General features: G+C 41.3%; 1 protein-coding gene across 4 annotated transcripts; it reads left to right on the top strand.

The window, feature by feature from the left end:
• The first annotated feature begins 32,303 nt into the window (after nt 1–32,303).
• Nucleotides 32,304–68,404, top strand: LOC126418718 (uncharacterized HIT-like protein Synpcc7942_1390). 4 transcript variants are annotated; one of them, XM_050085623.1, is made up of 4 exons: nt 32,304–32,590; nt 50,896–51,126; nt 51,211–51,280; nt 68,195–68,404. In XM_050085623.1, exons 1-4 carry the CDS (start codon nt 32,573–32,575, stop codon nt 68,284–68,286), a joined length of 411 nt encoding a protein of 136 aa, XP_049941580.1. In that variant the 5' UTR covers nt 32,304–32,572; the 3' UTR covers nt 68,287–68,404. The 4 variants fall into 4 exon arrangements, with proteins under 4 accessions (XP_049941580.1, XP_049941578.1, XP_049941579.1 ...); XM_050085621.1 differs by having other exon boundaries at nt 32,306–32,514; XM_050085622.1 differs by lacking the exon at nt 68,195–68,404 and adding an exon at nt 65,059–65,200 and having other exon boundaries at nt 32,306–32,514.
• Nucleotides 68,405–72,089: the final 3,685 nt, after the last annotated feature.

Genomic DNA, 72,089 nt, shown 5'->3' with positions numbered 1-72,089 from the left:
GTTTTGCACAGAGCATAACTTAATCATAGCTAACACTTGGTTCAAGAACCATGAAAGGAGGTTATATACATGGAAGAATCCTGGAGATGGTAGAAGGTATCAGATAATATAACGGTAAGACAGAGATTTAGGAACCAGGTTTTAAATTGTATGACATTTCCGGGGGTAGATGAAGTAGTGAAGGCAGCAGAGGATCAAGTAGGTAAAAAGACGAGGGCTAGTAGAACTCCTTGGGTAACAGAAGAAATATTGAATTTAATTGATGAAAGAGAAAATATACAAATGCAGTAAATGAAGCAGGCAAAAAGGAATACAAACGTCTCAAAAATGAGATAGACAGGAAGTGCAAAATGGCTAAGCAGGGATGGCTAGAGGACAAATGTAAGGATGTAGAGGCTTATCTCACTAGGATAAGATAGATACTGCCTACAGGAAAATTAAAGAGACCTTTGGAGAAAAGAGAACCACTTGTATGAATATCAAGAGCTCAGATGGAAACCCAGTTCTAAGGAATGAAAGGAAAGCAGAAAGGTCGAAGGAGTATATAGGTCTGTACAAGGGCGATGTACTTGACAATATTACGGAAATGGAAGAGGATGTAGATGAAGTTGAAATGGGAGATACGATACTGCGTGAAGAGTTTGACAGAGCACTGAAAGACCTGAGTCGAAACAAGGCCCCGTCAGTAGAATACATTCCATGAGAACTACTGAACCTTTTGGGAGAGACAGTCCTGACAAAACTCTACCATCTCGTGAGCAAGATGTATGAGACAGGCGAAATACCCTCAGACTTCAAGAAGAATATAATAATTCCAATCCCAAAGATAGCAGGTGTTGACAAATGTGAAAATTACCGAACTATCATTTTAATAAGCCATGGCTGCAAAATACCTACGCAAATTCTTTACAGAGGAATGGAAAAACTAGTAGAAGCCGACCTCGGGGAAGAGCAGTTTGGATTCCGTATAAATGTTGGAACACGTGATGCTATACTGACCTTACGACTTATCTTAGAAGAAAGATTAAGGAAAGGCAAACCTACGTTTCTAGCATTTGTAGACTTAGAGAAAGCTTTTGACAATATTGACTAGAATACTCTTTCAAATTCTAAAGGTGTCAGGGGTAAAACACAGGGAGCGAAAGGCTATTTACAATTTGTACAGAAACAAGATAGTTATAAGAGTCGAGGGGCACGAAAGGGAAGCAGTGGTTGGGAAGGGAGTGAGGCAGGGTTGTCGCCTCTCCCCGATGTTATTCAATCTGTATATTGAGCAAGCAGTAAAGGAAACAAAATAAAAAATCGGAGTAGGTATTAAAATCCATGGAGAAGAAATAAAAACTTTGAGGTTCGCCGATGACATTGTAATTCTATCAGAGACAGCAAAGGACTTGGAAGAGCAGTTGAACGGAATGAACAGTGTCTTGAAAAGAGGATATAAGATGAACATCAACAAAAGCAAAACGAGGGTAATGGAATGTGGTCGAATTAAGCCGGGTGATGCTGAGGGAATTAGAATAGGGAATGAGACATTTAAAGTAGTAAAGGAGTTCTGTTATTTGGGGAGCAAAATAACTGATGATGGTCGAAGTAGAGAAGATATAAAATGTAGACTGGCAATGGCAAGGAAAGCGTTTCTGAAGAAGAGAAATTTGTTAACATCGAGCATAGATTTAAGTGTCAGGAAGTCATTTCTGAAAGTATTTGTATGGAGTGTAGCCATGTATGGAAGTGAAACATGGACGGTAAATAGTTTGGACAAGAAGAGAATAGAAGCTTTCGAAATGTGGTGCTACAGAAGAATGCTGAAGATTGGATGGGTAGATCACATAACTAATGAGGAAGTATTGAATAGGATTGGGGAGAAGAGAAGCTTGTGGCACAACTTGACCAGTAGAAGGTATCGGTTGGTAGGACATGTTCTGAGGCATCAAGGGATCACAAATTTAGTATTGGAGGGCAGTGTGGAGGGTAAAAATCGTAGGGGGAGACCAAGAGATGAATACACTATGCAGATTCAGAAGGATGTAGGTTGCAGTAGGTACTGGGAGTTGAAGAAGCTTGCACAGGATAGAGTAGCATGGAGAGCTGCATCAATCCAGTCTCAGGACTGAAGACCACAACAACAACAACACAAAAAGTGCTTTTCTTTTTATCTGTAGGACTAATAGTTTGCGTGTAAAGAGCGAGAGGATATGAAAATCTTACCCATTGTTTTTGAAGTGTTGCGGGTTGCCCCATAGGTAGAGGCAGCTGAATGACCTTGTGTACCCAGTTCGTAACTGTAGTGTTTGCCTTGTATATTTATCATAATATTCTACCTCTTAATGATTGGATTATGGCACCTTTTCAAAATTTTAATTTCTGTCAATAATTGTATGAAATATGGAAAATGAAATCTTTCTTGTCTCTGGAAGCCATTAGATAGGCAACCTTCAACTGGGACAATGAAGGATGAACCATGGACCATGAAACGATGATAAATGCTTGTCTCTATGCCTCGGCGGGCCTATTACTCTTCTTACCTCAGTCTCTTGGTCTTCACATGCAATATGCGATAGAAAAAATATGACAGTTCTCTAAATTTTGCAATGAGGATATCGCTGGAGTAATGCCTGTGCGTGTGTATTGTGTATTAAACTGGGGACCTAGAAACGACGGAGAGACTTTGCCCCGTCATAGCCCTCAGTGGTACGCAACCCCACAACAGGCGACAGCAGTCCACCCACCCCACCGCCGCCCCACACCAAACCCAGGGTTATTGTGCGGTTCGGCACCCAGTGGGCCCCCCGGGAACGTCTCACACCAGACGAGTGTAACCCCAATTTTTGCGTGGTTGAGTACTTATGGTGTACGCTTATGTGAGGACATTGTTTGCTCAGCAATCGCCGACATAGTGTAACTGAGGCGGAATAAGGGAAACCAGCCGCATTCGCCGAGGTAGTTGGAAATCCGCCTGAAAAAACCGTCCCCAGGCAGGCCGGCACACCGGACCTTGACACTATTCCGCCGGGCGCATTCGTGCCGGGGACCGGCGCGCCTTCCTGCTCGGGAAGCAGCGCCTCAGACCGGGCGGCTAGGCGGGCAGGAGGCTGCCTTGCCTTACTTGCAAACGCGCCCAATTAAGTTGGATGAGCATTTCTGTTCATTTGAGGGCTAGACTGACCCTTCACGCGTCTAACACCGCGACTCTCACTCCAATAGATATTTGCGTTTATCTCTGTTTGACAAGGACTCCAGACGCTACGAAAAAGTCTAGGATAAGTCGCTCTACATTCTTGTATCCGTTTTCCTCGACTGATAAACAGCAGCTTCCCAAAAACTGCCTACAATCTAAATCTGCATTCGGCTTGTATATTACTGATTTCAAATATTCATGCCATTTGACAATGATCCATTTTCTTAACACTGGATATGTGGGATGTTTCAAGAATACTTTTACAAATTTTGGGAACAGGTTCCTTACATCAAAACAAGAAAAAACAGTTCAGATAAACATATGCCCGAAAATCCTTCGTTTTCGAGTTTTTAATGGAAGATTACAATTTAGGTCACTGACACACAAACTCATAACATAATGCTCGAAATGTCCTCCTCATGCTCCTAAACATACAAGCGCTCGTCGAATCACGGACTGTCACAGCCTTTCCATATATTTGAAACGGTATCGCACAAATGCTGAATAGGTTGTGAAACGTCACCAGCTGGTGAATGAATGACTTTTAATACGAGGCCTGTTCAGAAAGTAAGCTCCGATTGATTGCCAAATTGAAACCACAGTGAACATCAGAAATGTTTTACTTGTAACAATTAGCTACACCTTTCAGCTACTTCTCTACGTAGTCGCCGTTCTGACTTAGACTTTTGTCATAGCGTTGTACCAACTTTTCAATAGCCTCATCATAGAAGGCAGCCGCCAGTGCTTTCCGCCAATTCTCCACGCTGGCCTACACCTCGTTGTCTGTGTCAAAATGTTGTCTTCAAAGACAGCGGTTCATGTGACCAGAGATGAAACTCAGGGGGAGACAATTGCGGACTGTATTGTGGGTAATCTAACATTTCCATTTGAAAACGATGCAGGAGCATCTTCATTGCCCCTGCAGAATGCGGCTGAGAATTGTCGTGAAGACGAAACAGCACGACAGTTATGTAATGTTAGCTGCATAGCTTCAGGCGAAATTTCTCACCAGGCCCTCGTACATGGCGGCAGACACTATTTTCTAGACATCTTTACGTACTCACTGCGAGCTCAGAAATGAGAAGAGCGACGTGATGCTAACTGTGGTTATACTAGAGACACTACCCAACACATCTGTGCAAAGCTTTATTGGATTTTCATAGTCGTTTCCATTTCGCGACCGATCGGAGCTTACTTTCTGAACGCCCCTCGTATTACGCGATTTAGGATAACCCGTCCTCAGATATCAGATACATCGAGTAGTACGGATGAACTGGAGTTCGTGCTACATACATAACTCTCAGAGGCAGGCTACTTGTCGCATCTCCACCTTCAGATACTCTCCGACTGTTTCAAATGGTTTCGCGGGCTTCCATGACACGTCGATGAAGAGTTTCTTCATCCGGGTGGTTTATTGCGTAGGCCAATTCTTTAAGATGTGCCTAAAGACAATGATATAAAGGCTGAGGTCAGGGAAACGAGCAGCAGGCCATGACTCTCTCCCCCCCCCCCCCCCGCCCCCTCTAATTCGCTATCTGTCATGGTAGATACCAGCCAGTGCGTTTCGAGCACTGAGGCTGAAACGTGCTGAAGCTCCACCATGCGTAAACCGAATGTTTCTTCGTAGTTGCAGCCCCAAATCTGCTAGTGGGTCTTGCAGGGTGTTCTGAATAACTTCCTGCAGACGGCACCTGTAAGACGTGGTGGGAGAGCGTATAGCCCTACCAGTCGGTCTGCTACAGTTGCAGCTCACAAATTAATCTTAAACCGATGCGGGCGTCTTTCCTGCACTGTAGCGTGAGTTACGCGATCGGCCCTTATGTGTTGGTAGTGGGAATTTGTTATCGCATCTCTTCCAAACGTTGCGTCGTCTACAAACGAAACTGCTGAGACAAACAACGGATTATCAGTTTGTGCAACAAGCCATCGGCAAAAGTTCTCCCGTGGTGGGTGGTGGACAGTTGTGAGGTCTTGCACATATTGACATTTTGATTTTTTATGTAGCAAACGTACGACGAACTTTGGTGAGGTAATAGATTCTTTCGCAGAAAGGAAAGCAGTGTAAAGCTATTACAAGATTAGAGGGAAAAATGCTGGGACCTAAGGATTGAAGAAATGTGTACTGTCTTGCTTGTCTCTTGTCTTTACTGGTTTTATGTTTCGTATATTTAATTTTATGTCACACAAAAGAGAAAGTTGTTAGCTAACAGGCGATAAAGAGTGCAAATTTTTTGAAGATTTTTTATCCTCCTGGTACAAATAATCCCACACAATATTCATTGTGAGTTTTTTTTAAAGGGGGGTAGGATGTCAAACCGGCCGAATTGGAGCAGGAGAGGCAGCACTGGACATTTTAATTTCCACTGTCCTGAATATAGTTTTGATGGCTTCCGTTACAAAATGCACACGTTTGAAATCCACTGAGCGAAATAGAGTGGCGTGCGACAGAAGAATACTGCGTGAAGAGGCGTGGCATTGTACTTTGGCACACTTAGTACCAAAAATACGCCTTACATTTCCTCGAACATATATGTTTCATATATCAACTATTCAGAAAGATGTGTGTCACAAAAGAAACATTTTTTGAAAAACCATTTTTTTTCTTAATTTTTGACGTCCTATCCCAAACGCTCGAGGGGGGGGGGGGGGGGGGGGATGCGACACTATCAGGTTTTTGCCCCAGTTCGGAAATACCGTATATCTGGTGCTCTTTGGATATTATTACTTTGTGAATATTAGTGTAATTGTCTTTTCTCTTTCTAATGTTTAGCGTCTGGTGCACTACTCTCTGATGTAAGGCAGTAAAATTCACGTATCTGCTCTCACGACTTTTCCAAGTGCTTCCTAATGAGGACAGTATTAACCCTTAATAACAGGGACAATGTTAAAAGTAAACAATTTTTTTTACCTATATGGCCGATTGCATACCAAGAAGAATGACAATTATTAGAAATAGTTAAAAATACGTCCATTGTATTTTACGATCTACAGATGTAACCAGAAATATAACAGGCGATAGCTTAAAACTATTCTCACGCGGCTTAGCCTTTTCTCCCGCCGACTCCTTCGTATGAGACATTAGTAATGCCGTCAGACTTCATGAAAAGATGTAATACTTCCAATTCCAAAGAAGGCAAGTCTTACCTTACCAGATTTAACGAAGGCAAAATCTAGTTTTATTGTATTTGTAGATTTAGAGTAAGCTTTTGACATTGTTCACTGACTTACATTCTTTGAAACTTTGATGACAGCTGGGATAAAATACTGTGAGCGAAAGGTCATTTATAATTTTTACGGAAACCATACTGCAGTTATAAGAGTCAAAGGACACGAAAGGAAAGCGGTGGTTGAGAAGGTAATGAGACAGGGTTGTAGGCTATCCCCAATATTATTCAACCTGTACATCGAGTGAGCACTAAAGGACACCAAGGAGAATATTTTTGAAGGAAATTAAAAAGTCATGGAAAAGATATAAAAGCTTTGAGGTTTTACGACGACACCGTAATTCTGCCAGAGACCGCAATGGTCTTGGAAGAACGGTTGAACAGAATGGACGATGGCCTGAAAAGAGATTGTCAGATGATAAAGTAATATAAGGATGTGGAATGTAGGTGGACTGAAGCGCCTGGAACCGCTCGGCCACACTGGCCGGCTGGTCCCGTTCTTGCAGGATCTCTTTCCGGTCGCAGCAATGTCGGAGATTTGGTGTTTTACCAGATTCCTGATATTCACGGTGCACTCGTGAAATGGTCGTACGGGGAAATACCCACTTTATCGCTACCTCGGAGATGCTGTGCCCCATCGCTCTTGCGCCGACTATAACACCACGTTTAAACTCACTTAGTTTTGGCAATCTGCCATTTTAGCAGCAGTAACCGATCTGACAACTGCGCCAGACACTTGTTGTCTTATATAGGTGTTGCGACCGCGGCGCCATATTTTGCCTGTTTACATATCTCTGTATTCGAATACGTATGCCTATACCAGTTTCTTTGGCGCTTCAGTGTAATAATAATTAATTACCGAATAATTTACGTGAAAATTTTATAAACCTAATGAAAATGTTTCTAAAACCCCTACCGCCCACCATGAAAGCTGGGATGCCTCTAATGGGCGGTACGCACCAGGTTGACTACCCACTGAAGCCTATGTTAATACTTCCACTATGCTGTTGATAGTGGCTTACTCGCATTCCTATTTTCCTATTCATTACTACACCTACTCTTGCGTCACCTACATTGGATTTTGTATGTATAATCCTGTACTCACCTAATTAACAATCCTGTTCTTCCTGCCATCACACTGAACTGGTTGTTATCATATCTAAATTCAACCCAGCCATTTCTCTTTTTAAATTCACCAACTTCCACTGTAGTGTTCCCTTGTTTTCAGCCGTCCACGGCACCACCACAGCAAGGCTAATGTCACAAGGGCAGATCAGTCAGTCAGCCAGACTGTTGCCTCAGCAACTATCGAAAAGCTGGTGCCCCTCTCCAGGAACCGCGGGTTAGCCTGGACTCTCCACAGATACCTCTCCTTTGTGGTAGCATCTATGGTACGACTATCTGTATCGTTGAGGCATGCAAGCCACTCCACTTCTTCAATCTCCGTGGCTCATGGTGTAGTGTAACGCATCTTTCCATATTGACAGATAAAAGTAAGAGAAATGTCTAAATTAATAAAAAAATATCCTGTGTTTCAGGTGCTGTCTCTGGCTAAGCCAGATGCAGCAGCCTGCCCTGTTTCAGAGGATGATTCTCAGCCTTCAAGGTCCGGGCAATCGCAGAGGGTGGGCTTATTGGTAGTTGGGAGCTCCAATGTCAGGCGCGTAATGGGGCCCCTTAGGGATATGGCGGCTAAGGAGGGGAAGGAATCTAGTGTGCACTCTGTGTGCATTCCGGGTGGAGTCATTCCTGATGTGGAAAGGGTCCTTCCGGATGCCATGAAGAGCACAGGGTGCAGCCAGCTGCAGGGGGTGGCACATGTCGGCAATAATGACGTGTGTCGCTTTGGATCTGAGGAAATTCTCTCTGGATTCCAGCGGCTATCTGATTTGGTGAAGGCTGCCGGTCTTGCTTACGTGATGAAGGCAGAGCTCACCATCTGCAACATCGTTGACAGAACCGACTGCGGACCTTTGGTGCAGAGCCGGGTGGAGGGTCTGAATCAGAGGCTCAGACGGTTTTGCGACCGTGTTGGCTGCAGATTCCTTGACTTGCGCCATAGGGTGGTGGGGTTTCGGGTTCCGCTGAATAGGTCAGGAGTTCACTACACTCAGCTGGCGGCTACACGGGTAGCGGAGGCTGTGTGGCGTGGACTGGGCGGTTTTTTTAGGTTAGAAGGCCTCGGGAAAGTATGGGGTGGGCTGCAATCTCAAAGGGTGCATGGAAAATACAGAACGTGCTTGGATCAAGGAACAGTCGGAATTGTAGTTGTAAATTGTTGTAGTTGTGCTGGGAAAGTCCCTGCGCTTCTAGCGCTAATAGAAAGCACAGAAGCTGAAATCGTTATAGGTACAGAAAGCTGGCTAAAGCCTGAAATAAGTTCTGCAGAAATTTTTACGAAGTCTCAGACGGTGTTCAGGAAAGATAGATTAGGCAGAATTGGTGGTGGAGTGTTTGTGTCTGTCAGTAGTGGTTTATCTTGTAGTGAAGTCGAAGTAGATACTCTGTGCGAATTGGTATGGGTGGAGGTTATACTTAACAGCCGAACTAAGTTAATAATTGGCTCCTTCTACCGACCCCCAGAGTCCGATGATATTGTTGCTGAACAGTTCAGAGAAAATTTGAGTCTCGTAACAAATAAATACCCCACTCATACGATTATAGTTGGTGGGGACTTCAACCTTCCCTCGATATGTTGGCAAAAATACTTGTTCAAAAACGGTGGTAGGCAGAAAACATCTCGCGAGATTGTCCTAAATGCTTTCTCTGAAAATTATTTCGAGCATTTTTATTTATTTATTTATTTATTGTTTCGTGGGACCAAATTAAGGAGAAGTCTCCATGGTCATGGAACGTGTCAATACATGAAATTATAATACGATATTAGAAACAGATAAAATGAAATATAAAAAAACATATTCAGGTGACAAGTCGTAAGTTTAAATGAAGAAAATCAACACTGTAACACTGGAATTTGCTTAATTTTTTAGCTCTTCCAGGAGCTCCTCGACAGAATAGAAGGAGTGAGCCATGAGGAAACTCTTCAGTTTAGACTTAAAAGAGTTTGGGCTACTGCTAAGATTTTTGAGTTCTTGTGGTAGCTTATTGAAAATGGATGCAGCAGAATACTGCACTCCTTTCTGCACAATAGTCAAGGAAGTGCATTCTACATGCAGATTTGATTTCTGCCTAGTATTAACTGAGTGAAAGCTGCTAACTCTTGGGAATAGGCTAATATTGCTAACAACAAACGACATTATTTGTTACTGTTTCAATATTACACACAAGATTGTTTACTATCAAGCTGGTGTCATCAGCAAACAGAAATATTTTTGAATCACCTGTAATACTAGAAGGCATATCATTTATATAAATAAGAAATAGCAGTGGCCCCAGCACTGACCCTTGGGGAACGCCCCACTTAACAGTGCCCCATTGGGACTGAATACCACTACCACTCTCAATATTGCGGAGAATTACCCTCTGCTTCCTGTTCTTAAAGTAAGAGGCGAACCAATTGTAAGCTACTCCCCTTACTCCATAATGGTCCAACTTCTGCAGTAATATTTTGTGGTCAACACAGTCAAAAGCCTTCGTTAAATCAAAGAAAACACCTAGCGTTCGCAACCTTTTATTTAATCCGTCCAAAACCTCACAGAGAAAAGAGACTATAGCATTTTCAGTTGTTAAGCCATTTCTAAAACCAAACTGAACATTTGACAGCAAATTATGTGAATTTAAATGCTCCAGTAACCTTGTATATACAACCTTCTCGATAACTTTAGCAAACACCGATGGCATAGAAATAGGTCTAAAATTGTCAACATTATCAATGTCTCCCTTTTTATAAAGTGGCTTCACTACCGAGTACCTTAATCGGTCAGGAAACCGACCGCTCCTAAAGGAAAAGTTACAGATATGGCTGAGAACTGGGCTAACATACATAGAACAATACTTCAGTATTCTGCTAGATACCCCGCCATATCCATGAGAGTTCTTGGTCTTCAGTGATTTAATTATTAACTCAATCTCCCTCTTGTCAGTATCATGGAGGAGCATTTCAGGTAACAGTCTCGGAACACTTTTTTCTAAGAGCGCTATATGATTCCCTGTTGGGACTAGTTTTCCATTTAGTTCACCTACTATATTCAGAAAGTGATTATTAAATACTGTACATATATACGACTTATCAGTAACACGGACATTCCCACTACACACTGATTCTATATCCTCGACCTGTCTCTGCAGCCCAGCAACATCCTTTACGACTGACCATATGGTTTTAATTTTATCCTGAGACTTAGTTATTCTATCTGCATACCACATACTTCTTGCCTTCCTAATAAAATTTTTAAGCACTTTACAATACTGTTTGTAATGGGCTGCTGCATTTAGATTTTGACTGTTTCTAACGTTTTGATATGGAAATGGAAATGTCGTATGGCTAGGGCCTCCCGTCGGGTAGACCGTTCGCCTGGTGCAGGTCTTTCGATTTGACGCCACTTCGGCGACCTGCGCGTCGATGGGGATGAAATGATGATGATTAGGACAACACAACACCCAGTCCCTGAGCGGAGAAAATTTCCGACCCAGCCGGGAATCGAACACGGGCCCTTAGGATTGACAGTCTGTCACGCTGACCACTCAGCTACCGGGGCGGACACGTTTTGATATAATTGCCACTTTGTTCTACAAGATATTCTTATCCCTCTAGTCAGCCACCCAGGCTGCCTGTTTGTGCTAGTACCCTGTTTTAAACGTTCTGACGGAAAGCAACTTTCAAAGAGCATGAGAAAAGTCTTGAGAAAAGCATTATATTTATCGTCTACTGTATCAGCGCTATAAACATCTTGCCACTCTTGTTCCTTTATAAGGTTTACAAAGGTCTCTACAGCAACTGGATTAGCTTTCCTGAACAGCTGATGACTATATTTAACACGTGTTGCAGCACAAAAATCTTTTAAAGTTAAAATTTGTGCATCATGATCTGAAAGGCCATTCACCTTTTTGCTAACAGAATGCCCTTCTGGTAATGAGGAATGAACAAAAATGTTGTCTATGGTTGTTCTACTGTTCCCTTGCACTCTCGTTGGAAAGAATACGGTTTGCATAAGATTATATGAATTAAAGAGGTCTACCAGTATCCTCTTCCTTGCACAATCACTTATACAATTAATATTGAAGTCACCACATATAGCGCGACTGCTACGGTCGCAGGTTCGAATCCTGCCACGGGCATGGATGTGTGTGATGTCATTAGGCTAGTTAGGTTTAAGTAGTTCAAAGTTCTAGGGGACTGATGACCACAGATGTTAAGTCCCATAGTGCTCAGAGCCATTTGAACCATTCACCACATATAACTAACTTTTTGTATTTCCTATAAAGTGAACCAAGAACCTCCTCTAGCTTTAACAAAAATGTTGTGAAATCGGAGTCTGGGGATCTATAAATAACAACAGTTAGAAATTTAGCTCCGTTAAATTTAACCACACCTGCACAACAATCAAACACCTTTTCAGTGCAGTACTTTGAAACATCAATGGACTCAAATGGGATGCCGTTTTTCACATACATGGCTACTCCCCCACACCGCAAAGAGCTCCTCGAAAAGCTGCCAGCCAACCTGTATCCTGGTAAAGGAAGCCTCTGAATTATCTCCTTATTTAAGAAGTGTTCAGATATACCAATAATTTCAGAGTCAACATCTATAAGCAGTTCACTAACTTTATCTCTAATACCTTGTATATTTTGATGAAATATACTAATTCCCTCATTACTCGGATACCTAAGTTTTGTCAAAAGTGATTCCCTTGTTAGAGAGACTTCCCTTAAGCAGGAATACATATCAGCTGACTTCAATCTAAATAAGGTGCAGCTCTAACACCCACTACTGCAGGAATTTTCCCATGAGTGATCCCACCAACCCCACCTATGCTGTCACCTATAAGCTTTGCCAACCTCCTCTTCCCATACCTGTTGAGGTGCAGGCCATGTCTAGTGAAACCCGTCCTGCTGATAGACACCACCGACACCACTTAAATGTGACCCATGCCTTCTGTCATCAGCACACCCCCAAGTCTCATGTTATCACGCCTGACGGCTGTATTAAGATGAGGCCGATCGTGACGCTGAAACAGTTCCACGAAATGCACATTCGTGTTGCCAGTCTGAGTGGCTATCTTTTCCAGGTCACCATCTATGTTATACTCCCCATCCCTACCAATACTATTACCAGCCCCACCCACAATCACTACCTGATCCTCTTTAGTAAAATCCCTACATAACCCCCCTATGTTAACAGTCACCTGAGCCAACCCTGCATTAGGCTTTACAATGCTGGTGACCTGGTACTCACTCCCCAGCACTTCCTGCAACTGCTGACCTACACCTCTGCCATGAGAACTACCTAACAGCAGAACCTTCTTCTTCCTCTTCGACTTTGCAACTGTTCTAGGCACAGTAACTACTGAGGTCTGCTGCATACTTCCTACATCTACAGCTACTAGAGATTCCTCTCCACTAGACTCTGACAGTTGGTCATATCTATTGTAAACACCAACAGTAAAACTATCTGAAAATCTTCTTCTCCTAGCAGATCTCTTGCCAACAGCCAGCTCTCATTCCCCAACCTCCTTCTCCCTCCTCATCCTATCTAGCTCCTCCTGTGCGTTTTTCAACTGCACCTGAAGGGCACAGATCTTACGCTCCTGCTCCTCTATCAACTTACTCTTGCTACATAACCTGCAGTTCCAGGAGAGGATCTCACCAGAATGCCCACTGGCTTCCCCACTGCATTCCCCCCAATGAAAATACTTCGAACAAGTCTCACACCGCAATCCACTACTCACGAACCTACGGCAAAGCCCACACTTCTCACTCATGGTAAAATTTTACTTTTTCTAAGTTCCGCTACTTCAATAAAAAGATGTTACAAACCTGACTACAATAATCACAAACTTACTCTACAAGGGAAGTAACGACTATTATTAACAGTATTAATAGACAACAAATGTGAATATAACAAAAGACTAATACAGAAAGAGAATCAAACGTCTAATGACACAGTAACGAAGCTGAAAACAGTTCCCAAAAGGTTCTTCTGAAATTATTTCACCAGAAAACACCAAGAACACCGGTTGAAGACTACTAAAGTTCCTAAATAAACCACTATACACAAACAATTAATTAGTACTTAGCTTTCGATGCGCCGCTACAGCTGCAACTGGTCAGCGCGGAATGTGAACACAGGCAAGAGGTTAAGTTGCTCGATACGAAACACTCACAAATATCAGGTCACAACACAAGAAAGGCAGAGGTGAATGAAGAAACCACTAATAAGTCACTTATATAGTAAATATTATCACAAAAACCGTTAAAATACGTATCTGAAACCTAAAAATATATGAAAACTTAGAGAGCGATCTCACACGCAGTCACTCGCTTCCACGAACTCACGCGATTTGTAAATGGTTGCGAAAACACACTTGACCTCTTAGCTACAAACAATCCAGAGCTAATAGAGAGCATCATGACTGATACAGGGATTAGTGATCACAAGGTCGTTATAGCTAGGCTCAATACTGTTTCTTCCAAATCCATCAGAAACAAACGCAAAATAATTTTATTTAAAAAAGCGGATAAAGTGTCACTAGAAGCCTTCCTAAGAGACAATCTCCATTCCTTCCGAACTGACTATGCAAATGTAGACGAGATGTGGCTGAAATTCAAAGATATAGTAGCAACAGCAATTGAGAGATTCATACCTCATAAATTGGTAAGAGATGGAACTGATCCCCCATGGTACACAAAACAGGTCCGAACGCTGTAGCAGAGGCAACGGAAAAAGCATGCGAAGTTCAGAAGAACGCGGAATCCCGAAGACTGACTACAATTTACAGACGCGCGAAATTTGGCACGGAATTCAATGCGAGATGCCTTTAATAGGTTCCACAACGAAACATTGTCTCGAAATTTGGTAGAAAATCCGAAGAAATGCTGGTCTTATGTAAAGTACACAAGCGGCAAGACGCAGTCAATACCTTCGCTGCGCAGTGCCGATGGTACTGTTACCGACGACTGTGCCGCTAAAGCGGAGTTATTGAACGCAGTTTTCCGAAATTCCTTCACCAGGGAAGAAGAATGGAATATTCCAGAAACTGAAACACGAACAGCTGCTAGCATGAGTTTCTTAGAAGTAGATACCTTAGGGGTTGCGAAGCAACTCAAATCGCTTGATACGGGCAAGTCTTCAGGTCCAGATTGTGTACCGATTAGGTTCCTTTCAGATTACGAGGATACAATAGTTCCCTACTTAGCAATCATATACAACCGCTCGCTCACCGATAGATCTGAACCAACAAATGGGAAAATTGCGCAGGTCGTACCAGTGTTTAAGAAGGGTAGTAGGAGTAATCCATCGAACTACAGACCTATATCATTGACGTCGGTTTGCAGTAAGGTTTTGGAGCATATACTGTATTCAAACATTATGAACCACCTCGAAGGGAACGATCTATTGATACGCAATCAGCATGGATTCAGAAAGCATCGTTCTTATGCAACGCAGCTAGCTCTTTATCCGCACGAAGTAATGGCCGCTATCGACAGGGGATCTCAAGTTGATTCCGTATTTCTAGATTTCCGGAAAGCTTTTGACACCGTTCCTCACAAGCGACTTCTAATCAAGCTGCGGGCCTATGGGGTATCGTCTCAGTTGTGCGACTGGATTCGTGATTTCCAGTCAGAAAGGTCGCAGTTCGTAATAATAGACGGCAATTCATCGAGTAAAACTGAAGTGATATCAGGTGTTCCCCAGGGAAGCGTCCTGGGACCTCTGCTGTTCCTGATCTATATAAATGACCTGGGTGACAATCTGAGCAGGTTGTTCGCAGATGATGCTGTAATTTACCGTCTAGTAAGGTCATCCGAAGACCAGTATCAGTTGCAAAGCGATTTAGAAAAGATTGCTGTATGGTGTGGCAGGTGGCAGTTGACGCTAAATAACGAAAAGTGCGAGGTGATCCACACGAGTTCCAAAAGAAATCTGTTGGAATTCGATTACTCGATAAATAGTACAATTCTCAAGGCTGTCAATTCAACTAAGTACCTGGGTGTAAAAATTATGAACAACTTCAGTTGGAAAGACCACATAGATAATATTTTGGGGAAGGCGAGCCAAAGGTTGCGTTTCATTGGCAGGACACTTAGAAGATGCAACAAGTCCACTAAAGAGACAGCTTACACTACACTCGTTCGTCCTCTGTTAGAATATTGCTGCGCGGTGTGGGATCCTTACCAGGTGGGATTGACGGAGGACATCGAAAGGATGCAAAAAAAGGACAGCTCGTTTTGTATTATCACGTAATAGAGGAGAGAGTATGGCAGATATGACACGCGAGTTGGGATGGAAGTCATTAAAGCAAAGACGTTTTTCGTCGCGGCGAGATCTATTTACGAAATTTCAGTCACCAACTTTCTCTTCCGAATGCAAAAATATTTTGTTGAACCCAACCTACATAGGTAGGAATGATCATCAAAATGAAATAAGAGAAATCAGAGCTCGAACAGAAAGGTTTAGGTGTTCGCTTTTCCCGCGCGCTGTTCGGGAGTAGAATGGTAGGGAGACAGTATGATTGTGGTTCGATGAACCCTCTGCCAAGCACTTAAATGTGAATTGCAGAGTAATCATGTAGATGTAGATGTAGAATATGAGTTTAGGTGTTCGTTTTTCCCGCGCGCTGTTCGGGAGTGGAATGGTAGGGAGACAGTATGATTGTGGTTCGATGAACCCTCTGCCAAGCACTTAAATGTGAATTGCAGAGTAATCATGTAGATGTAGATGTAGAATATGAGTTTGCCACAGGAAAGACACATTACAAATGCGAAGGCACAGTGTGGTTAGTAACTTAGCACACATCAATATACTTTGAGCATCATCACTGTTTGAAGGTCCGGTGACTGTAGAAATACTGTTGTGGCTTCCACGTAAAAAGTGACAACGAATATTCGACCAGTCTTTGTAAAAACAAATTTGCAGGTTAGAGTTCTGGCGAATAAAACCATTGAACGACATGACGCGATGAGTAGTCTGTCACTTCGCCTTCAACAATGTGAGCATAATTTCTCGATAAATCATCTGAAACAAATAAATTCACTAAACAAATTCAGTGTGGTTCATGGTGTGGGTTCCTGTAGTCATGTCCTAGTTCATGAACCACGGGCAACGTATGAGTGGCCAAGTAAGTGGTCCCGACAGGCGGGATACCAGTTACTTTGGAATAAGGCAGGGCATCTCGGACATATTCTGAGTCGTGGTCACCTTTGTGCTCATACGGCAAAGACTACCAAATCCACCGGTTAGTCCCTCAACCGTTAGGGGTAATACCCAATGGGACTCGGGGCAAGTAAGGCTAGCAACCTGCTTCCCTGGTACTTTGAATATGTTGCTGGCAACAACCAGAGCAAAATGCCTCGGACCTTTGGAGGTGACGGAGTCCCACCTCTAACTGACAAACCAGGGACTCCTAAGATACGACTTGGCAAACAAATGGTAATGAGATGGGGAGCTATTAATATCAATGGAGGCTACTCTGGGAAGAAGGTAGAGCTGGCAGAGGCTGCAAGTAAGATGGGGCTGGACGTTTTAGCTGTTAGTGACATTCGGGTAAGGGGTGAGAAAGACGAGGAAGTGGGAGAATACAAGGTCTACCTGTCAGGAGTCAAAGCAGGAATAGCACAATGGGGTGTAGGGCTTTACATCAGGAAAGAAATGGAACCCAGCGTAGTTGCAATAATGTATGTAAACGAACGACTGATGTGGATAGATTTGACAGTGTCTAGCAAGAAAATTAGGATTGTGTCAGTATATTCACATTGTGAAGGGACAGATCAAGATAAGATGGATAGTTTTTATGAGGCACTCAGTGATGTCGTTGTTAGAGTAAAGGAACAAGGACAGTGTTCTGCTCATGGGTGATTTTAACGCCAGGATTGGAAATCGAACAGAAGGGTATGAACAGGTTATGGGTAAATTTGGAGAGGATATGGAGGCCAACAGGAACGGGAAACAACTCTTGGATTTCTGTGCCAGTATGGGCTTAGTAATCACAAACTCCTTTTTAAAACATAAGAACATTCACCGGCATACTTGGGAAGGCAGGGGAACCAGATCTGTCATCGACTATATAATAACAGATCAGGGATTCAGGAAGGCTGTAAGGGACACACGTGTATTCAGGGGATTCTTTGATGATACTGATCATTATTTAATCTGCAGTGAAATTGGGATTGTGACGCCGAAAGTGCAGGAGGTCAGGTCCATATGTAGGAGGATAAGAGTGGAGAAACTTCAGGATAAGGAAATCAGGCACAAGTACATAACAGCGATCTCAGAAAGGTACCAGTTAGTTGAATGTAGTCAATTACAGTCATTGGAAAAGGAATGGACAAGGTACAGGGACACAGTACTAGAAGTGGCTAAAGAATGTCTTCGAACAGTAGTGTGTAAAAGTAGGATGAAGCAAACAGCTTGGTGGAATGACACAGTCAAGGCAGCCTGTAAAAGGAAAAAGAAGGCGTATCAAAAATGGCTACATACTAGAACTCAGGTAGACAGAGAAAGTTATGTTGAAGAAAGAAACAAAGCCAAACAGATAATTGCTGCATCCAAGAAGAAATCTTGGGAAGACTTTGGAAACAGGTTGGAGACTATGGGTCAAGCTGCTGGAAAACCATTCTGGAGTGTAATTAGCAGTCTTCGAAAGGGAGGTAAGAAGGAAATGACAAGTATTTTGGACAGGTCAGGAAAACTGCTGGTGAATCCTGTGGATGCCATGGGCAGATGGAGGGAATATTTTGAAGAGTTGCTCAATGTAGGTGAAAATACGATCAGTAATGTTTCAGATTTCGAGGTAGAATGGGATAGGAATGATGATGGAAATAGGATCACATTTGAGGAAGTGGAGAAAATGGTCAATAGATTGCAGTGCAATAAAGCAGTTGGGGTGGATGAAATTAAGTCAGAACTCATCAAATACATTGGAATGTCAGGTCTTAAATGGCTACACAGGATAATTGAAATGGCCTGGGAGTCAGGACAGGTTCCATCAGACTGGACAAAAGCAGTAATCACACCAATCTTTAATCATGGAAACAGAAAAGATTGTAACAACTACAGAGGTATCTCTTTAATCAGCGTTGTGGGTAAAATCTTCTGAGGTATTGTTGAAAGGAAAGTGCGAGTATTAGTTGAGGACCAATTGGATGAAAATCAGTGTGGGTTTAGGCCTCTTAGAGGTTGTCAGGACCAGATCTTTAGCTTACGGCAAATAATGGAGAAGTGTTATGAGTGGAACAGGGAATTGTATCTATGCTATATAGATCTAGAAAAGGCATATGACCGAGTTTCTAGGAGGAAGTTATTGTCTGTTCTACGAGATTATGGAATAGGAGGCAAACTTTTGCAAGCAATTAAAGGTCTTTACATGGATAGTCAGGCAGCAGTTAGAGTTGACGGTAAATTGAGTTCATGGTTCAGAGTAGTTTCAGGGGTAAGACAAGGCTGCAACCTGTCTCCACTGTTGTTCATATTATTTATGGATCATATGTTGAAAACAATAGACTGGCTGGGTGAGATTAAGATATGTGAACACAAAATAAGCAGTCTTGCATATGTGGATGACTTAGTTGTGACGGCAGATTCGATTCAAAGTTTGCAAAGTAATATTTTAGAGCTAGATCAGAAATGTAAGGACTACGGTATGAAGATTAGCATCTCCAAAACGAAAGTAATGTCAGTGGGAAAGAAATATAAACGGATTGAGTGCCAAATAGGAGGAACAAAGTTAGAACAGGTGGACAGTTTCAAGTACTTAGGATGTATATTCTCACAGGATGGCAACATAGTGAAAGAACTGGAAGCGAGGTGTAGCAAAGTTAATGCAGTGAGCGCTCAGCTACGATCTACTCTCTTCTGCAAGAAGGAAGTCAGTACCAAGACTAAGTTATCTGTGCACCGTTCAATCTTTCGACCAACTTTGTTGTATGGGAGCGAAACCTGGGTGGATTCAGGTTACCTTATCAACAAGGTTGAGGTTACGGATATGAAAGTAGCTAGGATGATTTCAGGTACTAGTAGATGGGAACAATGGCAGGAGGGTGTCCACAATGAGGAAATCAAAGAAAAACTGTGAATGAACTCTATAGATGTAGCAGTCAGGGCGAACAGGCTTAGATGGTGGGGTCTTGTTACACGCATGGGAGAAGCAAGGTTACCCAAGAGACTCATGGGCTCAGCAGTAGAGGGTAGGAGGAGTCGGGGCAGACCAAGGGGAAGGTACCTGGATTCGGTTAAGAATGATTTTGGAGTAATAGGTTTAACATCAGAAGAGGCACCAATGTTAGCACTGAATAGGGGATCATGGAGGAATTTTATAAGGGGGACTATGCTCCAGACTGAAAGCTGAAAGGCATAATCAGTCTTAAATGATGATGATGAACAAATTCAGTATGGCGATATTACAAGATTCATTACAATAACTAGCAGATACTGATATTTATGAATGAAAGTACTATTATTTCATAAAAATACGCAATACGAGATATCATTTACTTTACCTCTTACTACGAAGGCTAAAAGAGAAGTAAGATATTAGAGAAGGATGTCTACGCTACATTCACATATAATTTCTTTTGTTTTAGAAAAATTAAAGTTATTTCTCACAGTGGTCTCTTTTTCCATTTCATATACACAGCCTGTGAATTTTCATTAAAATTTGTTAATCATTTACATTGCCCATTATTTATAGTATAATAATCATTAACACATTGAAATTTCTTCGCTTAATGTTTTTTACGAGCTGCATTTTAGTAGTCAAGTTATTAGCAAACTAAATAGACTCCATAACCTGCAGTCCTGTTCTTCCTGTCATCACACTTCACTGATTTGAGCGACACGATCATTCTACCGTGTGGACTGAATGTGTACATTCACTATCATTATCACCAACAATGTTTCACCTGTCTTCCATTGCGAGAGTACCTGCTGTATTCTGGCCATTGTAGCATGCACGGAACTAAAATTAACAGCGAGTCGAATTGTGGCTAAGATTTTGTCACAGAAGAAGACTGCGCTGTCATGTGCGCCGTTATGTCCACAACCCACCCACGATGCTGTGCCACACATAACAAACATCTGTTGACTGTGTTGTTCCTTTCCCAAGAAAAAGCGACTTCTCTCCAACAAGCTGGCTGCGCTATTCGTCTTCCCTTATTGGCTCTCGTGGATCCATTCAGTTTTTAACAGTTTGATAGTTTCTACATTTACTCATTCCTTTTACATTTCAGTCTACCTTCAACACTAATCAGAATTTAAAACGGCCACCATACAGCCTCCGCCAGTCATCAGGCACTCTGAAACATGACCTTATGCGGTCGCAAGAAGGACGGCACAGCGGCACTCAGCTCAAACATCGTAAGAGAGCATCGTACTTCGAAACGGTGCATAATCGTTACACCACCATACCTTAAGGGGAGTTGGAACACCCTATCCCGACAATGTTAAATTTAGTGACTTGGCTTCCCTCTGTTTCAGGACCACTGTAGCCATTGACATGAAACTTTTAAAGGACGTTAAACTGTATGTTCTGAGTCTATTGAACCACAATAATTGCATTTCAGCCACTGCTTTCGGAAATAAAATTTTTTAATAACACGATTAAAATTTTGTGTACATTTTTTGGACGTAATCCTAAATAATTATAATTATACACAACACTATGTTCTCCGCCGGCCGGAGTGGTCGAGCGGTTCTAGGCGCTACAGTCTGGAGCCGAGCGACCGCTACGGTCGCAGGTTCGAATCCTGCCTCGGGCATGGATGTGTGTGATGTCCTTAGGTTAGTTAGGTTTAAGTCGTTCTAAGTCCTAGGCGACTGATGACCTCAGCAGTTAAGTCGCATAGTGCTCAGAACCAGCCACTATGCTCTTCTTTTAGTTCAGTAGACTCGGGATATGTAAGTTATTACTCCCTGAAAATTTGAATTCTCTACTCGAAATGGTTTCTGAAAAATGCAACAGAAAATGTTAATTTTCAGGAAGGGCTTCTGAAGTTTAGAGAGACTGTAACTCAATACATGCTTAATTTTTTTATTTTTATTTTTAGTCCCTCAGAAGCACCCTGCGCCACACAGTATATCATCCTCTTGCTCTTTTTCCATGTTTTTTCTTCTTTTCTTCTTTCTGGACTCCTTACTGGCCAACTGTGCTGCATACTCTGCTTTATCAATGCGAACCTTGTCCACTTGTTCAAGTTTTCTGATGCAGTTTGCTCCAGGATTAATTCCCATATGCTGTAGCACTTTCATCCTACCAATGTTCACATCATTAAAAGGAATAACAACATCACTGATCCCCCACTTCAGTGCCTTCATTCCAAGAAAAACATTTTTTTTGGTAAGCGAGTCCATGTAATATTATTGAACGACTCATTGGGATTTTGAGTCAGACCATGCAGACACTTCTCCAGTAATTAAGGATTTGCCAGGTCTCTCTGTAAATGGGTTTTACGATATCCATGACTGCTGCTGGGATAGAATGTTTATGGCTGTATGCACTGTTTGAGTACTGGGCACTGCGGTAATTGCACCATGAATCAGGTCCAGGAGGGCAAAGGTGGCGTACTGCTTTTTCATCAGTTGACAGTCTGTGTAACAAGGTAGCCCATACTGCCTGCTTCATTTTCAACAAATCCTCAATATTATTTCTAATGGCTGTCCCATAATACTGCGGTAGTTCATGAATCATTTTGTCTGTCAGCCTGTCTCTTATAGTTTTGCCATCAGAAAGTTTCTTGTCTCTCAAACTTTGTTTCAGCTTCCTCAACCTGGTGCCCATCCTATTCTGGACATGGCCCACAGCCTTCTATATAAAAAAAATAACCGATTTTATTAGATCTTGAAGTATGCACGTAAAAATTTCAACATTTTCAATCAGTATAGATTATACGTATTTTAACATTTACGTATTTTAACATTTTCAACCAGTGTAGATTATACGTATTTAAAAACTAAAATACTTCCCATGTGAGTTTATGAGTGATCATTTTATTTGGAAAATTGCAAATTTTATAATGAGATACAAATCTGAAAATGTGAAAAAAAAACTTTTTTTTCCGTTGTAACTCCCCTTATGGCTAAGGAGAAAGTGTCACTTAGCACATTAACGATAGATTTTGAAAAGGTGAATTGCTACTTAGCTCGAGAAATTGCCATCAACTGCATGGAGAAAATGCTGGACGAAAATATTGATGATTTGATGTTGAAACGAAAGATTAATGTTGCTCTAACCTGAGTTTCATATGTCCGGAAAACTGCCGACAAAAAGGAATGGTCGAGCCTCTTACTCCCTTTCAATGAGTTTGCGTTGCCAAGCAATGTGATGACGACGTAAGACAATTGTTCAGATATGACCGTGCAGCTTTTCAATGGGTCCCTTCTCTGAAAGGCAGAATGTCCATGAGCACAAAGTCAGCGATGTATGCAACTTTCAATCTGATGCAACAAGAAGTGGACCTTGACAAGAGTAAAGGTACAGTGATTGGCGGTGTACACCTTTTACACAAAGTTATGTGGATTGTAACTACAACAGCCACGTTAGAACCCGTATCTGACATCCATATGGACTGTGTGCAAAAACACATAAGATGTAACGGTGTATTAGTTTTTGATGAGTATCCTAGTAATGTTCGTTACCAAGAAACCAAAGAACAGAACGCTCGCTTTGTGATTTAATGCTCTCGTACACAATTAACCTTCTCCCTAAGAACAGCCGTTACAGAGTCACAAGAAAACTTTTTATCCGACGAGACGAACAGAAGGAACTTCCTCTCAATACTGATGACTGAAATGGCACCAAGCGGCATTGCAGTTAACCATGCACAAGAAGAAAACGATATGATGGTAATGTACAGCGCTGTAACAAAGGCTGCTGGTTTTGATAGTGTCACCAGCATAGGTTGAGACAAGTATTTCGGGAAGAGTGGGAGGGATAAGTCCCACAGAGTTCTGTGCTATTCAGCAATTCAATACACGGGGTATTTGTGGGGATCCTTAACTGACTTTTCCACTTCTAGTGCTACGTTCTGGCATGTTGCAAACTGGACAGGTCAGTTTGTCCAGTATAATGGCCCGCTCCCTGTCAGTAATTTTGCAACTGTGCTCGTACTGTGAGTGCCTACCTGTCCCTTTGTTCGGGGCAGGCAAGTATTGCTGGGGAGCCACAGTGAGCAGATTCGGCAGTTGCCTTGGAGACTATACGGTGAGCAGATGTATGTCTCAGCCAGGCAATGATCGGAGAGCACTGTATCTTGCCATGTGTTAGAGTAACAGCTACCTTGAGGACTACATAGCGAACGGGCACCTCCTCAGACAGACAAACGCTACAGCATGCAGTGAATAAACGTATGTTTATGTAACAAGTTGTGTTCTGTCTTATCATTTAACTGAATATAAGGGGATGGCAGTGAGTCCTCTGGCACTATACACTCAAAACTTAACTGTACCAATGCAGGGCCAGAAGCCTGCAAATGAATAGCGTACAATATCTTTTTTTCTCTCCACGCAGCATGCCTGTGTGACAATACTTCAGTCCGCTTTGGACAAAGGAAGACCAAAAGTCAGCATTGTTTACGAGAGAAACCCTTCCATGTCTGACTCGGTATTTCAAACAGCCAGGCGCAAAAGCTCGCCAAATTTCTAAAGTAGTGGAAAAGTTTCTTGTGACATTGTATGGTGGACACACGAACAGAGATGCACTAGGCAACGCTCCCTAATGATAACACACTGCCTAACAACTGCTAGGGAATAGAGGCATTGTTGGACAGGAATAATCACAGGCAATGATGGACGACATGAAACACAGTACATGTGTAATATAGGTGGAGTAGTATATTTATCACGAAAAATAGTACAGATTTCGCCACATGGGAAAGCAAGATAACAGACATAAATATCGTTTGTACAGTATTTGACACAGATCAGACACCCAACGGAAAGGTCAATATCGGACTATCAGTATGGAACATGCCCTCCTCTGGCACTAATGTGCATTTTTCACCTGTTATTCATGCCTGTCTACCAACTGTTGAGAAGTCCTTGGGCGATATTGTTCCTCTCTCAAGGCGGTTTTAGGTTCTTGCACGGCTCGGGGAGTGGGTGCTCGTTGAGAAATAGATTTGACAAGAGCATCCCAGGCACGTTCTATAGGGTTTAGGTCCAGGGAGTCCGCAGATCATTCCATACAACAAACAGTCGGAACCTACCGCACCCCTAAAAAGCTAGGCGCGGTCCACAATAATTTCCCTGCAATATCCCTGTCCTGTAATTGTACCTCACACAAAGATATGCAATGGTGTTCTGCCATTGCGCATGATGTCTGTCCACACTCATAACGTCCAGGCAATTTTTGCTATAGAGCCGAGGCCGGGAACTTGCAGTCTCTAGTGATGGACACTCACCTGAAGATGGCTGGACGACTGCCAGCCGAAATATCGTGGCAAGAAGTCAACATGGTCTGCCTGCAATTCTGAAACCTCATCGAACATTCAGTACACCTGGAAAACTTCAAGAATAACAACAATACTGGTGACGTTCTTGAACATTCAGTCGTGTGTAACAGTAACTCCACATTAACCAGAGGCCAGACTCACTTTCCACAGTGGAGCGGGATTGTCGGAGATCACTCTGGATCACTGTTGCTGACCCTAACCAACTAGCTCCCTACACGGGTCCACTGAAGAACGGGATACAACCCGTCAGCGTTGACCAATGACGTCAGAATTTGCCAGAGATCATTTATTACACAGATGTAACAGCTGAGAGGAGTTTTCAGAAACAGGAGAGAAAAAATATGGTAGACATATATCAAGGCGAGTGATATTTCGACCTTAATGCTAAGGATATTGCTTGTTTGTGCCCTAGTGCTTCTTTGGAAAATAAAGGGGTTCAAAAATGATTCAAATGGCTCTGAGCACTATGCGACTTAACTTCTGAGGTCATTAGTCACCTAGAACTTAGAACTAATTAAACCTAACTAACCTAAGAACATCACACACATCCATGCCCGAGGCAGGATTCGAACCTGCGACCGTAGCGGTCTCTCGGCTCCAGACTAGCGCCCAGAACCGCACGGCCACTCCGGCCGGCTGGAAAATAAAGGGTAAAAAAGGGATAGAAGTAGCAGTAGCATTATCCATGGCTGGAAAGTAAAGACATTAATATCTATGAGCAACCCAATACGTCATTGTTCAAAGCCGACGGTTTGTATCCCGTGCTTCAGTAGACCCCCCTACACCAATGAACTCTTTCTCGACGATAGTGTGGCTGAAGTGGGGTGCATTCAACAAACTTCCGAGCACACATACCAGCCTGATTTAATCGCCGCGAAATCAGTCTGACAGGTGTATTAGTAACCGTTGCAAAATCTGCAGCGATCTGCCTAGGAGGAGATGTCTGTTCCTTTTGGCCATTAGGGCTAGGTCCGCATACGACGGCCGGCATGCTTTCGCATAACATGTCCACATTCAGCGGCCTTGTCTAGGCGCGGGCAGACACTCTTGGACACACTCGTTACTGTGGCCACAGTAGAGACACTTTGACCGGGCCAGTAGCGACACTTTGACCGTCTTCGAGCCGTCCAACGGTTTGCCCTCGATCGTATGCTCTCAAATATCTTGCAGGCGTGTTGCCGTACCACACGGAATGTCGCACTAAACGGTTACACAACAATCTCCATCAAACACTATATTGCTTAAACTATCGAATACGTACAGAGCGTTCGTCAACCGCTTCACTGCAGTTAACACGTCTATTTCCTTTATTACTGTCACATTGGTCGGGTGTTGCGTAGCAATTGTTGATTGTGGCAGTTGTTCCCTAACAATTGTTTAGCAGTGTAACTCTAACTAGGCGGCAAAATGCAAAATCCAACTTGCGAGATTTCCACCTACTCAAGACGCCGCCCAGCACAATTTTTCATATCTACCTACATAGTAGGTATATACGAATAGCATGGCTGAGTAACGAAAAGAATCCGTCAGTTTGGGGCTAGAAACGTAAAAGAGGAGGGGTGAGTCCCATAACAGCAACGAAAAATGCAGTTCCAGATTCCTTACTGAAAAAGATATCTTGCAGATGACCTAGTATTCTTTGTTTAAAAAACCGTCCATCTCCCGTGTGTCACCCTGTATAATTTGAAAACTTTGCTTTCAAGCTTTATATCTTCGTAATAGGCGGTATAAAAAAAAACGTTTAAGCAGTGAGAAGTGCGGGAAACTTAACACACTACGAGAAGGTCCAAGTGCTTTTCGTCATAGGACCCAAGGATCCAGAGAAAACGATTATAGACAAAAAACTGAAAAATACTAAAATTTTGAGGCTATTCGGCCCCTCCCAGGAGGTCGAAAACTTGGATTCTACACTACAGAATACCTACGCACAACATACTAAATGTTTATAAAATTCGGACCTGTTGTAAGTTACTTGCACAGATTACCATTCCACTTGCCATGTGCGGAGACGCGGTTATAGCGTACACCCTCGTGCATCAACGCCCCATCTAGCCGCAACATTTGGTTGCCAGACATAGCACATCTTCAAATGGAGCAACCCTTCCTGTGACTTTCCGTCAATTATTTTATAGCCTGTTTTGCAAAGAACTGAGTTAACTGTGCTTTATACCGACTTATGTGGCACGCCATCCACCAATAAATAGACAATAGTTTGTTTCTAATCTCAGTTGCATTTCAGGAAGTGCACGATTTTACAGGTCTCTAAATTAAAAATTAGTGTCCAGTTCTTATTGATAGCCACATCATCTGTGAGGAATCTGAGGTTGCAGGTATTATTACCCGCCAATACTTAATACGCACCATCAAGTGAACTGGCCTTATGACAGTTCCCTGGGGCACATCCCAAATTAATTCTCTTTTGTGAATGGCTCGTCTGTCCAGACTTACGTACTGAGGCATGTCTGTCGAGAAATCTTCAACTTATTTCACACATGGCTTGATCTTCTGTACAAATATATAAGGGGCAGACAAATGAAACCAAACACCTGTCACAACAAGACCATGGAATGTTTCCATTTAAAACTAATTTCCAAACACGTTAAGACATTTAGCCAACTGAGAGACGAGATGATCAAATCCTGTTTCGTAGAACCCAGTCAGCCGCTGACAGATCCACAACCGCAACCACTTTTGCACATCCTCACCTGACTGGAACCGTCAAAGTGAAAATCATATGGTGAACGATCCGGGATTTGCAGAGGATGTTGCAGTGTTTCCCAACAAAATCAATGAATCATGGCCTTCGTCTGATTAGCAGCATCGAGCGGGCGTTATCGTACAACTGGTTGATTCCATTCCACAGTATTCCTGAGTGTTTTGACTTTATGGTGCATCACAGTTTCTGCAAAGTGTCTTCGTAGTACAGCGCATTGGTTGTGGTTTAACGCTCGAGGAACTTTACGAGCAGAATGGCCCTGCAGTCAAAGACGGTCATCATCATCTTACCAGAACTTGTGTGAACAGCTTTGGATTTCTTCGACAGAGGAGGTGTCGGATGTTTCATCTACATCTACATACGTACACTGCAAGCCACCGTACTGTGCGTGATGGAGAGCATTCTGTACCATTACTAGTCATTTCCTTTCCTGTTCCACTCGCAAATAGAGCGAGGGAAAAACGGCTATCTATATGCACCCATATGAGTCCTAATTTATCGAATCTCATCTTCATCGTCCTTACGTGCAATATATGTTGGCGGCAGTAGAATCGTTCAGCAGTCAGCTTCAAATACCGGTTCTCTACATTTTCTCAATAGTGTTTCTCGAAAAGAATGTCACCTTCCCTCCACAGATTGCCATTTGAGTTCCCAAAGCACATCCGTAACACTTATGTGTATTCGAACCTACTGGCAACAAACCTAACAGCCCAATTTGATGTCTTCCTTCAGTCTGACCTGGTACGGATCCATACACTTGAGCAGTACTCAAGAACAGGTCGCACCAGCGTCCTATAAGCAGTATACTTCACAGGTAACCAACCACTCCTTCCTAAATTCTACCAATAAACCGAAGTCCACCATTCGTCTTTCCTGCCACCGTTCTCACATGCTCTTTCCATTTCATATCACTTTGCAGCGTTATTTTCACATATTTAAACAACTTGACTGTGTGAAGTAGGACACTAGTAAAACTGCGTACTGTAAGACCTTCGGTACACACACCATCAGATTATTTGACTTGTCTCTCTAGCGAAGTAGGCGAGTGTCAGCAATATGTCTCGTGGTCTTATCGTGGCGTGTTTATCTTCTGCCGTTAGGTCAGACGATAGAAATGCCACTTGCACGCTTAGAGTAGCAGATTGACAGTGACCAACTTTAAACAGAACTTGATTAATTTTCACACACATTTATTAAAATAATAAAGATCATAGACATTACGTAACTTGATTCTGGATGCTGTTTACAATTGACAATCTGAAGTTCCTTTGGTCTAGGCACGTTAATCTTATTCTCACATCTCTCTGATACTTGACAAAGTATCTTTTCATTTGTCTTCATGGCTATGGACAGGAATATGATAATCTTATTAGGCGCAGACTGAAACTTGACTACAGACTAATGCAGACTGTCTAATCGGAGGTCAGTACACTCGTTATAACACCTCGCGCGTTCAGGTATCACTGCGCGAGTGTGATCCGCGAGGAGAAAAGGTTCTACGTTAGCAGCAATTTCATTGGCTGCGTTACATATTAATACGCGGATCGGCGGAAGCAGAATTTGGTCCGTCTTTGTGGTAGTGCGGAGACGGACGAGCGCTGCGCCTGCGCTGTTGTGCTTAGCGGGGCGCGCTCTAGTGGGAAAGTTGTGTACGCGCTGACTGCGCGGGACTATGTACACAACAGAACATTACAGGTTTTTTCTTCCTATTCATCCCCATTAATTTACATTTTTCCACATTCAGAGCTAATTGCCATTCATCACACCAACTGGAAATGTTGTCTAAGTCGTCCTGTATCTTCCTACAGTCACTAATCTTCGACACCTTACCGCAAACCACAGCATCATCAGCAAACAACAGCAGATTGCTACCCACCCTGGCCGCCAAATCTTTTATGTACATAGAGAACAACAGCGGCTCTATCACACTTCCCTGTGACACACCTGACGATATCCTCGTCTCTGATGAACACTCGCCATCGGGGACAACACACTGGGTTCTATTACTTAGGATGTCTCCGAGCCACTCGCATACCTGTGAACTTATTTCATATGCTCGTATCTTTGCAAACAGCCTGCAGTGGGGCACCGTGTTAAATACTTTGTGGAAATCTGGAAATATGAAATCTGCCTATCGCCCTTCATCCATAGTTCCTCAGTTGACTTTGCCATTTGCTCTAGGGCTCGAAATGGTAGCAACACGTAAGATCATGATTACCTTCTTTCTCGACTGCAGGGGTCCTCTACTCGTCGAGTTCCTTGATAAGATTTCAAAGTAGCCAATGACTGGCAGTTTGCTTTAAATATTCAGAACTGTGAGATTGTGGACTTTACAAAATGAAAATGTAGTATCCTGTAACTACAGTTTTAACAATTCACAACTGGAATTGGCAACTCATAGCTGTGTGTAACATTTTGTAACGGTATGGAATGGAACGATCACCTAGGTTAAGTTGTAAGCAAAGTAGGTGATAGGCTTCGATTCCTCGGTACAATACTAGAAGAACACATTCAGTCAACAAAGGAGCTTGCTTACAAAACCCTCATGCGACTCATCCTAGAAGATTGCTCAGGTGTGAGAATCCGTATCAAAGAAGATTGCCGCGCGGGATTAGCCCAGCCGTTTAAGGCGCTGCAGTCATTGACTGTGCGGCTGGTCCCGGCGGAGGTTCGAGTCCTCCCTCGGGCATGGGTGTGTGTGTTTGTCCTTAGGATAATTTAGGTTAAGTAGTGTGAAAGCTTCGGGAATGATGACCTTGGCAGTTAAGTCCCATAAGATTTCACACGCATTTTTTGAAAGAAGATTAACAGCGAATATTGGACATTCATAGAGAATGACAGCACTAATAGTCACAGGTTTGTTTGACCCGTATGAGAGTGCCACGGAGAGGCTAAAAAAAAAAAAAAAAACTGAACTAGCAGACACTTGAAGACTAACGCAAACTATCCTGATAAAGCGGAATTAGTTTTAAGAAGTAGCTTTAAGTGATGAATCTAGGAATGTACCGAAACCCCCTACGACCTCTCCCACAAGGGGTCGCGAGGACAAGATTATGTTAATTGCAGTACGCGCAGAGGCATTAAAATTCTTCCCATGCTCCATACTGATTGGAATGGGAAAAAGCCCTAATAACTAGCTCGATTGGGAATACGACAGCCTAAGTCGCCCGTCGAAGTTCCTTCTGCTATGCACTTCTCAGTGGTTTGCAGGGTATCGATGTAGAGAACAAGCTTATCAATTCTGTCTTCGGATCATGTCACTCCCGTTCAAATAAATGAAAACAATGATTTCATGTTCTGCCTAACCGAATCGCAAACTTACAATTAATACAACTCTGGCGGCACTTATCGAGTTTAGAGGGACAAAATTTTCGGAAATATTTAATCTCACTTTTTGATCAGACTATGTTGATCTCGAAGATGTTATTCATTTTCATCCCCGATAAAAACTTTTTAATATATCGAGACAAAAAACATTTTTAATGAAAAATTTTTTTCTCATTTTTTACCGGACCACGAATATGTTATTTGCAAACATCATTCAAGCTAAATCCTAGCACATCAAAGCACTTGGATAAAATCGCCTCATTCAGTTTACACTAAAGTCAAATAACAGTGTAATTAAGTATTAGTTCGGTTTGTTCTACTAACTCGTAATGACTAGAATTTTCCCTGATTTGACCGAATTTCGTATGGTAAATTTGTTCGACGTTTGCCGTGATAGTGATTCAGCTATTGAATGGGCTTTCGGTCATGGTTTGCTGTAACGTGAGATGTTCTGTGAAGATGGGACGATTCGTTGGCGGTGCGAATAAAATGTTCTTAGAACGCAAGCAATCTGCCGACGGTCGTATTTGGCGCTGCTCGGGTGTCCCCCTAAACTCGATAAGTGCCACTCTGGCATTTATGTGAGGTGATAATCACTACGTTTGCATGCGACACGTCTTCCGAAAGACAAAAACCGAATTTCGGAAGCCGTTTTTCGCTGTCATGTTTACATATGAAGATCTGAAGCGGATTTGCTAGCCCAGTTCAATATGGCATCTGAAAAACAGCTGTTATACCGTTTCTAATTTAATCACCACAATCGCTATTTCTCTTCACTTAAATACTAGTGGTAGGCAGTTTCATGTTTCTGTCTCATATTTCTGCTTCAGTGCATAATAAGTCACCCCGTTCATACTGGTCCAATATCTTAAAAACAAGACGTAACCTTGCAATCCGAGCACTTTCCAAAAACAGTTGTGCGTTTACGTGAGAGCGAAAATCGATTGTGGAAGTTGGAAACCGGCAGCACAATCTAGACTGTGAATAGATTCTGGAGTGTTTATATGATCAACCAAAAATGTATTGTGAAATCTGTTTACGGGAACCCCATGTGAATATAGTGATATGCCTCACTTATTTAAAAGTTACCTCATTGAAAAAGGAGAGATAGACAGTAGTAGAATGTCACATCGAGATGTAGACACAGTCTGCTAAACCTTCTGTCTATCGATTATTATCGCTGAAGTGTCAACATTGAACATTAGATTTGAGAGTGAAATATTCAAATGTTGCAGTAACACAGGGAATCAGTGCAACGAATAAAAGTAACTTTAATTATTCTGATATCTAATGTATTTGTATACATAGTTTTCTTCAAAGTACTCACTATTATTTCTTTGTAAAAGAGTTGTCAAGGTCGAAACCCTTATCTGCCGCTGCACAGTTGTAAATAAAACACGATTGAAAAGGCGTGCATGTTTTGCAGATACACCTCCGCGGGAGGAAATATGATCAGAAGTTGTTTCATACGACGTTTTCTTATTCAACAATGGAAGCAGCGTAGACTGTTTGACACAGCAGTCGTTTTAAACAGAAACAATTGCAGTAGCATCAACTATTGTTTCTTGGTACGGGATTATATGTTGTATTGACAGGAGCGAATTTCGAGATTAATATTGCTAAACCATGTCTGATGTTGTTACGGTATGATTTATTTACAGTATAAATTTGTGAATTTGAAGGCGAAAATTACAAAGTGCTGTTTTTGTGATGGACTGCTTTATTTTCTAGCTACTTAGTAAGCTATTGCTGTTATACAATAAGTGTGGCGAAGGAAGAAATCGTTTCCGCACTAACGATTGTACATTTTCAGTTGTTTCCGTAGGAAATGAAGTATTTGTTATCTTTCATGAAGTACAATAGGCTTTCTTTTTATGGGGGTAGCTATTAATAATTAGTGTTTTAATTGCCATAGATGCGGGAAGTTGAACATCGTAAAAGTGTGTCCCTAAAAGCCTTGACTGATTTCCAATTACATTCTTCCCCAGGCCATGGATATACTGTTCAGCGTCTTCGACGTTGACGGGAATCCGTCCATTCTGCATTTAGTAACTGTAGTACAATAGCTGTAATGCGAAATAAGTTTTGAGAACAGTTTGAATCGTGTGAATCTATTTTAGCGCAATTATCGACAGTTGTATTCACGCGGTAAATGATTGGGCAATAGTTTGAACTGTATTAGCAATAGAAACATTTTAGAAATAGACCTCTCATTTTCTGTGCTAAATTTATTACTGTCGAACAAAGTTGACCTTGGATTATTCTTGTGTAATGCAGCTATTTATTGTAAAGTATTATTTGAAGAAAACAACTAATATAAAGTCAGACACTGGCAGATATCAGTCGTCCATAAATCTAGGTAACAGTATATGTTTCTAAATAATGCAATGGAATTTGATGATACCGCAGTAAATTAGTTACAGGTGGAACTTGTCTCTATATACAAAATTCTGTGGTTAAAAATGTACAGTTTGTACAATTGTGTTAGTGATAAGTCTTGTGCAGTATGAGTGTAATTACTTTAGTCTGTAGTTCAGTGGGAATATATTGATAAACTGCAATTTAATGCTTTAGGGCTTTCAAATCGTATGTGCAGACATGAAAATGAAGATAGCCCAAATGTTCATATATTATTTCACTCTCAGAAATATGTCAAATGTTTCATTGGCAAACACTGTTGTTACTAGTTTTGTTGCTGGAATTTACTCACAAAATTGTTACAGAACATCATTCAGAAATCACTCTGAATTGACTACAGTGCTGAATAGCCATTTAAGCTGTAGGGCCTGTTCTTCCCATGCCCTTTCTCTAAGTGGCACTAGAAAAATGCTTGTCATTTGATGAATAATGCAACAAACAGAAATAAATTTACTTGAGAGATTATGTAATTTGTTGTGTAATGTATCTTTTACTTAAGAAGATAGATTCCTAGCTAAGGATATCACTTACTGTGCCAGTTTTCTTTCATTGCTCACACTGATCCCTGTAGAAACTGCAAAACCACCACATGGTGGGCAGGAAGTTTTGTTGGAAAGAGCTGAGCCTTCAGTAGCCAATGAGTACAATGACAAATGGTAATGAGTGTGTTGACTAAAACTCTGTAAACTGAGGAGAATGCATTGTTAGATTCTTTCAGTTCCTGTTATTCTGGGAAAATGATTGGTCACATATATCAGTAGATATATTACACTTATCAAAAAACCTAGGAAAACCTCTGAAATTGAGCAGGCACACGCTGAAGGTTTTAAGTTTTATAGTGTTGTGGAACTAATGAGAGTGCTGAGGGTGTGGCAGTATAGGTGCATAATAAGTAAAGTTACAAGCTGTAGATGATAATGAGTACTGCGCTTCAAACAGTTGTTTTCAAAAATGTTCCCCATTAATGATCTAAAAAATAAGTTATTGGTAGTCCTGTAAGTGGAAAGTGCCTCACTGTGCCTCAGTGATCAGCGCATAGGCTACCATGCAGGGACCCAGGTTCAATTCCAAGTACTATCCACTGAGTGAGGTGGCGCAGTGGTTAACATACTGGATTCACATTTGGGAAGACGGCAGTTCAAATCCCAGTCTAGCCATCCAGATTTAGGTTTCCTGTGATTTGCCTAAATTGCACCATGCAAATATCAGGATGGTTCTTCTGAAGAGCGCACGGCCATTTTTCTTCCCCCATACTTTTGTAATCTGAGCTTGTGTTCCATCTAATGACTGCACTGTCGATGGGACAATAAACTCTTTTCAGTACTACCAGGGATTTTCATTGTTATGGGGACTGGAATGAGGTCCTCTTAGCGTCATGATGCCAATTGAGGAACTACTTCAATGAGAAGTGATAGGTCTGGTCTGGAAAGTTGACTACTGGCAGGAGAGTGATGTGCAGACCCCATGCCCCTCTATATTACTTCCAAATTATGCCATTTGACAGAGGATGGTACGGGCAGGGATCGCAGGGGTTGGATCACAGAGTTAGTTTAGTTTGTTGATATCTGGAAAAACCAATAACAAGAAATGTTTTCAAAGTGTACGAGACTGCTAGAGAGAGTATTGAAACAATTTAATAGAAATAATTTGAAAAGACTGATTTAATGTCAATTCGACTGTTCTCTACAGCACTGTCTTTGATTTTGTTCAAAGATGGTGTACAGGTATGCCACACGATAAAAGCTAGCTATATAAATTTCTAGCCCACATATTTTAATACTTCAGGAGTACCTAGCTCTTCAGTGAAGGGTGACTGAAAGTTCCAGTGACATTTTCCCACAAAACATGGCAAGGTGGTTTTACTGTTTTAATTGAACACATTATGTAAGTTTTATATTATTTTGTTTGCTACTTTTGTCCCAAATGGTACTTGCATTTATCAATAAATTGTTGTCTCAATAAAATTACTCCTAAGTGTAAGTAGCTTGATTTGCTTTACATAGTTGATTTAGGAGTTACAAGAGATTTTCTGTGACCTTCTCACGTTCTCTGTGATTGGATACACCTGAAAATTTTCAGCTTTGGAAGTTCAGAAATTATGTTGGGTGGGTGGAATTGTGGCAACCCACAAGTTTCTATGTATGTACCCAGTGCTTGATTTGTGGCAGTGCACACTGGTATGCCATACCAGTATCTGATGAAAAAACAGCATTAAAACAACATTTTAAGACGTCTAAATTTCAAACAAACATCCCTGGAAGTTCACACATATTAAGCTATCCAGACACCATCAAATCGATAGTTTCATTGATTCAGAGGAAAGAGGGTAACTTATAAAAGAAAGTCTGTACTAATTACAAATAATAAAGGCTGAAAAATGTAAGTTGTATGTCATTCACTAGTGGATCTTAAAGTGTAAAATTACTTAGTGGCCAGAAGGACAGCTATTTGCAGTGGGATCATCACACCAATAAGCTGTCGGAGAGACATGTTTTTGCTTGTGTTCTGTCATTTCATTCATCCTGACCACTAGGCAAAGGTGTAAATTTGTGGGGGTCATAGCTTGGTGACCTTTCTTTCTGGTGCCACTTGGGCAACTTGCATGTCGTTAGTGAAGCTTTATTGGATGACTGTGATGAGTGTATTGTCGTCGTCGGTGATGGTGAAAGAAGAGATACCGTGAAACCTAGTGCTAACACATATAGCATACTAAAAGAAACAAATTTTTCATTTTATGTTCTATTATGACACTGCACAATAATAATATGTTTTTGCAAGTTCGGTCAGGACATTCTAAAGTCTTCTGACCAAATGTTTCTTGTCATAAGCTACTAACTTCAGTTCATGAAGTGTCAAGACTGTCAATTTAAGATGCAGGATTTTCAACCAAGCAGGTTGTGTCCGTATTTTCAAGGAACTTTGTTTTATTACAGTTACATGCTAACACATTTAGGTACACTTTAATTTTATTTGTGATGAATAATTAATTCTGCTACTCAACATTTTTGGTATATAAACAAACTCAATTTAGCTGGCCTGTACAAAAATAATTCTCATATGGGTGTTGCATTTCTCTCCAGGATACTGACTGAAGTTCTTCATTCTAATGCAAAATACTCAATAAACTGCTCACCAATATAATATAGGAAATTGGAAATCACTGGAAATTAAAAAAAAAATAATCATATGTTAACAGGCATTGATAAATAAATTCTTCAGTAACTTCTGGGTTTCTAAGTCCTGTTCTGCACTGCATTTAAGAATGTTAATTGAAAATAAACTTCCATTTAAACAATTACATAATATCTATTACTCTTCAGGATTCATCAGTAGATTTACATAAATGTGGAGTAAATAATAATAATAATAATAATAAACAAGCGTAACTGAATACTCTGAGTGGAGAAGATGCAACTTTTCTGCTATTGTAAGATGATAAGGTGCAGCCTTTACAAGTTTAAATATAGTAAGACAAATGTTCTTAAGGCATACACAGTTTTTTACACTCTGTGAAAGTGCTGGATTTGGAATTTGGTTGTCCTGGTATCAACATCATTAGTGTCTGCACAGATAATAAAATAGAGGGACAGTTCCCAGCTAAGGAGGTGGCTGCCTTATTAGTAGATTAGTGGCTGCCTTATTAGTAGATAAACCACATTCAAAAATTGCCACACTGAAAGCAGTAAGCCACAAATAGGCAAGCTGGGAGGTCCTTCAGAGGAGGAAGTCCTAAGCTGTTATGCAGTACTGTCCAATATGGTCTTAAGAAGACTTCATCATTTCTTGGTTGTGAAAAATCACATTACCTCCCCCCCCCCCCCCCTCCCCTTTTACAGGACGTTGTTTCCATCAAACACCTCTCAGTCATTCAGTCTCCAATTGGTGCTTAATAGACTCCCCTAAGCATAACAGTATTGCATCTTGTAGAAGAGGGGACACTGTAAGTCTACCAAGGGCACAAAGGAATCCCTGTCAGATTCTACATAGAATTTGAAACTGATTTAGCCCATTTTTGACAGTTTTATACCATATGTCCTTTGAACAAAACACTGTACTCACTAGTTTGAAGAAAGCACTTGTTGCACCTGTCAGCAAATTCTGAATCTTGGAGCACATTCTACACTCAAATGTAATGAGGCATCTGAAACACACCAACCAGCATGGAATTCGAAAACATCGGTCATACGAAACCCAGCTGATGCTTTTCTCACAACATCCTTAAAACTGTGGATCAGGACATGTCGTCGTGAAAGTATGATAGTGTGGGGTATTGTGAAAGTATGATAGTGTGGGGTATCAAGCAAAATTTTTTACTGTATTGAGGATTTTTTTGATTTGGGGAACACATTGTGCTATCTTGAATGGAGAATCATCAATAGTTGTAGAAGTAACTTCAAGTATGCTCCAGGGAAGTATGTTAGGGCTCTTGCTATTGTATATTATTGACCATGTAAACAATATTAATACAGTAGTAATCTTAAAAACCTTTTGCAGATGATACAGTTATCTATAATGAAATACTGTCCTATAAAATCTGTAAATTCAGTTAGCTCTTTGTTAGACTTTAAAATAGTGCAAAGATTGGCAGCTTGCTTTAATGTTTAAAAATGTGCACTCCACAAAACAAAAAAAATGAAGTTTTATATTACTACAATATCGAATTGCAAATTTAACCAGCCAACTCTACCAATACCTTTGTGTAACAATTTACTGGGATATGAAATAGAATAATCATGTAGGTTCAGTCATAGATAAAAGCAGGTGGCAGACTTTGATTCATTGGTGGGATATTAGAAAATACAGTTGGTCTCAGTTTTGAGGGATAACTATTTGGACAATGGTGGGGGAAGGCAATTGCACATCTCCCTTCATTCCATCGGTGACCCCATTTCTGTAGCCAACACGGTTTGGATGAGAGCACTCATGGCTTTGCCGTACGTACATGTTTTGAAAACAAGTGATTGCAACTCAAAGAGCTTTTCGGTGATGGTTCAACAATACCTTCCTAATGTGAACACAATTCGGTTGAGGCTTCTGCAGTTGAAGGAAACTAAAGAAGAGATACACATGGCCAATGCAGATCCATCAGAACACCAGAAAATGTGCATTGGTGAGAGCAGTGGTTGAGCAATCGCTGAGACATTCCACTTGAAGGCATGCTATTGCATTGAGGATTTCAGACTGCAGTTAGAAGAGGAGTCTGCAGTTTGATTTGAATTTAACCAAGCCCGTGCCAGCTGCCAGAATCTGAATGAACAAATGCTTGCAGTTTGATTTGAATTTAACCAAGCCCATGCCAGCTGCCTGAATCTGAATGAGCAAATGCTTGCACAGATCTCTTCGGAGACAGCTTTTGTCAGTAGTGACAGGCACATTTTCATCTCGGTGGTATTGTGAATAAACAGAATTTTCCTTTCTGGACTGAGAATAACTCCCAAGTTGTTCATGAAAGACCACTACATTCCCCTAAACCAGTATCACAGCTGTATCACAGTTTGATGAGATAGGCCTTTACTTTTTTGAGGAGGAAGACATGACTGTGACTTCTGGAAGTTTACATTACGTTGCATTGCAAGATTTTCTGCAAGCCAGATTGGAAGAAATTGTTGAAGGAGCAGGATTAGGTGACTTGTCGTGGCAAGAGAATGGTGTCTCAGCTCACACTGCCCAAAATTCATTTAATGTTTTGTTAGAAGAGTTTTTGGGACTTTGGTCCCTTTGAGGAGTAATGGGGGATGGTCTGCGCAGTCACCAGATTTGACCATTTGTGACTTCTTTCTTTGGAGATATCAGAAGGAAAATGTGTTTAAATGTTGCTGTCACACCAATATGTATAAACAGACAATATAGCGATATATCTCGGAAAGTGTATTGCTGCCAACACCCACCATCCTTAGGACATTATTTTTGGCATTGAGTGAGTATAAAATAGTATGAACTGCCAATTTCGAAATTAAAAGCATTTTTTTCTCTATATACACCAATTTTTTTTTTAAATTGCTCAATTGGTTCTGCCACACCCTGTACAAACCCTATGTGTTCCTCCCACAGGTCTCGAAAATACAAGATTAGACTAATTACAGCTCACACATCAGCATTTGAGCAATTGTTCATCCTACACTTCTTGTATATGGAACGGGAAGAAGCCCTAATGTTGTGAAGCACTCTCTTTAGTGCACATCATAGTGATTAGCGTAGTAGGCCTACAGATGTAGGTGTAGGTCCAGTTCAGGTACCCCTTTGGCTGCAACATATGGTGAATCGTCCATTTTGTTTCTCACTTGCCCTGGTAAATAACAGAATAAGATTATTGCATCTGAAAGTGGAGAATGACATTCTGGATGTTGTGGAGAGCTTTATTTGCAATGCACATATACTGACTACCCTGTATTGGATCCAGGGTATCTCTGTAGATCAAGATTTTGTGTGCACACGATTACGTCTCGTCTGGTGTCATGCTGTGAGGACCACATAGGTTACAGTGAGAAACACTAAAATCTTTCCTTGCACAGAGCCATAAGACACAATTTAGGGTGTCCAGTAATTTTATAGTATCAGCAAACACCACTGTAAAATCGTGATGTCCATTACAAGTATTAGAAATTTATCACAAAACTGTAACCTTGAGTATGAAGTGGATTAAACTTCATGTGTCTGTAATCATCCTGGGTCTCATTAACAAGTAAAACGCAGTCTTATTCCCAGTGTACTTCTACGCATTTACATTTTCTATACCTACGTCTGTAAGACACTGTTTCATACACAAAATGTCCAAATGACATTTTTTGCTTTGAAGTGAGTGCGTAGTCTGCACGTACGGAGGTGGGCTGAGGAAAGACGAGAGATTGTGGTAGCAACTTAATATTATACATATGTTGCACAATAGGAAACTTCCGCCAAATAGTGATGATGGTTAGGGAACACAGACTTGTTACAGGCCTGGTTTTGTAATAGCTAGTCGCTAATCTGATGCCTTTATGACACATAGAGTCTTGAATTTTCTTTTAAAAGGATCTTCCTGTTACATTCATTCTGAGACTGAATGGATCTGTTGTAGAACTATAACAGCATATATCTTTTATCCACTTCAAGGCCTTGAAATTTTGAAGTATTGAGAATGTTGAAGGTGGCTTGTACTTTTAAGATTGCTCATATTGAACTGCCAGCACTTCAAATATGAAGTGCAGCAACCTGACTGACTCCTTATTTTCAAGTTGCCTTAAAAGAGGGCATTGTTGATAAAGATAGTGTGTTGGGAGAATAGAAAAGTCATACACAAATGAAGATCATTACACAAAGTTTCACATTGTGGACAGTAAGCTACAGCTGTCTGCTGAAAACAGGCAGGGTAGTATGTAAAGGGATTGGGAAGCATGTTCCTGTCTTCATATCAAAACTAGTGTTGGTTGACAATGAACTGTAGGAAACTGGGAAGCTAGCCTTGAAAATTCCTTTGTGTAATTGATTAATGATGCCATCCTTCCAAGTAGTAGTGCATGTCTGTTGACTGCTGGAAACAACTTCTTATTTATTGTTAAGTCTACATCAGTGCTCCATGGTACGGTCTGTGGGAAAGGAGACACAGTGTACCAGTAATAACTGTGGGAAGGATACATAATGTACCTATATTAATTGTATCTATATCTGTGCTCAACAAGCCACAGTATGGTCTGTGGGAAAGGATACGTAATGTACCAGTATAATCTCCGCTCCCCCTTTCCTGTTCCTTTCATGTTTGGTATGTGGGGAATAAAGACTGTTGGCACACTTCTGATGAGCCTAAATGTATGTAATATTTATGTTGTGGCCTCTATGGAAGATGTATATCGCAGGAAGTAGTATGTTTTTTTGTCTTGCTTTAGAATGTTGGTGCTAGAAATTTTGTAAGGCTCTCCATTATTCAAAGTGACTGTCTTTTAGGAGGTTGTTGAGCATCTCTGACACTCTTGTGCTTACAAAACAAACCCATAATGAGTTGAACAGCTGTTCTCGGAAACTTTTGTGGCTCTTCTGTTAATCCAATTGTGTGGCAGTCACAGGCTAGTGAACTATATCGAAGAATTCGGCGAATGAGGCTTCTAGAAGCAATCACTTTTGAATGTAAATTACACTTAGGTAGGATTTTCAGACATGCTTAGAGAAATGTCACAATTTCAGGACACTGCATTGGAAGAGGGGGAGCAGAAGATGAACTTCATCACCAGTGGCCTCCCAGGTCACCAGACCTCACTCCATGTGATTTTCGTCTGTGGGGTTACGTAAATTGCATTTTTATCCCACCAATGCCTCACACTCTTGAAACTGTGACATCACATTGTTGAAGCTGTGAATTTGGTGAAGAGAGACCAGCTGCTTCATGTGTGTCAGGAAATGAGTCACCGTTTTTGTATTTGTCATGTAACACATGGTGCTCACATTGATTGCATAAAAATTTGAATTTTTCACCTTCCAGGACTGTTGGAATTGTGTTTCTGTCTTTTGTAGTTTGGAAGCAATAAATGTTTGAAATATGTTCCTTCTTTTTGAATAGCTCTGTACCATTTGAAAGAAGCTGCATAAATATTCAGTCGGATTTTGATAAGATTTCAAAGTGGTGCAGAGATTGACAACTTGCTCTAGATGTTCAGAAATGCAAAATTTTGCACTTTACAAAACGAAAAAAATGTAGAATGCTATGACTGTAATATCAGTGAGTCACTGTTGGAATCAGTCAATTCATACAAATACCTGGGTCTAACACTTTTTAGGGATATGAAATGGAAAGATCACATTGGTTCAGTCGTGGGGGTGAAGCAGGTGGTAGACTTTGGTTTATTGGTAGAATACTGGGGAAGTGCAATCAATCTACAAAGGAGATAGCTTACAAATAACTCATGTGACCAGTTCTAGAATATTGCTCAAGTGTGTGGGACCCGTACCAGATAAGGAACAGGACATATTGAATGTATGCAGAGAAGGACAGCAGAAATGGTCACAGGTTTGTTTAATCTGTGGGAGAATGTCACAGAGACACTGAAGGAACTGAACTAGTTAAAAGACTCTTCAAGGTAGATAAACTATACCAAAAAAGTCCGTTAACAAAGTTTCAAGAACTGGCTTTAAATGATGACAAGGAGTATACTAAAACCCCCTACATGTTGCTCTCATAGGGATCGTTAGGGTAAGATTAGAATAATTACTTCACACACAGAGGCATTCTAACGATCATTCTTTCTGCGCTCCATATTTGAATGTAACAGGAAGAAACCCCTATAACTTGTACAGTGGAATGTACCCTCTGCCATGCACCTCACAATGGTTTGCAGAGTATAGACGTAGATATAATGATAAACTGAATGCAATTTGGGCTACCTAAGAGTAACTGCAACATACTGCAATCAGCCATTGGTGAGCACTTGTTGATGCATTGCATGTTACAAGCCACTTTGAATAATAAGTATAAGCAAAGTCAAGACGCCAGTAAAATATTTCTCAGGACATTGTAAGGAATATTTATGATGAAAGGCTTTGGTTTCAGATTCCAATATTGTTAGAAGGTAAGCACCATATAACTATGAAACTCAATTAAGTATTTGTAATCAGGCTCTCCATGTTACATTTGTGCTATGTACATTGTCAGTAGAATTATTTTTGGCATTTTGTATGGATGAGAAAATATAACTGTCTGGTATCTAACTGTAAGAAAGGGGAAATATACAGATAAGTGCTTTCCTTTAATAGAACTGCAAGTTTTCTAAGTAGATAATTTATAATTTGGCATTAGTAAATGATGTGTAGGATGTATGAATAGCATGGTAACTGAGAATGGGTGATAGTTTGCCCCATGTAGATGTGCTGTAAGATGACGGGGCCATCAGTTCATACACATTAAAAGTAAATGTCTCAGTAAGTGGCAAAGTAAAGTATTATTGTAAAGCAAATAGTGGTTGAAATGCTGGAAGCATTAAGGGCTTGTCAATAAAAAACATCAGTAACCAACAAAGTTGTGAAATCCAAGAAACAGGTCGGAGTGTCACATTGAATATGCAACAAAAAATGTATCAGAAAGCCCTTATCACAGCTGATTCCTGTTATCACTTATTCAGAAAATTAACGATAAAAGAATAATAAAGGGATTTAATTTCAATAAGAAAAGAATGTGGTGTAGTTGATAGGACATTGATATTAAGGTCTCTGCTGGTAACTTTTGAGGGCAGTCATTAGGGGAAGAAAAGGTAATCAGTGTCTCAAATGCTGATGTTGAGGAACTTCAGATGTTTTCTTATTGTGAGCATTAGTTCCAAAGATACTTATTCTGTATATACTGAGAGTGTACTGGAGACCCATTTAACCATTGTATGACTGGAAAAAAAGTGTGAAAGCTGGTAGTAACGTTTAACAATTAAAAAGCCTTATACGTAAAGAGAAAATATGATTTCATTATGCTGTATTTAGTAGATGCATAATTGTAATGTAGTTATAACTGTTATGATGTGGAACACGTATGTCTGAATAACCCTAAAACACCCCAAAATTGAATTATATAAAAAAATCAATTTTAGACAATATAATATCACTGAATAGATAAAAACATCTATTCACCAAGCGGCAGCAGAACACTCACATAGAAGTGTTAAAGAAATTGCAAGCCTTTGGAGCCTGTGGATCCTTTTTCTGGCAGAAGAATCGAAGGGGAAAGAAGAGGGATGAAGAAAAAGGAATGGCTATGTTTAGGAAATGCAGAGAATTTGGAAAAGTCACCCAAAACCTCATGTCAGGGGAAACTTACTGGGCGGGATGAGAAGGAAAGACTGATTTTTGAAAGCTGTACTGGACGAGAATTGAAGCCTGAGAGCTTAGAGGTGGAAGATAGGGTAATAAGCAAGAGGGTGAATACTGACGAAACATTGTGGAGGAGTTAATAACAGTAGATAGCTAAGTGTATTGTATTTGCATTGGAAGGTCTGTTCCACCACACGTGCCATCTGGCTTCTTCCCCCAGACAGTGGCTTCTCAGAACTCTTTGCAGGTGGGAACTGGCATTACAACATGCCCTTGGTTCTCACCAGGTCTTTTATTTTCACGCCTGTTCATTTTTCCCTGCTTTCCATCTCTGCCATGTATAATGCTCCACAATGTTTTGTCAGTAATCTCATACTTGCTTATTACCCTATCTTCCACCTCGTATAACTTCTCAGGTTTTCAAATCTTATCCAGAACGGTTCCCAACAATCAGTCTTTCCTTGCCATTGCATCCATTAAGTCTCCCCTGACCCAGTTTTCTGGCCAACTTTTCCAAACTCTACCCATTTTCTAAAGCTTGCCAGTCCTTTTTCTTCATCTCTCTTCATTCCCCTTCAACCCTTCTGCCAGAAGAAGGGGCTACTGGCTCCAAAAGCCTGCAAATTTCTTTAACCTTTCTATGTGCGTGTTCTCTTGCTGCCACTGAGTGGGCAAATTTTTTTTATCTGTCTAAAACTGAATTAGATGTACCAAGCACATGCTTTGTTTTTCTTTTTATGTCAGGTAAATTGTAAGAGTGATGACTAATAAGATATGTTTTTAATCTTATTTTAAAATTATTTCAAATATTTCTGGTTGTGTGTCAGATTGAACTTGTTGAAGATCTTGCACAAAAATACAGAACACAATTCTGAAGTGTTAACATTGAGACAAAGTCTAGATAGATATTCTTTTTCTGTCTCTTATTGTAACTCTGTAAATCACTGTTAAGCTGATACTTAAATTAACAGAACTGCAAACATTAAAGAGTAAATGTATTTAGAAGGGTGTGTAAGAATTCCAAGATCCTTGAAGAGGCCGTTGAAAGGTGGGTGCTTTATCAAATGGTTTTACTAATAAATATAGTAATTAATTTGGATATGGGAAGATGTTACACAGGTGATATGGAACAGCATAATGCATGCCATATCAGTCTTCATAAGTGTACTTGATATTTCATGACCTACTACACTTACTTTCAGAGAGGTTCAATAACCATCAGGCCAGTGTTAAGAGAGTGTATTTCACATTAAGAGTCAAAGTAGCGATGTGAAATAATGCGTAGTTGATACAAACATTGTGAGAAGTAGCTCATGCTGTCATTTTTCCATACGGTATAAGTAACTTTATTGTAAGTAAGTTTTCATTTCAAGACCTTCAGGTTAACCAGTTGTAACAAGAACTTATTCTCTGCAGATGCGTGTATAGATTAAAATGATTATGATACTAGGCCCACAAGGGCTCAAAAGTATTCACTGTGTGACTACGTTGTGGTTCTCAAGTTTCATGTAGCTAGCTCACAATCAAAGTAACTTCTTGGCATGGTTTTGAACAAACATTTGGCAAATCTGCCATCTACATGTCTTCTCTGCAAATTATGGTGAAGAGTACAGCAGAAGGTACTTCCCATTGCACCAGTTCTTCGTGGTTCTTCCCGTTCCATCCGTATACAGACAACAGGAAGAACAACTGTTTAAATGTGTCTGTGTGCTGTATTTAATCTAATTTTGTCCTTTTGATCATTATGAAAACAATACATATGGGATATGTATGGGGTTGTAGTATATTCATAGAGTCATCATTTAAAGCTTTGTAAGTAGGCTTTCTCGGGATAGTGTCCGTCTGTCTTCAAGCATCCGACAGTTGGGTGTCTTCAGCGTTTCTGTGACACACTACCATTTGTAAGCCTGTAACCATTTGTGCTTCATTTCTCTGTGTACATGCCCTATTCCCTGCTAGTCCTATTTGGTATGGGTCCCACACACTTGACTAATATTCTAGGCTGGATCACACGAGTGATTGGTGAGAAATCTCCTTCATAGCTGACCACGTTTCCCTGATATCCTACCAATAAATCGAGACTTCCACCTGCTTTACCTGTGACTAAATATATGTGATCATTCCAGTTTATATCCATACAAAGTGGTACACCCAGTATTTTTATGAGTTGACTGATTCCAATTGTGACTGATTGATTCTGTAATCATAAGAAGATATATTTTCTCATGCTGTGAAGTGCACAATTTTACTTTTCGGAACATTTAAAACAACTTTCCAATCTTTGCACCACTTTGAACTCATATCAAGATCCAACTGAATATTTCGGCAGCTTTTTTTTCAGACAGTACTTTATTACAGATAACTGAACCATTTGTGAAAAGTCTGTGTTAACTATTAATACTGTCTGCAAGGTCATCATTAACTTACAACATGAACAGTGAGGAACACAACACACGCTCCTGAGGACCACCTGAAGTTACTTCTACATTTGTTGATTCTCCATCCAAGATAACATGCTGTGTCATCCCTATCAAAAAATCCTTTATCCAGTCACAGATTTTGCTTGATACTCCATACTATTACACTTTTGACAATAAGCATACATGTAGCACTCAATTAAATGCTTTTCAGAAATTGAGAACTACTGCTTCTACCTGACTGCCTTGATCTATGGCTTTCTGGATGTCATGTGAGAAATATGTGGGTTGGATTTCACATGTTTGATGTTTTTGGAATCCGTGCTGGTTGACATGAGATACCTCATTCATTCATGCTCAGAGTATGTGTTAAGATCCTCCAAAAAATGGATGTCAAGGATATTGGGTGATAGTTTTGTTGTTCACCTGTGCTACCCTTCTTATAGGCTGTGTTTTCTTCCAATTACTGGGCACAATTTTTTGTTCGAGGGATCTACAGTAGATTATAGTGAAATGCGGGATAGAATGTGGATGGGATTTCAATGGGGCATGGAGCTTTGTTCAGTTTTAGCAGTTTCATTTGTTTCTAAACGCCACGGTCTCACTCACCTTTGTAATGGTGCGAGAATTAAATTGGTGCACTACCACTGGATTTTAATTTGTAAGGGAAAATTTGAAAAGCTTGTTCAGCATTTCCACTTTTGCTTTGCTACCCTCAGTTTCAGTTTCTGTTTTGTCCATGAGTGTCCAGACACCACCAGACACTAACTTTGGTACTACTAACAATCTTTATATATGACTGGAATTTCTTTGTGTTTTGTGGTGAGAGGTCCTTCAGTAATATCCTGCTACATTATTCATTCATGGCTTCCTCTGCAGAGCTAAATCTTTCAAGTTCCATACCAAGATATGGTGCTACTGCCACCTTACCTAGTTTTGTGAAATATAAGTCCTTTTACTTGGTTTAGTTACAATTGCACTTTCGTAATTATTAATGCTTCAGACACCTCTGGTCACTGATACCAGTTTCTATGAAGACATCCTCGGAGAACTTAGCTCTATTTATTACTACTAGATCCAATATATTTCCACCGTGAGTTGGCTTCTGAACAATCTGTCCTACGTAGTTCTCAGAAAACACATTAAGTAATGTTTTGCACAATGTGTTGCCACACCCACCAATTACAAAACTGCAATTTTTGTAATTGATTGTTGAATAATTAAAGCCTCATCCAGTGATGACATTATGATTGTGGAACCTGTGCACTAGTAAATTTTGGGTTTCCCTTAAGTTTTCCATAACATCTCTGGAGATTCTGGTGGTTGGTAAAAGGATCTGACTATAAGTTTTTGTCCACTCTTGATACTGAGACTTCGCACAAAAAGTCTCACATGCAGCTTCAATTTCTACCTTGGTGGATTTGAGTTTTTTTTTTTTTTCCTTCTGTGACAAATATGCCTCCTTCATTTACCATTAACGGTCGTATTTATGTATGCTTAAATTTCCCCCAAAAATCTGACTGCTGTCAATTTCAAGGTTTTAACCAGCTTTCTGTACTAGTATAATGCGAGCTCCAATGCTTTTTAGGAATGTTTCAAACTTTGGTACTTTGTTGCGAATGCTTTGCCAGTTAATCATGTGGATTTTAGTACTCTTGCTTGTAGGAGACATGTCTTTAGGTCTTACATTGACGCTTCTAGTTTTCCTATGGCTGTTGTTATCTGGACTGGATGGAAAGTTGCATTAAAAAAAAAGAAAGAACCTTGTGTGTCCCCTACACTAAGTCAACTACCTTTTAAGAGACTCTGATCTTTAGTGTCGTAATCTGCATTTGGTCGCACCTGTTTCCTCAGTGGCTGCCGTGATAGCCTCATCAACATTGACTGAAACCCCCAGGTGTAAACACCGAGTGCACCTGGTATTCCTTATCATCCCTTGCTACCGTTTCTCTAAGGGGTACATTATTTGCCGTATGTTTGAACTGTCAGTTATTAATAGACCCCTACACTTCTGCATTTGCCTCCTTGTGCACAGGACACAGCAGGTTTACCAATTTACCAATAGGTGGAGTGAATCTCACTGGCTCGGTTCCAGTTTTAGTGAAAGACAGCACCTCGAACTTGCTGATTTTTGTGGGTCCTGAGGTCTCTCTGGTCCCTGTCTCCCCTGCACAAGACACCTATCCCCTGACACACCACTCACAATCAAGTGAACAAGTATTGATAAATCCCATACTGTAGAGTTTCTCTGGCACACGACTTGTGGGAGCTCTCCCAACGCTTCCATTCACACCAGCTTCCAGTCTTTTGACAGTGATGGGATGATACACTAAAGAATTTTGGCTAGAAAGTGCTTTCCTAGGGCGTACTCCAGAACTTGTTTTACATGATTTCCCATTTTACCTATTCATCAGAAATTTAATGCAAGAGCATACCCAGGGGTTGACGTAGGAGGTGGGGGGTGAAGGCAGCAGCTCATGCTAGTTATGCAGTGAATGACGCAACAGTTGTAAGATGTTATGACAAATAGCTTTGAGTACATTTACTATCAGTCATTCTTGCTTTCTTCAGACTGATATTGAATTGATAGATCTGCTCCATAAGGGCATCATGCAAGCTTGGTTGGCAAAGCTCTTTCTTTAGGAATGAATGAGAGGGGGGGTTGGAGGAGGATGGCAGCTATGCTTCTGTGCCCTTCACTGCCTACACCCCCTCCTTCATTTGTGATAGATCACAAGTGAAAGATTGTTGCAGTCTTAATCCACATTCAGTAAACTCCAAAGTATAATACTGGCAATTCAAAACAGTCTCTCTTTTTTGCTGTCCACACTGAGGTGACAAAAGTCATGGGATGCCTCCTAATATTGTGTTGGATGTCCTTTTGCCTGGCGTGATCAGCAACTCCACGTGGCATGGACTCAACAAGCCATTGGAAGTCCCCTGGAGAAATATTGAGCCATGCTGCCTCTATAGCCGTCCATAACTCTGGAAGTGTATCCCATGTAGGATTTTGTACCTGAACTGACCTCTCGATTATGTGCCATAAATGTTTGATGGGATTCATGTTGGATGATCTGGGAGGCCAAATCATTCACTGGAATTGCCCAGACTGTTCTTTTTAAACAATTGTGTCCCGGTGCCATGGTGCATTGTCATCCGTGATTGAAGTCCACAAATGGCTGCAAATAGTCTCCAAGTAGCCGAACAAGTCAATGATCGATTCAGTTAGACCAGACGACCCACTTCATTCCGTGCAAATACAGTCCACACAATTAAAGAGCCATCACCAGCTTGCACAGTGCCTTGTTGACAACTTGTGTCCATGGCTTTGTGGGGTCTGTGCCACATTCGAACCCTACCATCAGCTCTTACTAACTGTAATTGGGACTCATCTGACCAAGCCAAAGTCGTCTAAGAGTCCAATCGATGTCATGAGCCTAGACGATGTCATGGTGTTAGCAAAGGCACTTGTGTCAGCCATCTGCCGCCATAACACATTAATGCCAAATTTCGCCAGAATGATGCGCTAACCACTATGCCACCCTGCCATGGTGGCTTTGCTCGACTGCATGGACTTCCTTAGCACACCTCCCCCCCCAGTCCAAATTCCCATTCACACCTTAGCCCACTTGGTATTCCCCATTAACTCCTTTGCAGAGGCTCTCCAATTTATTGGTAAGCACCTCAGCACTGAACAAAATGGGGGAACCATTCAGGCCACTGTGCCAGGGTGGCATATTGGTTAGTGCATCTGCATTGTGAGCAGGAGACATGGATTCGAGTTCTGGCCTTAGTACAAATTGTCATTTGTCGCTTCAGTCTGCATATATACATCATACATGTTCGAATTTTGAAAATATCTCTGGAACCATGTAGTTTTATTTGATTAAAGCACCTATACCTGGTTTGCAGGCAAGATCCTCCATGTCACTTGGTGCTGAGGTGCCATTCCAATAAGTCTGAGTGTCTCTATGATGCTGTTCAAGTTTAGGGAGACTACCAAGTGGGTTGAGACATGAATGGGAATTTGGACTGAGGAGGGAGGCATGGTAAGATAGTCCATGCAGTTGTGCAAAGCCACTGCACTACAGTGGCGCAATGTTTATTGCATCTGCCTAGTGAGCAGGAGACCCAGGTTCAAATTCTATCCTTAGTACAAATTTTCATTTGTCGCCTCAGTCTGTGTATATGCATCACAGATGTTTGAGACTTGAAAAGATCCCTGGATCCATGTAGTTTCATTTCATCTCTCTTTTCTGTCAAGTAATTGTTTCAATTCTATATAAGACTGAAAATTATGCATTTGAATATACCTGAAAATAATCTGTAAACATAATTATAAAATCTTGACAGGATGCAAGGCATTACACCAGTGAAGTAGAAAAGTCAAAAAAAGCAACTAAAGTGAAAGGGCCAACAATTTTTGACAAAATTATTAGAAGAGAAATACCAGCCGACATTATTTATGAAGATGACTTGTGTTTGGCATTTAATGATGTAAATCCGCAAGCACCAGTACACTTTCTTGTTATACCCAAAAAACAAATACCAATGCTTGGAGATGCAGAGGATAATGATAAGGAGGTAAAAAGAAATGTCATATGTAATATTTAGGACAGTTAGATACTGTAGATATTGTTTTAAGATATGTGTTTGTTCTGGTTTCAGCTTTTGGGTTACCTTCTGCTAAAAGCACGCAAACTTGGAAATGAACGGATGAAAAATGGATACAGAATTGGTAAGCATTTGTTTATTAAGATAAAGTGCTCTCTGCCATCATAAATGTTTATTACAGAGTTAATGATAAACTGAATAACATTTGTGGAGAATAATAGCGCTTCATTCAAGTGGAAAGTTTTTTGCAGTCTGACGCTGAAAATTGTCTTCTGTGCTGGTAAACATTCAATTGTGTCATTTGTTCCTAGTTTTAAAATATTGTGTAACTTGACAGCATTGGTGAAAAGAGCATAATGCATGATAACTGTAGTGACATGTTTCCTGTATTGAACAGAGATTTAATACAGTACATCATGTAGCTGTCCAGCTTTTATGAATGTTTTAGTTCAGCTTTGTTCATAGGAATGTCATGTAAGCTGGTTTGTGCTTACACTTAAAAGGTGAGACCTTTTCAGGCTTGTAGTATGCTGTTGTAGGAGTGGCACAGGGGAACTGAAAGAAGATAAACTGTGCACAAGAATCAGCTGCCAATGGATCTAATTTCCAGGCTCCTGGCATCTTGGTATGAGGAAATGTTTTACACAACAATGACGTATCATTACATGAGGGTTTGAGAATTACCTTGCATCTGCAACCCTCTGGGTCAAATCATTTGATAATTCTATCATAAACCGCTGACCTGTGGATGAGTAACAGTCCCGCACAACTGTGATAGTTGAGACTCAGAGATGGCTGATTTACAAGTAGCTACTTAACTAGAAATGATTCAATACCAGTGAGTGTAACACTGTATCATTCACATACATTAATGACACTGTATGCCAGGCTTAATGGAGCACCAGTTCCAGTGGCTTAGTTAGATACTTCTGAACTCATAATGTCGCATGTATCCTTAGTGGGCAGTATTATAGAATAATTTTGTGGAAATTTGGGACACAGTGACTGTTGTGTATTTTAAGTCACATAATTCAAGTTGCATGTTACAGAACATTATGCTTTTTGGCTAATTGTTTTATTTATAGAGGAATTACAACAAAATTCAACATTTAAACACATTCATCTTTTTAAGAATATTCTGATTAGGTAAAGTATATGGAACAGATGCACTGTTAACAATATACTCCCTACAAGTGATGCAGACTGAAAATGAATAGCACATATTACTTCATAGTTCCTGTACACACTAACTTACATTTTGTGGCTATTATATTTCCAAATTGAACACATTCATGATTATTGTAACTTACTCTCTTTTTCACTAGATCATCAGCATTTGGTAAATACTTCTTCACCATTTCTGTTTTGAAAACATACTTTCGAATGAAGTATGTCAATAAATCCCTGTGGATGCATTTTACTATTTGTGTATTTTAACTTAGGCAGTTTTAGAAATGGTTGCTTGAAGGAAGTGAAATAAGTTGCACCAAGAATGGTGGCAATCATAAGAGAGAGGAGCGGTACAAAAGTGAGTTACACACAGAGGTAACAGAAACTTAAATGGCTCATGTGAGCAAAATTGAAACAGTTAAATGTGCAATATGACGTAACTGCTACAAATATGTTCATCTACATCTACATCATACTCCACAAGCCACCTAATGGTGTGTGGCAGAGGGTACTTTTTGTACCATTAACTGAGCCCTCCAACCTTGTTCCACTTGTAAATAGCGCATGGGAAGAATGATTGTCGGTAAGCCTGTGTATTGGCTCTAATTTCTCAAATTTTCTACTCGTGGTCATTATGTGAGATGTATCTAGGGCGAAGTAATATGTTGTCTTCGTGCAAAGTGCTCTCTTGAAATTTCAATAGTAAATGCACAATGCCTCTCTTGTAATGTCTGGCAGTGGAGTTTGTTGACATCTCCGCAATGCACTCATGCTGACTAAATGATCCCATGACAAAACATGCTGCTCTTCATTGGATCTTCTCTATCTCTTCTAGCAGTCCTATGTGGTAGGGATCACAGATAGATGAACAATACTCGAGAGTGGCTCGAACAAGTGCCTTATAAGCCACTCCCTTATTGGACGAGTTAGATTTTCTTAAGATTCTTAAGATTCTTGCCCCCAGGGGCTCAGCATTCATTTGCTGAGTACGGGCTTGGCGACCCCGGGGTCCTGAGCTGGGGACTGGTCAGCGCCGCCAGTCTCCTGTCACCATAACCCCCGGACATGCTTCAGCGACCACCTTATGGCGCGGTGGTGGAATGTTGTGTGCTGCGGGCAATCCTCTATAAAAAAAACCTCAATCTTACGGTGTGCTGCGCGCCTATAAGATGCATGGCTGTTGGGGTGGAACACTCGCAAGCGGGAAGCCCCTGGGGCACCTGCCGCACCCCAGTTGTATAAGGCTTACTCAGACATGCGGGGCTCTGTCTGAGCGGACCTTTAGTTCCCTAGCTGCTCGTGGGACTGCAATGGACCCTTAGACCTCTACATTTCCCCTACCTGTGGATTGGGTTGGCCACTGGTAGGAAAACACACCCCATCGAAAAAGCGACTTTGTGCTGCGAGTCCTCCAGCGCATGGTGTTACTAGAGATTTATCAGACTGTCGTAACAGAGCACATGCTGATAACCAGAATGTGTTTTTGATTGTCAAACGGAAGGAGGGTAGCTTTGAGAGCATTTCTCCCTTTTACATCCACAAGGGTCCTGAGGGAAGTGGAGGAACACTGAAACCTGTGAAGCGACTGCGCAGTGGGACTCTGTTAATTGAGACTTCTGGTTCCCGTCAAGTCACTTCTCTTTGGAAAGCAACCTGTCTCGGAGAGTATGCTATCGAGACCGAGCTCCACTCCACTTTGTACTATAGTAAGGGTGTTGTGACATGTAGGGATTTGGTGGATATCCCCAAAGACGAGTTGAAATCTGAGTGGGCTGACGAAGGTATTGTTGACGTGCAGCATATTATGAAACGAGTCGATGGGGACCTAGTCAAATCCGACTCATTTATTCTCACGTTCAATTGCCCGAGACTCCCAGAGCATGTTAAAGTGGGGTCTTATGTTTGCCAGTACGGCCATATTTCCCCAACCCAATGCGCTGTTTTAAATGTCAGCGCTTTGGGCATACTACGTTGGGGTGCAATGGGATAGCCACTTGTGGTAAATGTGGTCAGCCTGCCCATGAAGGAGCCGATTGTTCATCGCCTGTGAAGTGCGCGAATTGTTCTGGGAGTCACCCTGTCTGGAGCCACGTCTGCCCCATCTATCTCGAGGAACGGAAGATACAGGAGATCAAAACATCTAAGTGCATCCCCTGTGGTGAGGCCAAGAAGCTCTTTAAGGCCATGCAGCCTCCCGTATTTACAATATCTTTCGCTTCCGCTCTGCAGAAACCAGTACAGTTGGCCACTGTTGCTACACAAACGGAGGTTGCTAGTGTCAGCACCAATACCTGCGTTTGCCAGTGCACTTGTGCTGCTGCGGCTGTTTTGCAACCTGCAGCTCTCCCCACAACGTCGGACAAGGCCGTGGTTGCTGACATTGGCGTACTTCCTGCCCCTCCCCATATGGCGCTTTCTGCCCAGGCGAGTAAAGCTCCAACTGTTGACAAGGTTCTGCATTCTAAGCCCCCCAAGACAAAGACGCCGAAGGTGAAGGTTTTGCCACCTGAGGAGAGTAGTCAGGGTTGGTCCGATGACGAGGCCATCGTACTGTCTGCTATCTCCCTTGGGTCGCCATCGGAGCTGATGGACATTGATGTCGACTGGGGGCGATCTTCTCGCCCCAGGAATAAATCTCCGGCCAGTACGGGCTCTCCTCCAAAGCGCAGAGGCAGGGTGAAAGTTCAGCCACCCTGATTGCTGGCTCCCATATTACAGTGGAACCTGAATGGGTTTAGGATGCATGTGGCTGAATTACAACTCCTTGTATGAGAGTGCCCCTTGTGCTTATGTCTCCAAGAGAGACATTTTCGGGCCACTGATGCTCCTTCTTTACGGGGCTATACTGTGTATCGAAAAGATTATCTGATGGGGGGGAAAGGGCGGTGTTGCGGTTTTTGTCCGTGACATGCACCACTCATCTGATCTCCCTCTCGTTACGGACTTGCAAGCAGTTGCAGTTGACCTTCTTGTGGGGCGGAGGCTCACAATCTGTTCCGTTTACTTACCGCCTCAGGATGCAATAGACTCTGAGGCTCTCACAGACCTTATTAGCCAACTCCCCCGCCCATTTCTCCTTCTGGGGAACTTCAATGCTCATAATGTCTTATGGGGCTCTACGACTACTTGCCACAGGGGTCGCGTTCTGGAAAGCCTCATGACATCCGAAGAACTGTGCATCCTCAACTCTGGTGCTCCCACTCATTTCTGTACTGCGTCTGAGTCGTCGTCAGCTATTGACCTTTCCTTTTGCTCTCCAGCACTCGCGGATTCTGCTCTGTGGGAGGTTGCTGCTGACCTCCATTCTAGTGACCACTTCCCCCTTTCGATTCACCTCCTGGATGAGGCTGTGGCATTACCAGCGCGCCCAGGTGGCACCTCTGCAGAGCAGACTGGACACTTTTCAGCCATTTGGCTGTTTTGGAACACCGTGCCAGCGTCCACGAATGGGTCGACCATGTTACAGCCGTGATCTCCAATGCTGCTGAATTGTCGACCCCACGGTCCTCAGGTCATCCCAAGAGGCGTCCTGTCCCTTGGTGGACCACTGAGTGCTGCTCAGCCATCCGAGCCCGCCGTGCAGCTCTGCGCTGCTTCAAGTGCCGTCCCTCAGCCTACAATCTTGCGGCCTTGCAGGTGGCAAGGGCCAGGGCGCGGCGAGTGATTAAAGAGAGCAAACGACGGTCATGGCAATCGTTCTTGAACTCCATCTCCCGCTCCACTAGTTCTACGAAAGTATGGGAAGCCATAAGGAGGATTTCCGGAAAACACAGCGAACTACCTGTCAAGGCATTGCTGCATCAGGGATGTCTCCTCACGGCGCCAAGAGACATTGCCCAGACACTGGCCATGCATTTTGCGGAATCTACTGCCACTATTAACTGTGATCCAGATTTCTGCCGCTACCGCACTGCCATCGAGAGGGGACACTTGGACTTCTGGTGTCCAAATTCTGAACCCTACAACTGCCCCTTCACAATGTGGGAACTGGATTCGGTGCTGTCTGTGACTCATGATACTGCGCCCGGTCATGATCAAATCCTGTACAGCATGCTGCAGCACTTGTTGCTGCCATCCGAGGAAGTTCTCCTGAATTGTTTTAATATGATATGGTCATCCGGCACATTCTCTGACTCGTGGAGGGAGGCGATATTGATTCCCCTCCTCAAAACGGGGAAGGACCGAATGCATCCCAGTAGTTATCAGAGTATTTCTTTGACGAGCTGTGTCGGGAAGACATTGGAACGATGGTCAACCGTCGCCTGGTTTGGCTGCTCGAGACCAGGCAGCTCCTTAGCCCCTCTCAGTGTGGCTTTCGGAGATGTCGTTCCACTATAGACAACTTGACCCTGCTTGAGGCGGCCATCCAGCAGGCCTTCCTATGTAACCAACATTGTCTAGGTGTATTCTTTGACATTAATAAGGTGTATGACACTACTTGGCGCTGCCTTATCCTCAATCAACTTCATCAGTGGAGCTTTTGTGGCCATCTCCCCATCTTCATTCGGTACTTTCTTTCCCGCCGCCTCTTTCGATATTGGGTCGGTAGTGTGCTATCTGATTTGTACGTGCAGGAGAATGGTGTTCCTCAGGGAAGCGTTTTAAGTGTCACCCTCTTTGCCATCGCCATTAATAGTATCACGTCCACTATCCGGAGTCCTGCCCAGTGCTCCTTGTTTGTGGACGATTTTGCTGTTTTCTGTTCTTCCTCCGGTCTTGTCACTGCTAGTCGGCAGCTGCAGCTTACGATAAAGTGATTAGAGGCACGGACTGCGAAGACGGGTTTTACCTTTTCTGCAGACAAATGTGTGTGTGTTCATTTTAATCGTTCTCGACGTCCTTTTACCTCCCCTGAATTGCGTTTGAGGGACACCATTCTTCCTTTTAGAGACACTGTGAGATTCCTTGGCCTCACTTTTGATTCCAAGTTGTCGTGGTTGCCTCACCTTAAAGACCTCAAGGTGCGGGCCCTGAAGGCACTGAATATTTTGAAGTGTCTGAGCCATCGGTCCTGGGGAGCAGATCGGGCGTGTCTGCTTCAGTTTTATAGAGCTTTCGTCCGGTCGCGTCTTGACTATGGATGCACCGTATATGGGTCAGCGATGCCTTCGTATCTGAAGATTCGTGACGCTGTACACCATGAGGGTATCAGGCTGGCCACTGGTGCCTTCCGTACCAGTCCCATCCCCAGCCTGTGGTGCGACGGGTGTGTCAATTTCTTGCCTGTCCTACCTCCCCTGCGTACCCTACCGTTGCCCGACCGCCTATGGAATGTCTCTTTTCCGGTCTTCCCGGGGCAACGAGACTATTTGGGATTTGTGCCAAGCATTTGCCTGAGTCCCTTGGTGTGGAGAGTGTGGCACCCCAACTCCAGGGTTTTACCCGTCTGCCTCCCTGGTTGCTCCAGAGGCCCAGCGTCCTTTTAGACTTGGCAGAGTACAGAGGAGCTGCACTCCTGCGTTTGTTTTTACCTCCTTATTTTACGATATTTTAAACCAGCATCCCGACCATGTACCAGTATTTACGGATGGCTCTAAACAGGGGAACTCTGTTGGTTGTGCTGTTGTTTTCCCTGATTGAGTCATCAAGTTACGGCTTCCTGCGGCGTTTACCATCTTTGATGCTGAATTGTTTGCGATCTTGCGGGCATTGGAGCAGATGAGATGTGTTCCCAGTCTTAAGTTTCTCATCTTTTCTGACTCCCTGAGTCCCCTTCAGACCATGCAACACTTGTACCCAGTGGATACGGTCGTCCAGAACACCCATGATGCCCTACTCCACCTGCAACGGCAGGGGAAGGAGGTTTCTTTCTGCTGGGTGCCGGAACACGGGGTATTAGGGGAAACGAACTGGCGGATGTGGCTGCCAAAGATGCATGTTCCCTCCCTCACGTTGTTGAATGTGCCGTCCCCCTCCATGCTGTTACCTCCCTTTTGCGTTTTCGTGTTATGCGTCAATGTGGCTGGCAGTCGGTGAAAATAAGCTGCGTCTGGTCAAGGTCACCACGCGGCCATGGCGTACGTCCTACCAGTCATGCAGGTGGGATGATGTTCTCCTCACTCACCTCCGCATTGGGGACAGTCCCTTGACGCATGATTTCTTACTCTGGTGGGAGGACCCCCCAATCTGCAGTGCTTGTGGCATCCAGATTACTGTCCGCCACATTTTACTTGACTGTCCTTTATTCTCTGAGCAGAGGGCGGTGGTTTCCTTGCCACCGGATTTGCCCTCTATTTTGCAAGACGATGCAATGACTGTGGTTAAGGTCTTACGGTTTTCTGTCCTGTCCAATTTGTTGCCTCGGATTTTAGGGAGACGATTTTAATGTGCTGCTGGGTGACTGGCTCACCCAGGTTTTAGGTAAGAGGTCCGCCAGTCACGATTACCTACTTGTTTCACTTCGATTTCTGTTCTCTTTTCTTTTTGTTTCCTTTCCTTTTTTAGTGCGTTTCTTCTCCTCTTGTTTTGCCTCTGTATGTGAGGATTTGGAACTACGTCAGGTCTGTGTCTTTAGCCGTTCTCCTTGTTCGCTGTCCGTTTTCGTCCCTTCATGGCATGTGTTCCTGTTTCTATGCGTTTGGGCGCTGATGACCATGCTGTTTAGCACCCGAAAACCTCAAACCACACACACACACACACACACACACACACACACACACACACACTCTTCCTATGAATCTGGGTCTGGCACCTGTTTTTCCCACTATTTGTTTTATATGGTCATTCCACTTAAGGTCACTCTGGATAGTTACTCTTAGATATTTTATGGCTGATACTGTTTCCAGCAGTTAGTGTAGCTATACAGTAGCAGATTTCTTTCGCTATGCATGCGCAATATGTCACATTTATTTATGTTCAGGGTAAATTTCCAGAGCGTGCACCAGTCATCAATTCTCTGGAGGTTATTCCGCAAATCGTTACTGTCTTCTGGTGTTGCTACTTTGTTATAGACAACCGTATCATTTGCGAGCAGCCTTGGAGAGCGTCTGACGATTTCTACTGGATCGTTTGTATGTATTGTAGACAGTAATGGTCCTATCACACTTCCTTGGGGAACATTGGAAATTACCTTTACATCTGTCGATTTTGTTTTATTAAGAGTGATTTATTGAGTTCTGTCTTCAAGAAAGTCTTGCATGCAGTCACAAATCTGCTCTGATACTCAATAAGCTTGTATTTTTTTTGCTAAACGGCAATGCAGGACGGTGTCAAAATATTTGCTGAAGTCAGGAACACAGCATCAACCTGAGTGGCATTGTTTTTGGCACTGTGGAGCTCCTGGTGAGTTTTGCAGGATCTCTGTTTGTGGAATACATGTTGGTTTTGATAGAGAAGATTTTCCTTCTCCAAAACCATAATAATTCTTGAGCATACAACATGTTCCATAATTATACAACAGATTGACGTCAATGACATAGGGCTATAATTGTGTGCATCTGTCCTACAGCCCTTCTTAAAAATGGGAATGGCATGCGCTTTCTTCCAGTCACTAGGTACCCTTCGTTGCTCAAGTGATCTACAATAAATTACTGCTAGTTCTTTTGTTTAATCTTTGTAGAATCTTATAGGTATCTCATCTGGTCCTGATGCCTTTCCGCTAGTAAATGACTGTAGTTGTTTTTCTGTTCCGTGATCGGTTAGCTCAATATCTGCCATCTCGACATTTGTATGATGACTGAAAGGAGAGACCTTCATCTTCCGTTTTGGTGCCAGTATGGTCACTGAGTGAATGAATAGATGATTATGTTCCACTTACTGATTTTACATATGACCAAAACCGCTTAGGGTTTTTACTTGGATTGGTTGACAAAGTTTTACTTTCAAAGTCATTGAACACTTCTCTCATTGCTTTCCTTATGCTCATTTTCGCTTTGTTCAGTTTTTGTTTGTCAGCTAGGTTTTTACCTCTCTTGAATCTGAGGTGAAGTTCTCTTTGTTTATGTGGCAATTTTCTAACATGGCTATTATGTCATGGTGAGTCTTTCCCATCTCTTGAGACCTTACTCAGAACATACTTGTCTAGGGCATATTGCACGATTCCTTTGAATTTTTTCCATTTGTTTTTCACATCTTCATCATCGTCACCGAATATTTGATGCTGACTGTTGATGTTACATTGAAATGAAACAGCGTTCTATGATGATACTGTGCACAGTGCCATTCAGTAACTAAGGTTGATAGTGACTAAACACAGAACACTACTAGCCCAATATCTTCAGATTTATACCATTTAAGAACTATGCACAGACCATGCACCAACATTAAGCATCATCGTCATCATAATCAGGTCATAGCTCCAGTTTCCCGGGTGCTGGTGATGAGTCTTTTTTTATCCTTGTACAGCTCTGTTTCATGGATCCAACCCGAAGGCATAATATCTACAAGGAAGAGCTGTAAAAGGATAGAAAAAAAGAGTTGGAAGAGGCTCGTCATGAGCACTGTGACCTGATGATGATGCTGTATCTTGGTGTATGGTCTCCCCCTAATTCTTGTATGGTAAAAAGTTGAAGACATTGGGCTGGTAGTGTTTTGTATTTGACAGCTATCAATCTTAGATACCAAATGATACTGTAAACATTGTAAAATGCTGTGCCATTCAAGATGAAGTATACATTTAGTTTACTTGTAAATGAGAAAAAGTTTCTCACGTGTATATGTTGCTCTAAAATTAGATGTAATTGTGCCTGGTTGGTAATGAAATCAAGGAAATTCAGATGAGGAAAATCACAATAGAAATCTTTGTGAACAGTTTTGTTACAGAATTTACCACATAACTGCAGGTTACAAAGTAGACCTATTTGTTCAAACCCTGTTTCAATATTCAAATTGACAATGTCAACAGAAAAGGGGAAGGAAAACAGTTTAAGCATTTCTTCATGATGTTCTGAAAACAAATGTCAAGTCTGTGGGGATCATGCAATGGTTTTTGACAGCTTTCAATTTTTTTCTTTTTTTTCCCCCATATTGCTAAGTGTGGCAGCTGGAGGTGTGACTGAAAAGTGTTTTCATTTCTGGCCCACAAATTGGCTACCTATTATTTATCTTTCAATCCTGCTACAAGTTTGTCACTCACGTGCATGAAGAGTACATCTGTTTAGCTTTAAAGTTGTAAGAATCTGTCAAGAATATGATGTAGCTTTAGTTAATATATCTCATAGTAAAATGACAAAGCTCAACAAGTGATTTCCAAATCTTCCACAATCTTTGAACTGGTGATGTTAATCTATACTACAGAGGTAACTTGCTCAACAAGTCAACACACTCATGACTTTATCCATGTTGATGCTCTTTACATATACAGGGTAATAATCATTGAACTGGAAGTTTGAGTCCTCTCTCGAGCATGGATTTGTGTGTTGTCCTTGGCATAAGATAGTTTAAGTTAGATTAAGTAGTGTGTAAGACTAGGGACCGCCGACCTCAGCAGTTTGGTCCCACAGAACTTACCACAAATTTCCAATTTTTTATATGAAAAAAAAAAACTTAAATTAGTTACAAACTACGGCATGCACACGGTTTATTCAACATGTAAACGCCACTATAGATATTCGGATTTAGGTTATGAGATGTTTGACATGCCTGCCATAATTGGCAATGATGTGGCGCAGACGAATAGTGAAATTCTGCACGACGTGCTGAAGTATCAGAACATCAATGACCGCCTGAATGGCTGTTTTCAGCTCAGCAATGGTTTTGGGGCTATTATTGTACACCTTGTCTTTAATATAGCCTCCCCAAAAAGGAGTCGTATGTGTTTAGATCCGAAGAATATGGCTGCCAAGGCCCATGCCAGCGGCCTCTGGATATCCCAGAGCCAGAATGCGATCCCTAAAATGCTCCTCCAAGACACCAAAAAATGCTCCTGCTTTGATGGGTTTGAGCTCTGTCTTGCATGAACCACATCTTGTTGAAATCAGTCACATACTATTTGGTAGTCACTGTGCCATCAAGGAATATTGCACCGATTATTCTGTGACTGGACATTGCACACCATACAGTCACCCCAGTCACCCGTTGAGGGTGAAGAGACTTCGTGATTGGGAAATGCGGATTATCAGTCCCCCAAATGTGCCAATTTTGCATATTGGTGAACCCATCCAAATGAAAAGTGGGCTGTGTTGCTAAACTTAACCATATTCACATCAAAGTCCTGTTTGTCAATTCTGTGGACAATAGTATTGGTGAAACACAACTGCTGTTCCATGGCCCTTGGGGCTTAATGGCTGATGGGTTTGAATTTTGTATAGGAAGAGATGCATGTCTTCAACAACACTTTGTCACAGTGTCTCCCTGTTGATTCTCACCTGTTGCGCAGCTCGTCTGAACAATTTCCTGGGGCTGGTTTCAAACACAGCACATGTCTTCTTGATGTTTTCAGACGTTTCCACCCTTTTTGGACAACCAGCATTGCTAATGCTGTCATCATGAACACTACCCATTCTCTCAAACTTAATTCTTGATTGTTAGCACTATTGGACCAGTTGTCTTCAGCTTGAATTTGATCGCAAACTTTCTTTGAGCCATAGTAGGGCTGTTATTGCACAAGCGCTATATGCTCAGGCATGCTGTACTGTGACCTTTTCATTTGCAAATGGTCAACAACAAGAAGGCACATGCGCATTCACATACTAATTCCCATCATGCTCCGCGGCCTACCATGCAGTTTGAATGTCCAAACATATAGGATTCAGAAGTTATGACGATTTTATTTCATGAAGTTCAATAACTGTCACTCTGTAACTTCTACTGATGATAAATGAAATATTGTACAAAAATCTTTTGTAGAGGTAGCAGTGATTTTGATGTGTCTCATAAAAGTGATGTTTCATACTATGATAGCTATTTTGACATGATAGTCACAAAAGGAAGATTCTCCTATAGACTCTGTCAGTTTATTTTGTTCAGAATATAGTAAAACCTTGGTAATTTGAGCCATGGCAATCCAAGCCTCCTTTCAATCAAAGGTGGACAATGGGTGACTATTACGTTTAAAAAAAATCACAAAGAATATCATGGATAAAATTTTTAAAAAATCCAGGAAGTGGGTGTGACCAGTGACAGAGATGTGTGTGCATACATTTGTGCCTGCTTTAGCTACTATTGTTGTTTCACCCGCTGCCAGTTAGCAAGAGTCTGCTCAGTGTTCTGTGTATGTGTAATCAGGTCGTGTTACGTATTTATTATTGTTTCTGCCATTTCTTCAGTAACGTGAACACTGACTCTTCAAAACATAAGAGAAAATTTGTTTCTTTGGAGATGAAAGTTTTAGTACTGAACAGATTAGACAGAGGAGGACTATAAAAAAAGGCAGTGGCAGAGTTGGGCTTAGGTGAAGTGAGTGACTGGTGATAAAACGGGGAAAAAAAAAAGAAAAAATTTTGAATCCACGCACTATGAAAAAAATCAGAATGCAAAAGTCTAGTGAAGCCTTTTACTTGTAGTTTACTAACAGTGACCCAAAGGAAGCACAATAAGTAGTCCAATGACTCAGGAGAAGGCACTTTTATCAGAAGAAGGAGAAGAAAGTTTTTCTGCTAGTTCTGACACTCTGTATGGGCAAATTAGGTGCAAGAGATATGGGGTGAGCCAGCTTGAAATTTGCAGTGAAAGCTATCCACTGACAACAGAGCTGTCAAAGTAATCCTAAGAAAAAATACAAAAATATAGTAAATTAGGAAAATCTGTCACTGGATCAAGTTTATAGTTGTGATGAGACAGGACTCCAACTAAAGCACTAGCAGCCAGAAATGAAGCTTCCTCTCCAGGTTATAAGAAATCGAAAGATAAGAGTAATGATCCTAGCTTGCAGCAATGTCTCTGGAGACCATAAATTGCCCACCTTTGTTAATTGGTAAATCTGCCAAACCAAGATCATTCAAAAATATACAAATGTCACCCTTACTAGTTCTCTCTCTCTCTCTCTCTCTCTCTCTCTCTCTCTCTCTCTCTCTCCCCCTCCCCCTCCCCCTCCCCCTCCCCTCCCTCTCCCCCCCTTCCATACATCTGTACTGGAAACAAAAATAAATACTTAACAAGCAAAAAATTATCATTCAAGACAACACAGGATGTAACCCAACGAAGTGAGTCATAGTGATGGAACAGTGGCATTAGAATTAGCACTGTGCTGTGTGAAGCAGCAAAATCTGGTGACACCGGATGATGTTATACTTTTACGAAGATGGCAGGACTACACTGCTAACAGATGTTCTTTTATTCTTTCTGAAAATAAAATATGTACAATAGCAACAGTTCTACAGTAATATGTGTAATACATATGTGTTTATCGTAAATGCTTGAGTTTATACTAGAACATAATTTGTAAAACAAACTTTAAGTAATACAATAACTAATAAAATACCTTTGTTTATTGTAATAATACTGTGAACATCAAATTTTGACCCTATTTTAAAGAAAAGGACTCTAAAATTGTCACTCTTTGTGTAATTCGAGTTTTCCCAAATTCGAGCTCTACTCGGACCCAATTACCTCAAATTACTGAGGTTTTAGTATGAGTCTTAGTAATTATTTAATAATAAGGCTGCTTTTGAGATGGAAGAATAAATAACTGTCCAAACGGTATCACAAATGATGGTGCATTCATCTTGTGTCAAAGAAAATGCAATTAAAATTTGTGCAAGAAGCCTCGTTTTCACTGTTAAGTGAATGACAATGTCTTGAATTCTGCATCTTATGGTTCAGTGAGACAGGCTACATGAAATTTTCTGTTTTCAGGCTAAATCTGATCAGTTGTAGATACCAAATATGTTGTCACTAATTTTCCTTCAGTTGAACTAGACACCTTGTCCAGTATTAGAAAAGCAATAAGGCAAATTGCTTTTACTGACTTTCTTCTGCAAACACATATAGATGTACACAATGAAGTTACTGAAAAAATGAACACAGTAAGTTACTTTTGTGCTTCCACTTGATGAACACATAAGTTAGTCACATTACACAATCATGCTTTCTTTGTTTTGCACCTCAGCAACCGTAAAATCTTGTTATAACATCATGAATGAGTTTTTTTTTTAAATCATGCAAAACATCTTGAAATACTGTTCCATTATCATTGATTGTTATTAATCTTGTGTGGTCAGTTTTTACAGTGGTATTAATATGTCTAACTTTAACTTTGAAGTTATATCCTAACAGCTGTGCCACTTATCACGAGTTTAAACAGAGAAGCTCTTCATACTGAGTGGCATTACATTAAAGGATGCACCAGAAGTAACATGTTTTCATTCCTCAGAGTCAGTGCAAAACTGTATTCTCTCCTCTGCTGCATATCATTTTCTATATGTCCCTCACTCGTTCTACATGTCATGAATGAGCAACCATGATTGTACTTGCCAAGTCACATCCTGAACAGATTTGTGAGTTACAGTAACAGTATATGTTGAAAATGTAAATATTTTAAGATAGAGTAAACAAATACAAATCATACAAAAAATTATTATAGTTGCAACACTGACTCTGTGTAACTGCAGTATAACTTCCCTATTTTTTGCCCTTTTGAATGTCTTTCTCTTCTCTAGAATTAACCATTTTCAATCACCAACCAGCTGGTGTGTATCTAGCAGCCTCAAGACAGCCAGCAACTTTTTAATCTTTTGATTTATAATCGTAGTCTCCACATATCTCTTCTCTGCAAGCAGTGCATTTAATTTATTCCCATTTTATGTGAATGTCAAATTGAATATTTGTTTATATCTAAAAACAAAGATGATGTAACTTACCAAATGAAAGCATTGGTATGTTGATAGAGCCTTCTTGGTTACCCAGGCCTGCCAACCCAAAGTTTGGTACAGATTTATTGACGACATCTTCATGATCTGGACTCACAGTGAAGAAGAACTCCAGAATTTCCTCTCCAACCTCAACTCCTTTGGTTCCATCAGATTCACCTGGTCCTACTCCAAATCCCATGCGACTTTCCTTGACGTTGACCTCCATCTGTCCAATGGCCAGCTTCATACATCCGTCCACATCAAACCCACCAACAAGCAACAGTACCTCCATTATGACAGCTGCCACCCATTCCATATCAAACGGTCCCTTTCCTACAGCCTAGGTCTTTGTGGCAAACGAATCTGCTCCAATCCTGAATCCCTGAACCATTACACCAACAACCTGAAAACAGCTTTTACATCCCGCAACTACCCTCCCGACCTGGTACAGAAGCAAATAGCCAGAGCCACTTCCTCATCCCCTCAAACCCAGAACCTCCCGCAGAAGAACCCCAAAAGTGCCCCACTTGTGACAGGATACTTTCCGGGACTGGATCAGACTCTGAATGTGGCTCTCCAGCAGGGATACGACTTCCTCAAATCCTGCCCTGAAATGAGATCTATCCTTCATGAAATCCTCCCCACTCCACCAATAGTGTCTTTCCGCCGTCCACCTAACCTTCGTAACCTCTTAGTTCATCCCTATGAAATCCCCAAACCTTCTTCCCTACCCTCTGGCTCCTACCCTTGTAACCGCCCCCGGTGTAAAACCTGTCCCATGCAGCCTCCCACCACCACCTACTCCAGTCCTGTAACCCGGAAGGTGTACACGATCAAAGGCAGAGCCATGTGTGAAAGCACCCACGTGATCTACCAACTGACCTGCCTACACTGTGACGCATTGTATGTGGGAATGACCAGCAACAAACTGTCCATTCACATGAATGGACACAGGCAGACAGTGTCTGTTGGTAATGAGGATCACCCTGTGGCTAAACATGCCTTGGTGCATGGCCAGCACATCTTGGCACAGTGTTACACCGTCCGGGTTATCTGGATACTTCCCACTAACACCAACCTGTCAGAACTCCGGAGATGGGAACTTGCCCTTCAGTATATCCTCTCTTCCCATTACCCACCAGGCCTCAATCTCCGCTAATTTCAAGTTGCTGCCACTCATACCTCACCTGTCATTCAACAACATCTTTGCCTCTGTACTTCCGCCTCGACTGACATCTCTGCCCAAACTCTTTGCCTTTACACATGTCTGCTTGTGTCTGTGTATGTGCGGATGGATACGTGTGTATACCTGTCCTTTTTTCCCCCTAAGGTAAGTCTTTCCGCTCCCGGGATTGGAATGACTCCTTACCCTCTCCCTTAAAACCCACATCCTTTCGTCTTTCCCTCTCCTTCCCTCTTTCCTGATGAAGCAACCGTGGGTTGCGAAAGCTTGAATTTTGTGTGTGTGTTTTTGTTTGTTAGTGTCTCTATCAACATGCCAACGCTTTTGTTTAGTAAGTTACATCATCTTTGTTTTTAGATATATTTTTCCCACGTGGAATGTTTTCCTCTATTATATGAATATTTCTTTATGTATATGGCTACAGGATGACCCAGAGTATAATATGAACGCCCTTTTTTGAAGAACCTTCTTAAGAATTTTCTTATTTTCAACAAATTCAGACTAGCAAAATTGGAATTGTTGTATTGAAATAAAATATCATATGATTTCCCAAAGAAACTGTGGCCCAGAAATTGGTATAAGTTTACTACAGGTAATCATTTGTCTGATTGTCACTGTCCATATAGCCTAGCAGAATATAAATAATGGAAGGTGTGAAGGCAACAGCTAACGTTATAGTGTAGGTGAGACATTGTGCTATTTAGAAGACTGAAAATGTTGCTAAGTTTGTGAACATTGCCCTCCTTGCGAACTATGACAGAAAATATTCTACTGCTACTGTTGCTGCTACCACCACCACCACCTCTCTCTCTCTCTCTCTCTCTCTCTCTCTCTCTCACACACACACACACACACACACACACACACACACACACATACACACACACACACACACACATTCAAGATGCAAAATGTTAATATTTTCACTTTATCTGTGTGATATTAAATTTCATTTCAGTTATAAATAACGGGCCTGATGGATGCCAGTCTGTGTATCATCTCCATATCCATGTAGTCGGTGGGCGACAGCTTGGTTGGCCACCAGGTTAACTATTGCAGTTTATTGTGCACATATTTTTGTTATAACTGTTGCTCAATTCTTTGGAACCTGTAAATAAGAGAACAATAAACAAGTTTACCATGAAAGAATAATCAGAAATGCTTTGAATGTGTGGACTGTTATTTTGTTCTTTTTCCTTTGAAGGTGCTGTCATGGCAATTGTTTGAAAAATTGTACTTGCTGATCTTAAGTGTAAGCTGTTTGGCAGTTATCAGAAAAATTAGAATTGCTAAAAGAAGTGGATTATATCTACATAGGAGCATTATTTAAGCTGGCAGGATGGAGGTGAATTCTACCAAGTCAGACAAAAAGATTTAAATATCACAAATAGTTCGTTTACTTTAGACATATCATACAGCTTTGATACTTCAGTGACTGTGCATACACACCAAGATATTAAGAAACAATCTGTCAGTTATGGTAAAAAATGTGTAAGGTGATGCTAGTAGTCTGACAGCATAAAATACAAGGGGTGTTCAATAAGTAATGCAACACATTTTTTGTTTCTTGGACAATTTCATTGTGACATCGGGAATGTTCCCAATTCAGCCCCTGTAGTTTCATGAAGTTCTGATAGGTGACAATGTATACCCAGTCTGTAAAATGGTGTCTGGAACAGAGATCTGTTTCAAGCAGAGAATTATAATTGAGTTTCTTTTAGCAGAAAAAGAGAGCATTGCAGATATTCCTAGGCACTTTCAGAATGTCTACAGAGACCTGGCAGTGGAGAAAAGCTTGATGAGTCATTGGGCGAGGTGTTTGTCCTCCCTCATGGTGCAACTATCAACTCTGGAGTGTATTGTGCTACCCTCCAGAAACTTAAGAAATGACTTTAGGATGTTTGAAATAATAATAATAATATGCAAAGGAACTTCTTCTCCCTGCCAGCACAAGACCTCACGCAAGCCTGCACACTTCATTGGACTGTTCTTCCTCATACACTCTACAGCTTGGATCTCACATCTTCATATTTGCAAATGTTTGGCCCCATGAAGCACTTTGCGGGAAGCAGTACATAGATTATGGGTTGGTTATTGATGCAGCAAGACATTGGGTCCCACATTGACCAGCAGAGTGGTGCCATGTGGGCATACAGTAAGGTGGTAAGGCAGTTGCACTGAATGGAGATTATGTTGAGAAATAGGATTTTGTAGCAAAAAGAGTGGGTATTAATATGATGTATTGGAGTTCTGAATAAAGTCAACCTGTTTTCAGGAGAAAAAGTGTTGCATTTCTTGTTGAACACACCTGATACGTGTGTCCTTTGGCTTCATAATTGTCAGTGGAGGGGCTGAAATATTTCAGAACTTAAGTTATAAATACTTGATTATTACTACATTAAGTGACATGCAGAACTAGACAATATTGCCTGTGATTCAAGGTCAATGAATTGTCCTAGGTTCAGAATCCAAAAGGGTCAGTCAAAGGTTGTGCCATTGACTTGAGTTTTACATTTTAATGCATGGACAACAATTGCCAGTTTGATCTTGATCTCTTGCCCTGAACTGCATAGAACTGATTTATGATGCTCTCAGGAAGTATGCTGCCACAATCTTCCTCTGCAGATTTCTGTTGGGCTGAAATCAACTGTGAGAAGAATGGTAGTTATTTCCTATAGATCTCATGGATGCCACTGTCATCAGCATTACCCATTACTGCTGAAAGTAATCACATGCTACATTGACATCAGTTGTAATACGAAATCAGCACATCCAACTTTTACATGTCAAGCAGTTTATAAACTCAAACAAATACTGTCATCCACAAGTTGCAAGTAACTTTTTTTCATTTTGACATGTTTCATTTGACCAACATGAGCATCTTGAGAACTGTGTATACAGTGTGTTCCACCATCATACACTAGAATAAATTGACAGATTTAACTTACAACATGATAACTTGCATTACTAAGTTGAGGGCCACATGTTACAATTATCGGGCTGTGTGTAGCACCACCATCATACATGAAGTGAAGTGGAGTTCTTTGATTGTGTACAGTTACCACACATGTTGTGGTGAGGTACATTCTTTCATTAATCAGCTAGACATCATTTCTTGTTGATTGAGTCAAAAGCCCTACAGATATGCTCTTCGGTTGAAAGTACCTCACAATGCCGAATGTAAAACAGTGGAATACAAAAAACAATATCACTAAACCATGGCAAATATCCATCACGTTTCCAGGCTTTCACATATAGAAGTCCAAAAACTGTACCTGGCTACTAAAATAATTTTGAAAAGAAATTGTAATATTACTAACTGAAATTATAATTGCTGTTTTTATGGGCATTAACATACATGTGTCATGTATATAACAGGTTATTAATGCCATTAAAAGTGACCTATATCAGCGTAGATTAAACATACAATTCAGTAATGGTGACATGATTCCTCATGTCTACAGCTATTAGAGTATAATATATAGAGATGAAGGTATTTACAAGATTTGTATTTGGTACATATACGTATTTGTGTATGCTCATGAAGGTAACAAATTTCAAATTGCATGGAATGTTCATATTTAAACCAGACGGCAATTAGGAAGACCGTTCGTGTTAGCACTGCTGACGTCATAAACACGGTAAACAGTTGCTGCTTTCATGGGCATGAACACATCTCTAAGATTCATGACTGGTTATAAATACCTTTTAAATTAACACAAAAAAGAAATTAAAACTGATGTTTTGTAGGCATTTACTTAATGTATGTTGTATTTGTAAAAGCTCATCAAAATTAATAAGAATGATCTACAAATAAGTGTATATGATTGCAGAAGTCAGAGATAGCAACATGATTCGTCTAAAAATTACAGTTCATTAAAATGGAAAAATATTAGTAACACATTTCCTCAGTTATGTAATGTAAGTTATCGCATTGTAAGTTGAATATGTGAATTTATTTTATTTTATGGTGGTTAGCACATTGCATATTCACAGTTCTGAAGAGGCTTGTGGTGGTCGAGTGAAACATTTCAGAATAAAATTGCATGCTACTAGTGGCTGCACTGCAGTTTTAATATTTAATGGTCACTGTTATCCAGCAGGCAGTTCCTATGCCTGTACTCTCCATATTTCTGCTATATTGTGCAGTTAAGTTTACTTAAATTTGGGCCAGAGTTTTTCAGTTTTTGATTTTTTCCTCAATTTATTGCAACCAGAGAAGCTGGGTGTACAAGTAACAGATCAGATCACATCTTAATTACACAGTTGTGGCTTTTGTCAGGCCCGTAACTGAAAACGGCTCTCGCACTGACGTGAAGTGTTTGCTTGGCCCCCCCCCCCCCCCCCCCCTCCTTTTTTCACTCGGTATGGCAAAATCTAGTTAAATTGTTCTACTGAATGTGTGACTGTAGAGCTTGGAGAACCAGTTCAGAAAGTGGTGCAATCATTTCTGTGTAAAGTATGAAACACCCTCTCATTGGTCTACATCCAAATGCTTTGTGTGGTAAGTTATTTCCACAACAATTTCCTAAAAAACAAACACATTGTAACCAGAACAGCACCGTCCTTTCACACCTATTAATTCTCCATGTTTCTTCTATGCTTTTTCCTTTTTTAAGGTAGATTCTTATGAAAGAGAGGTACCAAATAATTATGAATGCCATTGAGACAACAGCTATCATGGAAAAATATTGTGACATATAATTCAACTGAACTGTAAATGAATAATCAAAATATCCACGGGTATGCTGCCGGTCTATAGTGTGCCCGTTGGACACTATAGACCGGCAGCATACCCGTGGATATTTTGATTATCAAATACGCCGGGAGAAACTCAAGAATCACTGTAAATG

Source organism: Schistocerca serialis, chromosome 9 (assembly GCF_023864345.2).
Source record: "Schistocerca serialis cubense isolate TAMUIC-IGC-003099 chromosome 9, iqSchSeri2.2, whole genome shotgun sequence".
Taxonomy (NCBI): domain Eukaryota; kingdom Metazoa; phylum Arthropoda; class Insecta; order Orthoptera; family Acrididae; genus Schistocerca; species Schistocerca serialis.
This window is presented reverse-complemented; position numbering and strand designations above follow the sequence as displayed.

Coding starts and splice junctions, on each gene's coding strand:
- LOC126418718 (XM_050085620.1), top strand. CDS start 66,154: ATGATCTGGACTCACAGTGAAGAAGAACTCCAGAATTTCCTCTCCAAC.